The sequence below is a fragment of the Heterodontus francisci genome, chromosome 5 (assembly GCF_036365525.1).
Source record: "Heterodontus francisci isolate sHetFra1 chromosome 5, sHetFra1.hap1, whole genome shotgun sequence".
Lineage (NCBI taxonomy): Eukaryota > Metazoa > Chordata > Chondrichthyes > Heterodontiformes > Heterodontidae > Heterodontus > Heterodontus francisci.
This window is the reverse complement of record NC_090375.1, coordinates 170747562-170819650: the sequence shown is the minus strand read 5'-3', so window position 1 is coordinate 170819650 and position 72089 is coordinate 170747562.

Genomic DNA, 72089 nt, shown 5'->3' with positions numbered 1-72089 from the left:
TCCATCTCCCTGGTAAATATTAAAGCAAAGCAATTATTTTATAGTCCTGTCATTTATCTATTGTTACCTGTGATTTTTATCTTGTCTATCCCATAGTGATCCTATTCCCCTCCCAACTTCCCTTTTTTATTTAACGGCCTGTAGAATATTTCACTATTTTGTTTTACGTTCATTGATAATTTAATTCCATTGTTCCTCTTTGCCTTCCTAACTGTCTTTTTCACTTTTCTCCAAGTCTTTTTGTATTCTGCCTTATCATGCTCTCCGTTATTGTATATGTACTTAGTGAAAGCCTTCAATTTTTCCCCTATATCTTTATTGGTCCATGGTATCTCATTACTGTTCAGTTTGCTCAGAATATATTTCTGGCCTCTATTAAACATCATTTTCAATAGCTCCCATTGCTGTTCTACATTGTTTGCCAATAAAAACAGAAAATGCTGGAAACACAGCGGCTGCCAGACCTGCTGAGTGTTTCCAGCATTTTCAGTTTTTATTTCAGACTTCCAGCATCTGCTGCATTTTGCTTTTGTATCATTATTTGCCAATATTGTTGCCCATTTTATTTTCCCAAGTCTATCTAGGCCCTCAAAATCAATTTTTCTCCTGTCTGTTACCCTGATCTTTGTCATGCTTATGACCTTCTCACTTATTGGTTTACACCATATTATGTTATGGACACTCTGGCCTTGATATTCCCCTACCTCTATTTCTTATCTGTTCTGGTTCATTCCCCATTACTAGATCCAATAGTGAATCTTCCCTTGTTAGGCTTCTTACATACTAGGTTAGAAAGGAGTTCTGTACACATTATAGGAACTGCAATGTCTTATTCACTTTACCTACCTCTTCTGTTTAATTAATTTTAGAGTAGTTCGAATCCCCCAAGACTATTATTCTATGTTTTTTACTTAAATCCCCCACAATTATTATTTAATTTTTTTTTAACTAATTTCCCTAATTTGTTTACATATTTCTTCCTCGACCTCTCTTCCATTATTAGTTGATCTGTACACTACCCATATCAGTTTGATTGAACCTTTATTATCTTTTATCTCTATCCATATGGTTTCTATTTCTGTCTTGCACTTTTTAAGTGAAAAAAGCATCACATTTTTCTACAGCAGAACATGTGTTGGCTGTAACAGTAACTGGTTACTGTATTAGCTGGTAACATCCTCTATGCTGAGCAGGTTGGATGCAGAGAGGCAGAAGATTGACATTTCACACATATTGCGATTTAAAAATAAAATGCTGGTGAGGGGACTGCATTCTGACTGTAACACTGGATGACTTACTCTATGGTCCATGAGCTGATGGTTAGGGAGAGGCAAAGAAGGAGATATTTATTTGCATTCTGATTTGATAAATGCTTTTTGACAACTGTCTCTTCAAAAAAGTACCTCAGTAAAACGCTTTTGGTAAATGTTACTTTTCATATATGTCAGTACCATCTCAAAACTATGTTATTGCTTTCTCAGTCTGAAGTTAAATTTCAATATTTATTTGTTGGTAAGATTAGAAATGTTCTCTTAATTGTCCCCATTCATTGATCAGAAGACTGACCAACACAGAATGTGGCTTAACACTATTTAATGATGAAGAAAACTGCCTTGAAGTTAAACTACTGCCAGGGTTCGTATTTTGTATATTATATATATTGAAAAGGGCTTCCATTGGTTCCACTACTGAAACTTCATAGCACAGCAGATCCATTTATCCTTTCCTATTCCACAGCTCCCCGGTAATTATTCTACAATCAGTTTTTTAAAAATTGTATGAACAGTGAGAATGGGCAGAGAATAATAATTCATAAGCAGGAACATTGAGCACAGCACATGCTTAATAAATTCACCCGTCCACCTGCAGCTGCATTTCATTAGCCAAATTTATCAGTACTACAATTATGTTTTTGTTGTCTTTAAACCAGTTAAGGGTTGAGCTGTTGTTGCTCGGCGAACTAGCCTGTACCTAGCAGAAGCACCTCCTCCTATTTCCTCCTGCTCATGACCCCACCACCGAACATCAAGCCATTATTTCCAAGACTGTCACTGACCTCAGATCCTCTGGAGATCTTCTCTTGATGGCATCTGACCTCATAGTCCCACAACCCTGCACAGACTACTTCTACCTCCTTTCCAAAATCCATAAACAGGACTTCCCTGGTAGATTAATCAATACAGCCTATTCTTGCTCCAAATAACTAATTTCTTCCTGTCTTAACTCTTTTTTTCTCCAGTCTCCTCCCACCTACATCCACAACATCTCCAATTCCTTTTTAACTTTAACAGTTTCCCGTTTCCTGGCCCTAACTGTCTCCCTTTCACCACGGGCGTCCAATCCCTCTAAACATCCACTCCCCACCAGGACGGTCTGAGGGCTTTCTGCTTCTTCCTTGGAAAGTGGTTCAACCAGTTCTCATCCATGACCAACTTCCTCTGCCTGATTGAACTTGCTCTTACTTTGAACAACTTCTCCTTTAACATCACTCACTTGCTCCAGATAAAAGGTGTTGCCATGGGAACCCATATGGATCCTAGCCATACCTGCCTTTTAGAGTCATAGAGCCATAGCATCATTTATAGCACAGAAGAGGCCATTCAGCCCATCAAGTCCATTCCAGCTCTCCACGGAGCTATGCTGTCAGTCCCACTCCCTGGCTCAATCTCCGTAGCCCTGCAAGTCTCTTTCTCTCAGGTGGCCATCCAACTTCCTCTTGAAGTCATTGATTAGCTCCGCTTCCACCATACCTGTGGGCAACAAGTTCCAGGCCATTACCACTCGCTGTGTATAAAAGTGCTTCCTCATATTCATATTTTTGTGAGAAATGTACACTGATGCATGTATAGGTGCTGTTTCCTGCTCTCAGCCTGAACTGGAAAATTTCATCAACATTGCTTCCAATTTCCACCCTTCCCATGCCTTCACATGATCCATCTCCAACTCTTCCCTTCTCTTCCTCAATTTCTCTGTCTCCACTTCTGGGGATAAGCTATCTGCTATAAACCCACTTCCTCCACCCTGCTTCCTGTAAGGACTCTGTTCCATTCTCCCAGTTTCTCCTTTCCCATGGCACCTCCCCAATCTACATAGAACATGCAGCAACTCTCCTTTTACCTCCTCCCTTACCACTGTCCAGGGCCCCAAACACTCCTTCCAGGCGAAACAGCAATTTACTTGTACTTCTTTCAATTTAAAAATTAGGGGTCTCCCATTTAAGACTGAGATGAGGAGAATTTTTTCCTCTCAGAGGGTCATTAGTCTGTGTAATTCTCTTCCCCAGAGAGCAGTGGAGACAGGTTCATTGAATATATTCAAAGCTGAATTAGATTTTTGATTGACAAAGGGAGTCAAGGATTATGGGGAGGCAGACAGGAAAGTGGAGTTGAGGCCACAATCAGATCAGCCATGATCTTATTGAATGGCAGAGCAGGCTTGAGGGGCTGAATGGCCCACTCCTGCTCCTAATACTTGTGTTCTTGTGATTATATGGTATTCACCCCTCCCGACATGACCTGCTCTACATTGGGACACCTTAATTCAGTCCACAAGCATGACTCTGAGCTTCTGGTCGCCAGTCATTTGAATTCTCCATTCCATTCTTGCTCTGACCTCACTGTCCTTAACCCCCAATACTACTCCAATGAAGCTCAAAGTAAGCTTGAGAAGCAGCACCTCATTTTTCACCTAAGCACTTAATAACCTTCTGGACTCAACACTGAGTTCAACAATTTCAGATCATCCTTTGCCTCCATTTTTTTGGACTGAAATTTTTGGTGATGATTGTTCCATTTGCATTTACACATCCTCTAGCCCCTTCTTTTGTTTCTTTACTTGTTGCATTACCATCTCCTTTTTGCCTTGCACAGTCATCACTTTGGTCAGTTAATCTCTTTTGCCAATCACAGATGTTCCCTTTTGCTTTTTCCCCTCCTCCCCACTTTCCCTGTCTCTGTATCTGCTTAAAAGCTGTTACATCTTGAACTTTTTCCAGTTCTGCCGACAGGTAATTGACCTTTACATGTTAACTCTGTTTCTCGCTCCAAGGATGCTGCCAGACATGCTGAGTATTTCTAGCATCCTCTGTTTATGTTTACTACAATTATGTCCATTGTTGTTATTAAATACATTCAAATTTAAGCCTTTTTAAAAAAAATCCTCAAGTGTCATTTTAAACATATATACAGAATTTTGTTATCAAAATGGAAATTAAACTTAAAGGACAATCAAATAATCTGTTATCTACATACAGCATAGCTGTTTATTCATTAATGTTCAAATATTAATAATTCAGCAATCGAATGAAAGCATTCATAACAGTAGCTGTCAGCAAAGATTCTAAGTAGAAGAAATTTCACATTTATAGTTAATAAAATATTTTTGTAATTTTAAGTGTTGGCAAGTATCTGCTGCACAGATAATATAAATGGGCAAAAAACAATCTTGTCGTCTTATATTCCTTGTTCACCGTACCAAGATTCTACGGTCATTTCCTCTCATCTCTGCATTCCAGCTTTCTCCCATACTCTCCTGAAGGGGCAGACCAATGCTGAAGCATATCACCAAGGGTTACAACTGCCCTCCTGCACCTTGTAGTTAAAATAAATGGTCAAGGCAGAGAACATAAAGTATTCAATAAGGAGATTTCAATGAACCAAGTCAGCAAGAAGAATTACATAGAGTTGAGATGGAGATTGGCGGCACAGTGGCGCAGTGGTTAGCACCGCAGTCTGATAGCTCCAGGGACCCGGGTTCGATTCCGGGTACTGCCTGTGTGGAGTTTGCAAGTTCTCCCTGTGTCTGCGTGGGTTTTCTCCGGGTGCTCCGGTTTCCTCCCACAAGCCAAAAGACTTGCAGGTTGATAGGTAAATTGGCCATTATAAATTGTCACTAGTATAGGTAGGTGGTAGGGAAATATAGGGACAGGTGGGGATGTTTGGTAGGAATATGGGATTAGTGTAGGATTAGTATAAATGGGTGGTTGATGTTCGGCACAGACTCGGTGGGCCGAAGGGCCTGTTTCAGTGCTGTATCTCTAATCTAAAAAATCTAATCTAATCATTTCAGAGACTCAAGAGAAGGGAAAACCCTGCCTGGATATTTTGAAGAACTAAAATAGAAAGGGAGGCAAGCCTAATGATAGAAAAGCTGGGGAATTTGAGGATGAAAAGTTGATAATACATTGCAAGAGAAATTGAAAGAAAATATGGAAGGAAAGGTTAGATAAAACAGAGATGTTATGGCTTGTTTAAACATATATCCATCTTTTGAATAAGAGGTTAAACTCAGGCCACATCTATCTCCTCAGGTGGACATAAAAGATCCCATAGTTCTATTCAAGGAAGAGCTAGGGGAGCTTTCTGGTCAATATTTAACCCTCTATCAACATCACTAAAATTATCTGGTTATTTATTACTTTGCTGTTTTTGTGAGCTTGATGTTTATAAATTGGATGCCATATTTCCTACATTACAATAGTGATACATTCAAAAGTACCTCATTGACTATAAAGCATGTTTAGGCAGCCTGAAATCATGAGAGGTGCCAGTATTGAACAAGTCTTTCTATATTTCTTTCATATGACAACTTAGCTCCAAGATGTTCACTTTTCAACCAAATTATCACATGAATGATTAATGTTGTATCTAGATCATTGAGAAGTTTTGGAGTTTGAATTGCAATTAGTTTTATTTTCTAGTGCAGTGTTTTATCTGTCTCTATTAGAAGTGTCATGTTAGACCCCACCTGCCAAGAATGAGGCATATTCATTTTATCATATGAATATTGATTTTAAATTGTTGCTGGAGCAAGGAAATGACTTGTTAAACAGATCAGCCTGGCTGGAAAAAAACATTTGCATACTAACAGACAGTGTTTGGAGGGACAAAGGTGCTATTCCCTGCTCCAATTTAACCCACAATGGACGTTGGGCACAAGGTATTGTGGGTAAGAAGAGACATTCGAGGGTCAGCTAAGACAAGAGAATCCACAAACAGATGTGGTCAGACCAGCTAGTCACATGACTAACCTGCTTGGCAACTTGGGTTTTTTTCTGAATTGTACAAAGAGTTTAAAAAAGAAAAGACTGTTTGCTCCTGGAGTGAGAAGACCTCTCCTGTCTGCTCCCATCTCTTTCTCACAAGCCCCTGGACCCACTGAGGACACATGAAGTTCAGGAGAGAAAAGTCTCCTACATCGAACAAGGTTTAAGAAGAATACTGGGCCACAAGGAAAAGCAAGACCCACCTACAATCAAGGACTTTACAGCAAGCCCGAAGAAGAGTAACCAAAACCATCTTCAGATATTACCTCAAACTTTTCCACTTTATTTCTTCTGCTCTTTTCTATCGCTATCTGCATGTGTGTATCGCATATGCATGCTAGCATGGGCGTGACACGTATCCATAGGCATAAACCAAATTAGAGTTTATGTTTAATAAAGTTCAACTTTTTTTCTTTAAACCTAAGAAAACCTGTTTGGCTAGTTTCTTTGCCTTATAATTGAAAGTTAGTGAACAATGAGTCACTAAGGGGGAGCTAAAAAAACTGTGTGTTTAAAACAAAACCCTGTTACAGTAAGGCCAAGTGAAGGCTGAGAGGGAACCCTAGACCCCTTTCTCACCTGGTCGTAACAGAAGAGTTATTAATAATGTTCATTTACTTCCAATAAAATACTGACACAGAGAAATGAAAGAATGAATTTCCATGAGTGGCAAATGACACCCAGAGCTGCCAGTGGGTCTTGGCTCAATAAAGGGAATGCGATCTAAATTCGCCACTGATTCTTTCTCAACAGTGCCTAATAGCTCTGCTGATTTTGCCTTCTCTATAAGAGCTTACCCAAAGACTGAATAAAATGAAGCAACACAAATTTCTTTTATATCTCACAATGAGCAAAACTGCTCATTTTAATCCATACTTTGAACCCTCCCCCCAGAAATGCATACCAGGCTTTCATCCATATACCTTCATTATCTCCAATATGTCCAATATAATTGGGTATACCTACAGCTGTAGTAACTAAATCTGTGCAATGATTCATTATAATGTTTCTCAGATTTATATTCAGGGATGTTCTTGAATTGACAGCTTTTTGGGGCTTGGGTCTGCTTTTTTGTACATGTATTGGTCAGCTTTTTCTATTTTCTAGGTTGGCATACTGTCATTTTTTAACATAAGCCTTTTGCAACCATTAACAAGCCAATAACCAGTAATACTTTGGGCTCTTCTTACCTTCCTTGCCACCCATTTCAGACTAAGTAAAAATAAAGGCTGATAAGAGAAGATTCCATAATTAATTTTGCTTACTTATCTTTTTTATAAACATTAATGCTCAACAAAAAATAAAACAGCAGAGTGATTACTAGTTCTGTGAACAGTTCTGGTCTCCATATTATATAAATGAAATAGAGGACTGAAGCATGTGCAAAAAAGACTGAGAGGATATACTTATCAGGAAAGATTGAACAAGCTGGGGCTCTTTTCTCTAGAAAAGGGAGGATTGAGGGGCGACTTGATAGAGGCTTTTAAGATTATGAAAGAGTTTGATAGAGTAGATATAGAGAAGGTGTGTCCACTTATGGGGGAGACCGAAACTAGGGCCATAGCTGTAAGATTGTCACTAATAATATTGATGTGGAATTGAGGAGAAACGTCTTTATCGGAGGGTTGTTAGAATGTGGAGCTCAATATTAGAAGGACTGGCTGAGGCAAATAACATAGATATATTTAAGGGGAAGCTAGATAAACAAATGAGGGAGAAAGGAATAGAGAGATATGCTAATACTATTAAATGATGAAGGGGGCTCATTTGCAGCATTACTACCAGCATGGAGTTAGGTGAAAAGACCTGATTCTGTGCTGCAAATATTATTTAATACTATCTGATATTAAGTGATTTTAACACTTTATTTTCATTTTCTTGTTTCCTAATCTAACATCATCAGAATTTTGTCTTGACACCATTTATTATATTGAAATGAGATTTCGTCAATGCAGTAAACTGAATTAAAATCATCAAAGCATCTTTTGTAATTTGGCTTTGATTTGGTTTCTAAAAAATACTGCTGTTTCTAGATGTGATATAAAAATTATTTCATTATTGTTAGAAGCTAAGAATTTAAAAATGCAGATAATCAGTGTTCGTCTTTCTGTTGTGCATGTTTTGGTGTTCTACATAACTGGTAGAAATGGGAACTGTATCAGTATTGTTACAGCAATGTGTTTTGTTGAATGATAATTTTCTTCTGTCCAATTACTCGATATCAGAATTTATATTTTTTTAAAAAGACTTTTTTGAAAGACCAGCTAAAAGGATGATTTTTGCTGGCAGCTTAGGTTGACTACCTAATTTGCAACACTGTATACTACACTGCAATGCTTGTGAGGAGGGAGACAAAATGTCTGCTAATTCCCCAGCAAGAACCAAGACCCAGGAAGTTTAAAGGAACTGCTTGTTCTTTTTTGCAAGAAAGAAATACTGCTAACTGCTATGTTTTGGATCACTGCATGACTGTCATGTGACAAGCCCCTCACCATCTGTGGTTTTAAGCTGGTGTTTTCTCTCTAGCAGAGGAGAAGCAACTGGACTCTGATATGAGCAGACCCTAAGTGGGGGTCACTCTTTCTCTCACCATACCAGCTTGAAAGCTTTCAAATCCTGCTTGTTGACTGACCACCTTTGCATACTCCGGCTACAATCAGAAACCCCATAGGAGGAAATCATCTGCACCTCTCTCTGCAAAAGACCCACCAAACCAGTGATCTACCTCTTCAAACTAAAAGCCTCTGGACTGCTGAATTTAGCTGGAAGCCAGCTGAATCACCAAACTTCACAGACTGTAAACCTTTTTATGGAGTCTAACTTAACCAATCTACCTTTCCCCACACTGTAACCTATTTGTGTGTGTAAACCTCTAATATGTGTGAGTGAAAGTTGGTGCATTGTTTATTATTGTATTTGTTCAGTTTAGGTACAATAAAATTAACCTCTTTCTTTGTTAACTCAAGAAAACCTGTCCAATTGGTTCTTGTTATGATCGTAGCAAGTAAATAACTAAACACCTACTGAATCGGCCAGTACATCGACTTTAAGAAAGAATTAAACCTGTTGTGGTCTAACAAGGGGAGGGAAAAGAGGGAAGCCCTTCAACCTCTCCTCACTTAACCACAACAGTACATTACACTTCTGTGCTATCATCATCATACACTTTGACCGGGTATGCTTTTATCTGGAACTGTTTAACTGCTGTACTTATTTTGTCATCTGTGAAGTTCCATTTTCTGTTTGATAATGAGTAGTTAATAATACAGGTCTACTCATTTATAATCATGGCACTAGTGTTTCAATGTATTTAGTTCTCACTGAGTGATAATGTGTCTCTTAGCACCAGCTACCTTCAACTTACAAGCTACATTTCTGTCACAAAAGCAAAATACTGCAGATGCTGGAAATCTAAAATAAAAATAGAAAGTGCTGGAAATACTCAGCAGGTCAGGCAGCATCTGTGGAGAGAGAAGCAGAGTTAACGTTTCAGGTTCTGATGAAAGGTCACAGGCCTGAAATGTTAACTCTGCTTCTCTCTCCACAGATGCTGCCTGACCTGCTGAGTATTTCCAGCACTTTCTACATTTCTGTCATGCTCTTCTTCCTACAGTGAAAAATGCAAGAGAGTGTAAATTTTCTATAAATTTTGATTTGGTGAGTATGGCTTTGTAACTGCATTAAGAGTTTCATTAATTTTTGACAGGGATGAAGTGCTTCAAATTCTCCAACTAATGTAACCTAAGACGATCCTAGAATTATGGATTCTGAGTCTGTCTTAGATGTACTTTTGGGTACAGTAGGGATGGTCACCTCTATAATTTCTCTGAGCATCTTAGATTTAGGGGTGTGCCCTATGACCAATTATCTAACTATACAATAATGTGACCCGGGATGTAAACAGTAGGGTCCCCTGGTGGTCTGAATCACATTCTCTTGTCTTTCACATCTGCCCCTACGCACAGCTCTCCAATCTTTTCATAGCTGGACCAAGAAAATACTTGTTCAGATATGGTCAGATAAGAATTGTAAAATGTTTTATTTCACAGCAAGTGAGCATGCAGAGCAACAGTTATGATCAGAATCATTTTATTTTTGAGTAATAATACAAAATAATGAATACGCTATGGTTCCCCACATCACTGAATAATCTTGCTTAACTTAAATAAAATAATTTCTAATTACTCTCCTGCATTTTGTTCTTCCAAGTCAGACCAAAAGCTTGCCCTTGCAGCTCCTGCTTAAAAAGCTGGATTGACTCTGTGCATCTCTTTGCTTTTACCTCCCTCTGTTCACAAACTAAGGAAAACACCTCTGCCAGAAAACCCCTGTTGAGTGCCTGGAATCAGGGATTTCATAGAACAAAGGGAGTGTATCAATGATGATGACAGACTAATGCACTGCTTGTTTGGGGGCTTTGCGGCAACAACTTCAAAACCTTAACATTTTAATTAGATTTTGACTCTGAACCTTTTTCTAATGTCTGCATGAATATACTTTGCTTTAAAACAACATCAGTAAATGTAATTATTTTTCCAGACTTATTTCCTTGGAAAAGTGATCAATAAATCCCAAAACATGACACCAGTCAATTGAATTCAAATGCTTTATATTTACTAAGCCAAAGTAAAGATGATGACATGAATGTTATTTAAATAAATACATAATTTTGTAAGTTTAGAAAGGTCCTTGAACAGACATTAGGCCTCTCATTGACAAATTCCAGGAGCCTAATACCTATATAATGCAAAAGCAAAATATTGCAGCTAATGGAAATCTGAAATAAAAACAGAAATGCTGGAAACACTCAGCAGGTCAGACAGCATCTGTGGAGAAAATAAAAACAGAGTTAATGGGCTAGATTTTTCTAAGAGTTCAGGAAGCTGATACTCGGAACATTTCTGGGTCCTGAACCCTTGCCGGGTCAGATGAAGTGGCACTATTTTTAAATGGAAATCACTTAATTGGCCTGGATGCACATCTGGTGCCCAATTGGAGGCACGCGAAGTATTCTGGATGGGGGAGCTGGTCGCTGAGGGCAATCTTAAAAAGCAAGCAGCAATCATGAAGGAGTTTGCTGTTGCCTTCAGTGATGCAGCACCAGGGAGATACGAGGCCCTTTGTGGGGCATGGGTCCTCGTGTGGCATCCCATTTCTCTGATGCCTTCCTGGATGCAGTATCTGAGAGGACAGAGCTTTCCTTCCCGGCCTCAGGAAGGAGACATATGCCTAGTGAGACAAAGAGGGTGTGGATGGAGGTGGCCACAGAGATCAGTAATCAGGGATCCACTTGAAGGACCCGAGTCCGGTGCAGAAAAAGGTTAACTGACCTCTTGTGGTCTGATAAGGTGAGTGGCCAGTGGCATGGTTGACTGGGCATCAACTCTTTAAACAACAAAAAGCACTCAAGCTGACCTCACAGAATGTCCATAGTTCTCCCTCACATTGTCTCAGTAAGTCAATGGTTGCTACACTGAGACACAGCTACCCTCACATATGGGGCAACATACAGATGGGGACATCACGGAGGGGGACATCAGCCCATGTGTAAGTCATGCTGGAAGAGATGAGGGAGGGCAGCCGACTCATGAATCTTTCTCCTCTCGTTCTGCAGGAGAAAGGAGCCCAAATTACAAGTGAGATGGTCAGAACAGGAGGTGGAGTGGCCCAGCTCCATACGCTGACAGCAGAGGAGGAGGTGACACTAGAGATCGCCAGGGTGGGTGCCATTGAGGCATTCAGTGGGGGATGGTGAGATGGGAGGCCATGAGCAGCATGGTCATTGGTGAAGGTCATGAAGTAGACTCCTGCCTAATGCGAGCTATGGATCTTCGACCACTGTCATCTGAAGGGTCAGTTGTACTAGGACACACTTGTTGAGTAGGACGAGTTCTCATCACTATTTTCTTGTGTGTCCCAGAAGGCCAATAGCAGAGTGGTGCCAAAGTGTACCAGGCGTATTGGTGCCAACATGCTCAGTGGGGTGGGGGAGGAGTCTACGGAACCTGCACTGTCACATCAAGCCTCAGCATCTTCCACCAGCGCAGAGACACTCACCTTGGGTGGGCCACAGATTAGTGTAGAAAGGGAAGCACTGGGTGAACCTCACATCATGCATGAGCAGGAGGAGAAGGGTGAGGCAGAGTCAGCTGTAAACAGTTCTGCCTTGGATGACAGAAGACAGACACAGCAATGCATCACGAGGCGAAGATGCTGGGCCTCGGGTATCACAGACAAGGAGGGCCTTCCTCGAGAAGCAGATAATTTCCCATTTGTCGGAGTTCCCTGAGGACATGAGGAGCCATGGGCAGGCAATGGAGGAGTCTATGCAGCGCATGTGCTCTGTCATGACTCAGGGATTCGATCACATGAACTCCTCCATTGAGAAATTGGACAACTTCTTGGAGATCCAAATGCAGCATCACTCTGAGTGGGTGCAGGAGCAGCACACTGATTTGCACAGAAAGAGTGAAACTCTCTGGAGCACAGACCGCTCAGTGTCACCCATGGTGCAAAGGTGCTCAGAGTGGATGCCAGCTGCGTCCTAGTCAGTGGCCGCTTCCAGCATCTACGGGCACCAGGAGAGGGCTGATATGGTCCTAGCAGCAGATGAAGGTCCTACCACTTAGGAGGCACTGGAGTCACCCTTTAGCCCCTCGCCCCTTCCGACTCAGGAGCCGTCTGTGTTGCAGGGCCCTGTGACAGAGGCAGCCCCTGCCATGACACTGCAGCTGTGGAGGATCCCCCAGGGGCATCTCCACGATGAGGACGGAAGCCTCGGCTATCTCAGCCAGTGGCAGAGAGTAGGGAGCAGGCTGCTTCCACCTCATCCTCTGCCACAGGAGGAGCACCCTGTAGAAGTGCTGGGAGAGGAAATCACCACGACGTTGAATTCACTTATTTGGTCACCTGGGTGCTATTGTCTACATGTATTTGTTATGCCGTTTCCCTCACAATATAACTTCTTTATTTCACCACTCTGACAAGTGTGTTTTTGTCTCATCTCAAAAGGAGTGTTGTATTGTGGGGTGGGTGGCAGGGACATAGGGACCTATGAATGTCATGTGTCTAAGCTTTGTGTTGTTGAACAGTGTTGGATGGAGGAAGCGTCCATCGGCATGTTCATGGCTGCCAATTCTGGTCTGACCTTGAATCACATTGCCTCATTAAAGATCCTATTTATGCTATATAAAGCCTGTTTTGCCCATGAATCCTTTCTTGTTGAGTAAAATTGATTGCCACAGTGAGACCGCCTAAGATCCAAAAGGTGCGTTACAGAGTTCATTAAACTTGAATGGAAATATTAGACATGGGAATTCAGAAGGGTCTTAGGAGTGTTAAATTATTCCAGTCGTCACCCTGATGAGCATCAAATTTGAGGCCTTAACTAGTGGTGTCTGGTCATGACGGAATGGAAATATGAGCCCCCTTTACATCAGTGAGTCTCTCATCTCATACATCAGTGAAGTAGTACTCATGAACACCCTGCACAAGACAGAAGAGATTAAGCAGAGGGATAGTCATTCTCTTCCACCTCCATGCATCTTACACCAGCTGGCTCAATGCAGCATTTTGCAATTCCCATGAACACACCTATTTGGTACACTGAAGACCAATAAAACTACATACTTCAAGTTAGCAAAAATCTAAAATTTAAAAAAAGAAACATTTTCTCACAATCCACGCAAATTGATTAAAGTACTTGCAAAGGATCACATAAGAGCTTATTTTCATTATCATGATATTTCACTTGATGATTACAACTGTGATGTCTCATTCCTTCAGGTTTTGAATTTTTCAGGGAGATTTTCAAAACAGCAAATTTTAAATAGCTTTTTTTCTACATCTCCCTTCTGCTTTTTTGTTTGGCAAGGCTCCAGTGATGCACATCGGGATGTTTTACTATGTTAAGGGTGATATATAAATGCAGGTTGTTGTTTCATCGCTGTTATTTGGTAACGACTTACATTTTCTGTCTTTCTTCAGCCAGAAGTTTCCATTTCCACACACAAACAGGCTCGCTGCCTCACTTTCAGTGAATTTATAGTGTTGTAGTCGGAGCAGCTCCAATAAAATTATTAGTTGTATTCTCCAATGAGGCTGATTTTGGTTTCCAGTGGTAATCGAACAGGCATCAGGCATTATGATCACATCATCTGCCTGTTCGCAGCATTGAGAGGCCCCTTGGTGATCAGGCTTTAGTAACATGCAACTGGCCAGAACCCCTGCTCCTCCTGGTTTGGCAAAAATGGGAAAAGTAAATTTTCTCAGGTTATGAAGCAACCTGCAGCAACCCGTTTTGAGGACACTTGTGAGGCCGTGCCACACCAGTGGCCAATAGATAGGGTATGATTGATGCAAACCCTGCCCATCAGTACATCAAAATCACAAGGGCACAGGATCCTGTTTGCAATATTATAAAAGGACTCAAATTGTTTCGGGAGGTCAATACTGACCACCCATTTTGAGGCCTGTTGTAAAATTGTGTTGAGCATGTTTTGGATAACCAATGGCACTCTTTTATAATTTGTTTTTGCATCTGCCCTATTTTCCAATGTGAACAGAACCCCATAAGCACACAAAAATTTGCCCCAATATTCCTTTCAACAATATGGTCGGCAGTGTATTTCAATGATGTGTATCCCTCCAAAAGATCTTATAAAAATAATGACAATTTTTGATTTCACTTGTTTGGCAGGGAGCCGTGCCCAGTGAAAGCACAGATTGGAAATTCCAGCACTTGCTACTCAATGTGTCTGACCATTCTCGTGGTCGGAAAATCATTGACAGGACAATGAAGGCTGTATTTCCAATATGCTTTCTCAGTAAGGCAGGCTCCCCACTAGAAAGCCTGAAGTCAAAATTAACATTCAATGCATTTTGAAAGCTCAATATGTTTGTAGCAGTTATTATGATTCAAGAAGGTGACCTTAGCTAAGTGCTAAAAATAATAGGTCTGATTATCTGAATGCACACTTCCAGATCATAGCTTTGCTTGCCTGAACCTCATTTCAGGAAATCAGATTTCCTGTGACTTTCCATCCAAATGAATCCTTACCTACAGATCCCAGCCCAGGTCTTCTATTAAAAAGTTCTATTTTTCTGAATATTTTTATTTGCAGGCTCCTCCTTGGATTCTAAATTCACCTGTGTCAAGCTAATGTTTGATAATGCCTCTGTGAAGTCTCTTGGGGCATGCTTTCTGCTGTGAACGCGCTATCTAAATGCAAATTGTTATTGTTATTGATGCTGTGCTTGGGAAAACCAAAAGAAAACATACATGACAATGCTGCAGATAGATGCAGTCTGAAGGGATCTAATAAACAAATCCAGTGATATTTAATGGCTAACCAAATGGGGACCTTACTTCAACTGATGTTGTGCTTTGGCTCCAGTCCATTCATGTGAGAGAATAAGGCATGTGAACAATTATTCCAGACAGAGCCTGCTTATCCTACATTGCTGGCAGACATTAGATGATTTATTTGGAAATCATAGAATCATACAACACAGAAGGAAGCCATTTGGCCCATTTTTCTCTTTGAAAGGACTGTCCAATTAATCCCACTCCCCTGCTCTTTCCCTTTTTCCTTTTCAAGCATTTATCCCATTCCCTTTTGAAAGTTACTATTGAATTTGCTTCCAGCACCCTTTCAGAAATACATTTGACATCATAAAAACTTGCTGCATAGAAAAAAAATCTCCTGGTTCTTTGGCCAACTGTCTTAAATCTGTGTCCTTTGGTTACCAGCATTCATGCCAATGGAAAAGGTTTCTCCTGCACCATCTCTAAGGTCTTGACAATCTTCCTAAACTGTGGTGCCCAGAATTGAACACAATATGCCAGCTTATGCCTAACTAGTGATTTAGAAAGGTTTAGCATAACTTACTTCCTTTTATACTCTATGCTGTTACTTGTACTTCTTGCTTGCTTATATAAATGTCTCGATCTGTTTGGTAGTCTAGTCTGTTATTAAATTAGCTGGTATGACTGATATTAATCATCATCCAATGTGATGTGGGCGTGTGGAACAACAATGACATCTTGTGTTCATGTAGCACCTTTAATATAGTAAAATGTCTCAAGGAAGGAGCATAATCAGACAAATATTGATATGGAGCCAAAGAAGGAGACATTAGGACAGGAGACCAAAAACGTTGTCAAAGAACTAAGCTTTAAGGAGCATCTTATAGGAGCTCAGAGAGGTGCACAGGCAGAGACATTTAGGAAGGGAATTCCAGAGGAAAGGAAGTTGGGGATTTACAGAAGGCCAGAATTGGAGGAATGCAGAGTTCTCAGAGGATGGTAGGTCTGGATGTGCATTACAAAGTTGGGAACAATGACGTCATGGAGGGAATTCAATGCAAGGATGAGAATTTTAAAATAGAGGCATTGCTGCCTGGGAGCCAATGTAGGTCAATGAGCACAGGAGTGGTGGGTGAATGCTTCTTGATGTGTTAGGATATCGGCAGCAGAGGCCAATTGTGTCAATTAAGTGCTGAATTAAGGGCCACGTCCTGACCCTACAGGCATGGTAGCCCTGATTGCCTCCCAGTGCATTCCCGGGGTGGTGGGAGGGCCTCCTTTATGGCTGCTGCGTGGCCCATGGAGGGGCCTCCCTTGCGGCAATGACTGCTCCTGTGGCTACTGTTGTGTTTTCTTTTCTTACTACATAACATAAATGCACCAATCACTCAAATGGGATTGGTAAACTCAAATGTGGTTTACATAAGAACATACGAGCAAGAAGCAGGAGTAAGCCATTTGGCCCCGCTCCACCATTCCATAAGATCATGGCTGATCAGTTTGTAGATTCAACTCCACTTTCCTGCCTACCCCCTTTGTTCTTGAAGATCATCCAGCACATGCACAATCTTGGAGAGCTTTTGATAACACATCTTACTTGGATGATTACACACTGCAGACTACCTTACATCATTTCCTATCTGGTGATGTACATAGATCAGAGTCACATCTACTTAAAGGCCTACCACAACAGCTATGGTACCACCTATGAAAGGTGCACTATCTCCCCCCTCCCATGCCCTCCCCCCCCCCACCGATTACAGGTGGATGGTTGCCCACCTCTTTCTGGAATGTGGCTTTGCAAAGCAGGTGTGGAAAGAGATGCAGTGTTTTTTGTCGAGGTTCATCCCAAGCAGCTCTGTAACACAGTAGTCTGTGCTCTATGGACTGTTCCCAGGGATGCACTCCAAGACAAACATCAACTGCTGCTGGAGGACTATCAATTCAGTGAAAGACGCCCTTTGCTCTGCCCAAAACTTGCTGGTCTTCCAGCGCAAAGAGTTTTCCACGACCGAATGTTGCAGACTGGCACATTCCAAGGTCCAGGACTACGTGCTGTGAGACAACTCACTCCTGTATTGAAGGAAAATGATCTCCTTTGCACTCTTTGTATTGTTTGACTTTGTGCTTTTTGGAACTGTTTTGTAATGTATTTTTTACAGATTTTATGAATAAAGTATATTTTGGAAATTAAAAAAAACTAGGGCCTACCAGCCTGACCCTGGCTTTGTGAAAAAAAAACATACTGTGTTGTTGAGGGCATCTCGGCATGGAGGTGCCTTCTCCTTCGTTCTCCAGCCTCATCTCTAACGGTGGCACTACAGAGGCTGCCAAACTGTTGTCCTCTGATTGGGTCAGCAGCTCTGGAAAGTGGATTGTCATCCTCAATTGGACAGTGGTTCTGATGGCGGCCTCTTAATGGGCCGCTGCTGGTAAAATGCTGCCACCCAGCAGGCAGCCACAATGCTGAGGTTCCCGTAGAGGGTAATATGCTGTGACAGCAGGAAGACATTGGACTCCCCTCCTGACGCCTTCTGCTGCCACTTTAGCAGCCCTCCAGCCTCCACGACCGTATCCAAAGAGCTGGTAAAATCCTGTCCAACATTTCAGGTCCGTGACTTTTCATCAGAACTATAATTCATCTATAACATTGCGCACAAGGTCTTGCTTCAGTTCATAGGCTCTGGGAACTGACATTTGCATTGGATACAGGAAAATAATTTCTGGAGACGCCATGAATTATAAAAGCAGTTTAGTTAATACATGAATAAAGAAATCAAGCAGAAAACTGGCATGCCTCAAGTTAGAATAGAAATTAGAAGCATTTTTTGAAGACAGATTATTAGTTCGGTGGTATAGACTCCCATCGAAAGCAGTTAATGTGTGTCGATTGGAGTTAGTCAATTATATAGCAATAAAAGTGATTGAAGCTGATGTGATTGTAATCATGGAGCACTTAATAACGGATTATCCATCACATCAACTATTCTACAGGAAGGTTGGTGTCACTTATAAAGTATCCCTACAAGTTGCATTTTTACTGAAATCTCATAGTTGTCGTAGTTTGGTACAGTGTAAATCCCATTTAAAGACAGCACATCTGTAAATCATGGGACTAAAAATCGCAAGCAAGCACAAAAATCTGAAACATTAAAGGGCAACAAGACTGCCTACAATTTTTAAACTGCAGCTTCAGTTATTTAAATCAAATGCAAACTGGGCTGTTTTTACTTCATTTGTCAAAGTTTAATTGACACTGAGGTGTGGCTGAAAGGTCAGAGAATAAAACAGGTGCTAAACAAATGCCTTCCATTATTATCTGTGAGGAGAAGTGACACTTACAATTATCTAGAACTGGTCAAAATCCAGGCAGGCAAGACTTCAAACTCCTAAACCCTTAGAAGATTTGAACACAAAAGCGAAATACTCCAGATGCTGGAAATCTGAAATAAAAATAGAAAATTCTGGAAATACTCAGGGGATAGAAAGAAACAGAGTTAATGTTTCAGGCCAGTGATCTTTCATCAAAACAGTTGGATAAAAGGTCACAAAAAATCTGAATGTTGATGGTTGTAAAATTATTGAAATTCCTAATTAACTTGTTATCAAGTTAATGCAACAGGAAATTGTGAGACTAGCTAAGAGGAAAAAGGAAGCATACATAAGGTCTAGGCGGCTGATGAAAGACAAAGCTTTGAAAGAATATCGGGAATGTAGGACCAATCTGAAACGAGGAATTAAGAGGGCTAAAAGGGGTCATGAAATATCTTTAGCAAACAGGGTTAAGGAAAATCCCAAAGCCTTTTATTCATATATAAGGAGAAAGAGGGTAACTAGAGAAAGGATTGGCCCACTAAAGGACAAAGGAGGAATGTTATGCTTGGACTCAGAGAAAATGGGTGAGATTCTAAACGAGTACTTTGCATCGGTATTCACCGAGGAGAGGGACATGACGGATGTTGAGGTTAGGAACAGATGTTTGATTACTCTAGGTCAAGTCGGCATAAGGAGGGAGGAAGTGTTGGGTATTCTAAAGGGCATTAAGGTGGACAAGTCCCCAGGTCCGGATGGGATCTATCCCAGGTTACTGAGGGAAGCGAGAGAGGAAATAGCTGGGGCCTTAACAGATATCTTTGCAGCATCCTTAAACACGGGTGAGGTCCCGGAGGACTGGAGAATTGCTAATGTTGTCCCCTTGTTTAAGAAGGGTAGCAGGGATAATCCAGGTAATTATAGACCGGTGAGCCTGACGTCAGTGGTAGGGAAGCTGCTGGAGAAGATACTGAGGGATAGGATCTATTCCCATTTGGAAGAAAATGGGCTCATCAGTGATAGGCAACATGGTTTTGTGCAGGGAAGGTCATGTCTTACCAACTTAATAGAATTCTTTGAGGAAGTGACAAAGTTGATTGATGAGGGAAGGGCTGTCGATGTCATATACATGGACTTCAGTAAGGCGTTTGATAAGGTTCCCCATGGCAGGCTGATGGAGAAAGTGAAGGCGCTTGGGGTCCAAGGTGTACTAGCTAGATGGATAAAGAACTGGCTGGGCAACAGGAGACAGAGAGTAGCAGTAGAAGGGAGTTTCTCAAAATGGAGACGTGTGACCAGTGGTGTTCCACAGGGATCCGTGCTGGGACCACTGTTGTTTGTGATATACATTAATGATTTGGAGGAAAGTATAGGTGGACTGATTAGCAAGTTTGCAGACGACACTAAGATTGGTGGAGTGGCAGATAGTGAAGGGGACTGTCAGAGAATACAGCAGAATATAGATAGATTGGAGAGTTGGGCAGAGAAATGGCAGATGGAGTTCAATCAGGGCAAATGCGAGGTGATGCATTTTGGAAGATCCAATTCAAGAGTGAACTATACAGTAAATGGAAAAGTCCTGGGGAAAATTGATGTACAGAGAGATTTGGGTGTTCAGGTCCACTGTTCCCTGAAGGTGGCAACGCAGGTAAATAGAGTGGTCAAGAAGGCATACGGCATGCTTTCCTTCATCGGACGGGGCATTGAGTACAAGAGTTGGCAGGTCATGTTACAGTTGTATAGGACTTTGGTTCGGCCACATTTGGAATACTGCGTACAGTTCTGGTCGCCACATTATCAAAAGGATGTGGATGCTTTGGAAAGGGTGCAGAGGAGGTTCACCAGGATGTTGCCTGGTATGGAGGGCGCTAGCTATGAAGAGAGGTTGAGTAGATTAGGATTATTTTCATTAGAAAGACGGAGGTTGAGGGGGGACCTGATTGAGGTGTACAAAATCATGAGAGGTATAGACAGGGTGGATAGCAAGAGGCTTTTTCCCAGAGTGGGGGTTTCAATTACTAGAGGACACGAGTTCAAAGTGAAAGGGGAAAAGTTTAGGGGGGATATGCGTGGAAAGTTCTTTACGCAGAGGGTGGTGGGCACCTGGAACGCATTGCCAGCGGAGGTGGTAGATGCGGGCACGATGGAGTCTTTTAAGATGTATCTAGACAGATACATGAATGGGCAGGAAGAAAAGAGATACAGAACCTTAGAAAATAGGCGACATGTTTAGAGAGAGGATCTGGATCGGCACAGGCTTGGAGGGCCGAAGGGCCTGTTCCTGTGCTGTAATTATCTTTGTTCTTTGTTCTTTGTTCTTTGAAATGAAGTTAGTGTTTTTGTTTCCATTATATTTCATTTAGATGAAGAGAATGAAGAAACCAGAAAAGGCATCGATCTTTCTCTGAAGGTAATATCGTGTTCTGGAAAATATCAGTGACTTCCTCATACTTTATACCCAGAACTGGATGTATGCAGTGTGCCTCTGCACTCGTTAAACCAAATTCAGTGCAGCAAACGTTGGTCCTTGTAGAAATTTAATTTTAAACAATGTTTGCCCTCAAATAATTATATTTAGGTAGATAGGGCGGCCAGCGGGCAGATAATAAGAAAACTCTTAAAATGTTGCTATCATATTTGTCTTATTAAGATCGAACAGCACAACTAATTACAAATAGTTTTTTAGGGCATCTAACCACAGAAAAAAGGGTTGGCTCAGCATTAATACACTAACAGAAAAATGTCAAATCTCGCTGAGTGAGATCTAAACCTATAAAATATGCAGTACTTTACAAATTATTCACATTTGTCTTGAGTCGTGGATTTCTTTAATTCTCAAAATACAAATCTTTTATTCTTCCATTGTCATTTTCTGTCAGGCATGTTGTACCCTAAGTTACATCTGTTCCAAAACAGTAAAGATTGTAGTGCTTTATTTGCCTGTTTTTCTCGTTATATTTTACCAGCTGATCTCTGATGGCATTGCACCAGGGAGTGAAGATCAAAACCATGTGGGCTGAAATTTATACTCTCACCGCTGAAATCAATGGCGGGCAAAAACAACGGTGGCCCGCCCAGGCAGGCCACACGATGCAGAGCCGCCACGATATTAAGCATGGCAGCTCATTTAAACAGCCGGGTGCCCCCCTCAGTTAAGTGGAGGGGGTGGGCTGTCCGTCCCCGGCAGCAGCGTCAGCTACTTGTGCACAGGCGCTGACGTCATTTTTAAAGGGCTTTGAGCCCTATTGTTGAATTCAAAAATTTAAAGAGACTTTGAATAAAAAAAATTAAATCATTTATTTTGCCCCTCGCCTACTCCTCCAATAACCATAGAATTAATTACTTGCCCTCTCCCCCACAAAACACTTACCTTGTCCAGCTGACCTTCCCCCCCCAAAGTGCATAAACATTAAACTATAACCCTTCACACCATCCCCTACACCAATGATATTACTTTGATCCCGCTTGCCCAGCTCCTGCACTGAGAAACTTGCCTCCTCCCCCTCCACATCAGTGTTCCACCTCAGTTCCCCAGATGGGAATCTGAAGGTACGGGAGCGCCGGCCAGAGGCACAAAGATCACACCAGGACAGACGGCGGGAACGTAAATATCGTTAACGCATTGATGTTAATTAATTTAAATATTTAAATGGCAGTCCCGTCATCGAGTGGCGGGGGGGGGGCCACCACGAGGCCTCAATGCCGCTGGCAATATCGGGCCGGGTCCTCCCAGCATGGTGGCCCTCTCCCAGAAGCATTTTCTGGCCACCCCGACACGACCCCTGACGTCGGGGGATCTGTAAAATTCAGCCTTGTATTTAAGCCGACCTGCCTGGTGGGAAAGGGATGGACGAGCAGTTAAAATATCAAAAATCAACTTACTGCTACATTCTCATGGGTGGTCCCTGACCGCCATTTTAACTGACCAAGTGAAATGTACACAAAGGACACCCACCAGAAACAATCAAATTGTTTTATCTCTTCTCCCAGGTTCCAAGGCCACTGCAGCGTGCTCTGCTTTGCCAGTTTTAATCTTTTGTTTTCTATCTGCCTCTTTCCCACCACCTCACTTATTCACATATTTTGTCATGTAAATATGTGCGCTTTAAAATTTCTTAATTTTTCTCATTATCCCTTTGATTCTCTCATCTCACTGTGGCCATTTAATCATTTCCTGTTTTCTACTAAAGCATTTTATGCCATTCTACCTCTCATGTGTGTGTTTTTTTGCCCCCCCCCCCCTTCCCTTTGTCTGTTCCTTTTTCAATTTATGGTTCACAACCCTCCCAAATTCAGTGGGAGTCTGCTGGCTGTTAATCACCTGAGCACTGCTGGTGGCAATTCAAGAGGAATGGCCCTCATTCACACATTTTACACATAAATGATCATGGCTTGTAACCAAACTGTTGTGATATCACCTTAATAGCCTGAGTATTGTAAGCATCATCACAGGAAGTGATGTCAACCAACATGTGATATAACAATTGGAGTAGTGTTAGTCTGCAGTCAGCACATGTATCACAGAGCTCTCTTGTAAATCTGTTACTTTGAAATAAAGAACCCTTCATTCAACTTACTAATCTTAGCCTAAGATTGTTCGGTACCTTATTGCTGAGAAAGCAATAGCATAATATGGTAGCAGCGGAACACATCAGTGTAGCAATCGTGCAGAGAAGCTCAGCATGCGCGTAACGGTGTTCATGTGGGACAGCGATCTCGAGCAAAACACTGGGAATGGCGATTTCTCCTGTGGTAATCCATTAAGGTTCGGACAACAGTGCACATCGTCGGAGGAAGCGGCAGCGGCACAGACCTGTCAGATTTGACAACCATGTGCAGAAATCAGTGCTCAGGGAGAACATGAGTACAGGAAGGGGTTTGTTTGTTTGGACGATGGCCGGCAGAAAAGGCAGTAATCAGGCAGAAGTGGGCTTGTGAAACGCGAAGTCAGTTCAAGTCGGAGCTGTGGTACGGCACCGCCATTACATGTCGAGGTTATCCCGTCAGAAGTGTTTGTGGGTGGAGTCTCCCAGATTGCAGGCTGAAAGCCTGTGCTGCAGGCATAGAGTTCAGGGTGTGGCTGAGTCCGATGCTGCAGACACAGCAAACCTGCAATTATTTTTTTCCTTCAGGGAAAGTTTTAAAAATAAAAGAAAGCCATTAAAGGGGAAAGCTCCTGCAAAGATTCCTTGCAGACAAGAAATTTGGTGCCATGACCACCAAATACCTGTTGATGAACTGGAAAGTTTAGGATCTCCTCCACGCGTTCAAACTCTTCAAGCAGCACATAGAGTTGTGCTTTTTGGATTTTGATGTCACAGAGCTTAACAAGCAAGTGATCAAGATAAAAATCACGATTGGTAATGAAGGGCTCCATTGCATCAACACCTCTGGTCTGTCTGAAGCAGACCAGAAAGACCCGGCGAAACTTCGGCCAATATTAGAAGACCAGCTGAAGGTCAAGGTTAATTTTAGGATCCATCGTCTGGAACTGATGGCATCCAGACCATTGATCAATTTGTTAGCAGATGCTGGGCAAAAGGAAAAGTCTGTGATTTTTCAGATACAGAGTTATCTGAAAGGATAATAGAGTTGGTAATTGCATCAATCCTGATAGAAGCATTTCAAAAAGACCTGCTGGAAAAATAAAAAAGGATATAACACCAAAAGTCTCTTGAGGGAAGGCAGGATGTACGAAGCCATAGCTACAAGCAGGCAGTGCATACGAGCGCCTGGAGCAATAACAATAGATGAGGTAACCAAGGCACCTCGACAGGGCAAGGTGTGTGGCAAGTGCAGCCTGATGCACCAGCCAAGAAATTGTCCTGATTACAGGGATACCTGCAAAGTTTGTGGTAAAAAGGGGCACTGGGCAAGGCTGTACAGAAGGTCTGGCAATGGAGAAGTAACCAGAAGTACAGCACACCACAGCTTGAGGATAAACACCGCCTGGTGGGAAAAACAGGAATGAATTTGCCAAACGCCAGTTCAAGTGCAAGCGTGTCCATGAGATAGAGAAGGGCCCTTATGACAAAGAAAGCACTGAAAGTGAACAAGCCTTCCACATGGTAACAGCTGCACACCAGATGGATACAGTTACACAGCAGGAAGCATTCACTACAATCGATATCATATGCCCAGAAAAGAGTGGCAAGCACAAGCTGCGATTAAAGGTTGATACAGGGGTAAGTGCAAGCCTTCTGCCACTGAGAACCCTAAAGAATATGTACCTGGCAAGATGGAAAACCATGATACAACCTAAAAGAGCCAGATTCACCGCATACAATGGTTCACCAATCAACTGCATGGGAGCACAGACGTTGGAGAGCAGTAACGGAAATTCTGCATGATCACCACAAATCATCTACGATGTTGACACCAATGGTCAAGCGGTAGCAGGACTACCAGCATGTAGCGAGCTTCAGATTGTGACAATCCACAAGATCAGCCTGGTGCAAAGGATACACAATCAAGGTAGATGTAACCCCATTGAATGCATTCAGGATTTGCAACAAAGGTACTCAGAAAGATTTGATGCCATAGGTAGCTACAAAGGAGATGCTGTTCTTCATTTGAGAAGTGATGCAGTTCCTTCCATAAATTCACCAGGGAATTGCAGTGTCCACAAAGCTGAGCTGGAGATTATGGAATGACAAGGAATTATTCAGCTTCTTCAGCAACACACGGATTGGTGCAGCTTTATAACAGCTGTGATCAAAAAGACAGCACAATCAGAGTATGTCTGGGCCATAGAAGGTGAAACCAAGCATAAAAAGATGTTCTCATAAAATCCCTACTTTGAAAGCATTAAGTCCAAAGTTTGAAAAAGTCAAATTTTTCTCGAAGCTGGATACAAAACATGGATACTGGCCTATCTATCTTTCTGTAGGTTCGCAAGAGCTAACAACTTTCAGAACTCAATTTGGAAGATACGTTTCGCGCTTACCATTCGGTTTGTCAGTAAGCCAATATCTATTTCAACAGCACGTGAATAGTATCACTGAAAATGTTCCTGGGTGTGTCTGCATTGCAGATGACGCAGCAGCCATGGGCAGCACTAAAGAGGAGCACGACAGGAATCTTCATATCTGAATGGAAACAGCCAGAAAAGAAAGCCATGCATTCAACAGCAAGAAGTGTGCCATTAATGTGAGACACATCAGCTTTTTCAGCTAATCTACTCTGATACAGACATAAGACCAGATCCCAGCCAGATAGAGGATTCTCAGCTCATGCGTAGTCTGCAAGACAAGGAAGATTTACAGAGATATTGAGGTTTATTGAACTTTTTAGTTCGGTACATCTCAAATTTTTCTAAGAAGACATCATCCCTACGTGTATGCCTCAGGAAGGATAAGCCATTCCTATGGCACAAGGATCATCAGCATGCATTTGATTTGCTGAAGCAGTCACTGTCGACAGAAACATGTCTGCAGTATTATGATCCGAAGAAAGAGACCACACTTGAAGTAGATGCTTCGCAAAAAGGTCTTGGAGCATGTCTATTACAAGATGGTAAACCAATTGGTTTTGGTTCCAACAGTTTGTCACCCAACAGGCAAACTATTCAAATATAGAATGGGAAACACTAGTTTTAGGTATTACAAGGTTTCACACAGATATTTTAGGCAAACATTTTCTAGTCATGACAGATCACAAACCATTGGCGATGATGTGGCAACAACCACTCACCAGCGTGCCACCTCAACTACAATGGCTATTAATCAAAGTGCAAGGGTATGACTGCGAGGTTAGATATAAGTCTGGAAACCTAATGGTTATATCTGACATACTGAGCAGATTACCCAAATCCAGGAAATGAGAAGACATACCACTCAACATCCAAGTAGAAGAAATCGACGTAGAGCTAGAAGATGTATACTAGATAGACTTGATGTGTTTTGAGCAGAGCCAACATGAAGAGCTGCAGGAAATGACTTCCAAAGATCCTGTTCTAAAAGCATTATGGCAGCTTATTATCAAGGGATGGCCTTATACAATACAAGAGGCTCCCACAGACCTCAGAGATTTTGGTTATATCGAGATGAATTGGGAATATCCAGTGGTGTTATTTTTAGATGAAGACAAGTGTTATTTCCACAAACGATGCATCTTGGCATTCTTTCACAGTTGCCTCAAGATCACATGGGCATTGAGAAGTCCAGAAGACTTGCACATGAGACAGTCTATTGGCCAGGAATCAACAGTGACATCGGACGTGCAGTCAGGATGTGTGATGCGTGCCAAGAGCATCAACCAAACCAACGCAAAGAGCTACTCCATCCTCATGACGTTCTGACACCTCCTTGGTCAAGGATAGCCACTGACCTGTTCTCCATCAAAGGTAATGATTATCTACCGATAACAGACTGCTTCTCCAAGTTCCCCATTATCCATCAACTGAGGGACACATCAAACGCATCAGTAGTAAGCACTATGACCGCAATCTTTAGCTTATGTGGTTCCCCAGAAGAGGGACTGTCGGATAACGGTCAAAAATACACTGGCAAGCCATGCATGCGAAGTGGAATGTAAATCATCTAACAGCGTCACCACTTTCATAGAGAGAGATTGAATTTATCATAGAGAGATACAGCACTGAAACAGGCCCTTCGGCCCACAGAGTCTGTGTCAACCATCAACCACCCATTTATACTAACCCTACATTAATCCCATGTCCCCACCTTCCCTCAATTCTTCTACCACCTACCTACACCAGGGGCAATTTACCTATCAACCTTCAAGTCTTTGGCTGTGGGAGGAAACTGGAGCACCCGTCAGAAACCCACGGATTCACAGGGAGAATTTGCAAACTCCGCACAGGCAGTACCCAAAACTGAATGCAGGTTGCTGGAGCTGTGATGCTAACCACTGTGCCACTGTGCTGCCTAAGGTTCAACTTTACCCTAGGTCAAACAGCCTAGCAAAAATAATGGTACGTATAGTCATGTCATTGATCGTGAAGTGCAGAAGAACTAACCAAGATCTCCAAACAGCTATAAAAACAAGAAATGCTCCTCCCATTCCTCCAGCAGACCAGGGAACCCTTAGCAAAATGCCATTAATCAAGCACTCCCTTTGTCCTGATACAAAAGCAGAATACTGTGGATGCTGGAAATCAAAGAAAAACAGAAAGTGCTGGAAATACTCAGCAGATCTGGCAGCATCTGTGGAGAGAGAAGCAGAGTTAACGTTTCAGGCCAGTGACCCTTCATGAGCTCTGATGAAGGGTCACTGACCTGAAACTTTAACTCTGCTTCTCTCTTCACAGTTGCTGCCAGACCTGCTGAGTATTTCTCACATTTCTTGTTTTTATTTCAGATTTCCAGCATCTGCAGTATTTTATTTTTATCTCCACATAGCCATGTTGCACTTAAGGGCAACACCCCTTGACACAAGATTACCATCATCTGCATAAATCATGTACAGAAGGCAAGTCAAGCCAACTCTTCTGAGTCATCACTTAATGAAATCTTTGTCAATCCAAGACAAACTATTGGCAAAACAAGAAGGGATGAAAGTCACACATGATAAGCATGCGGACATTGGATGATCACCTTTACAGATTGGACAGAAGGTCAGAGTGATTCATCCACAAGAGAAGACATGGTTCTCTGCGGAAGTGTCCAAAATCTGCAATGAGCCAAGGTCATACAAAGTAATCACTCCAAATGAATGAAATTAAAAAGGAACAGATGTCAACTGAGAGAATTAGCAAACAACATTACGCCTGACAACTCTATTGCATTCAGAACCACATTCACATTCGAGTCCTAAGAATGTAATTAAGAAAAGTGACATGCACAATGCTCAAGCACAGGATGATTGTCAGCACACACATGCAAGTCAAGAGGAAAAGTTAACAATTCTAGTTCCCAACAAAGCTACACAGTTACAAGATCAGGTCATGTCAGTAGACTCTCTGTACATTTCAGAGACGGTTGAAAAATGGATATAAGTGTCAATACATGCATAAATATTGTTCACAACTTTAGTTTTTTAGTTTAGTTTAGAGATACAGCACTGAAACTGTCCTGCTTTATTATATATATATTTTATAATTTGCAACATTTCCATTTAGGGAAAGGGGGATGTTGTGATATCACTTTAACTGTCTGAATATAGTATGCATCATCACAGGAAGTGATATCAACTAACATGTGATGTAACAGTTGGAGTACTATTAGTCTACAGTCAGCATGTGTTTTACAGAGCTCTCTCGTAAATCTGTTACTTTGCAATAAAGGTCCTTTCATTCAGCTTACCATTCAGCCTAAGATTGTTTGGCATCTTATTGCTGAGAAAGCAATAACACAACACGAACTGTATTGTCTGGGCCCTGCTGGCCACCCCACTATTCGCAATGGCCTGCTTCATTGCTGGTTGTCAGCATACCAGTATCAGGGCCAACCAAGGTGATCTGGAAACTCCATGAGTCCTGAGAAAGCAACTTGGGGAGGGAGAGAGGGAGAAACACAAAATAAGTGAGAGAGAGACGGGAACAAAAACTGAGGGAGAGGGAGAGAATCACAAACTGGGGAAGGGAGAGAAGGGAATACAAACTGAGGGAGGGAATGACAGAAGAACACAAACTGGGGAGGGGGAGAGAGAGAGAGACACAAACTTGGGAGGGAGAGAGAAACGTAAGCTGGGGAGAGAGAAAGAGAAAAAGATGAACTGCGGATGGAGGGAGAGAGAAAAACACAAATGAGGAGATGGAGGGGTAGAAACAAAATTGAGGAGAGGGACAGAGCGAGAAACAAATTTGAGGGAGGGAGAGAGATATGTGCTGTTGTACAATGTGTTTTGCTTTGGAAGTCAGGCAGCCTTCGTGCTTCTCTCTGAGCACTGAGTCTCAGATCCCTGAATCTTGGCTTCAGTAGTGAGGTATAAGATTCAGTGAATTGGATCAGGTTTGGTTTCGATTTTGGTTTTATTTATTACTTTTACAACTTGCTGGGTATTGTTAAAAACTAATAAAATAGTACAAAAAAAGCTACTTAAATCGATGATGTTTTTTGTTGAATCAGTGATATTTAATTGATGTTTCCCATTACAGTCGATTCGGTAGAAACATCACAGAAGTACTTTTTATTTATATGTTACTTATCCTTAAATATTTATATTATTTTGTGTTCTTTCTTTGATAAACTATGTTATTCATCTCATAAAATAAAAAGTCAAAAATTTTATCTGGGGCTTTGTATTAAGACATGCAGTGAACTAAGATAAATGCAATAACATTTGCAAACAGTGGGCAAATGTCACATGATCACATTATGTAATAAAATACCACATGATTAAATCTCCAGGAATACTCCAAACTGTAGTTGGCAACCCTACTGTAACATCCTCTAGTTCAGAGTAAGGGTTTACATCATAAATGATCACTTGTCTACGAACATATGAATTAAAAGCAAAAGTAGGCCACTCGGCCACTCCAGCCTGCTCCGCCATTCAATAAGTTCATGGCTGAACTGATTACTCCACATTTCCACCTACCCCCGATAACCTTTCACCCCCTGACTTAACAAGAATCTATCTACCTCTGCCTTAAAAATATTCAAGAACTCTGCTTCCACCACCTTTTGAGGAAGAGAATTCCAAAGACTCACGACCCTCTGAGAGAAAACATTTCTCCTAATCTCTGTCTTAAATGGGCAACTCCTTAATTTTAACCAGTAACCCCTAGTTCTAGATTCTCCCACAAAGGGAAACATCCTTTCCACATCCACCCTGTCAAGACCCCTCAGGATCTTACATGTTTCAATCAAGTCGCCTCTTACTTTTACAAATTCCAGCAGATACAAGCCTAGCCTGTCCAGTCTTTCCTCCTAAGACAACCCGCCCATTCCAGGTATTAGCCTAATAAACCTGAGTGCTTCTAGCATTTTCTGGTTTTCTTTTTAATTTTATATTACTAGTATTTAGAATTCAATAACCAAACATGCAGCAATTTGGAAAGCTGAGAAGTAGAGTTGGTTGGAGCAGAGGCTGAGGAACTGGGAGACGCAATTATAATGGGAAAAGTTGACACAAATGTGTGACAAATACATGGCAACAAGAAGTAAAATTTTGTGGCGAGGAATTACATGCAGATATAGGTGCCTGAAATTTCCACAAGGGAATCTCTGGCCATCAGATAGACCCTATCCATTTCCACAGGCTGTTCACTGATCCTCCACTGAAACTATGATGGTAGATCGGAAACACACCTGCAGAAATTCTCTCCCAGGATTCTTTTATATAAACAGAACAGTATCACATCATAATGAACAGATTTCTCAATCAGAAACATCATTATTTACTGTGGATGGTGCTGATTTTTTCTGTCGTTATTTATTGGTCATTTTGCGTAAATTGGGACATTGGAAATAGGAGCAGGAGTAGGCCATTCGGCCCCTTGATCCTGCTCCGCCATTCAACGAGATCATGGCTAATTTTTCCTGCACTATCCCCATATCCCTTGATATTTTTAATATCTAGAAATCTATTGACCTCTGTTTTGAATATACTCAATGACTGAGCCTCCACCGCCATCTGGGGTAGAGAATTCCAAAGATTCACCACCCTCTGAGTGAAGAAATTCCTTGTGATCTCAGTCCTAAATGGCCCACCTCTTATTCTGAGACTGTGTCCCTGGTTCTAGGCCACCGCCCACCACCCCCACCCCCCACGCCCAGAGAGGAAACATCCTTCCTGCATCTTGACCTGTCAAGCTCTATAATAATTTTGTATGCTTCAATGAGATCACCTCTCATTCTTCTAAACTCTAGAGAATATAGGCCCAAATATATGGAAACATATATGAAGATAATTATTATCGGGATTAGGTCTAGTATCATGTTCATTACATTTTGAAACTATCTTTCAACGAAATTACAATATTACAGTATTACCCCCAGGAATATGGAATGCAGTTTTTAGAAGAAGAGTCCAGCAAAATGGTTCATTATTAGTCTTCAGTCATTATTATTAATGACTGAAATTAACATTGGTCTAAGTCACTAAATTCAAAGTCAACCTCTCCTCCCATGCCTGTTCCTTTGACAGGCTGTATGCAATGTACCCTATCTTGTACTTTACCCCTTATGAAGGAAAGTTCTGCGCATTTCCTGGAATATATAACCATCTAGTCCAAAGCTCCATTGAAGAAGAAAGAAGTTTCAGTTATATAATGGCTATCGAGCACTCAGGATGTCCCAAGCACATTACATCCTATGAAGTACTTTCAAAATCTAGTCACTATTGAAATGTAGATAAACACAACAACCAATTTGCACACAGCAAGGTCCCACACAAATTAGTGAGATAAATGACGAGATAATCTGTTTTAGTTATATTGGTTGAGGGTTAAATGTTGGTGAGGACACCAGGAGAACTCCCCTGCACTTCTTCAAAATTGCCATTGGATTTTTTACATTCACCTCACAGGACGACAGGGCCTCACTTTTACATCTCATCTGAAATATAGAACCTCCAACAACGCAGTACCTTCTCAGTGCAGTATTGTGGTGCCAGCCAAGATTGCATGCTTAAGTCTCCAGAATGGGATTTGAACCCCTGATCCTATGACTCAGGCATGAGAGTGCTACCACTGAGCCAAGATTTACATTACTCAGTTCTAATGGGTTCTTCCCTTTGGATTTTTTTTTTGGTTTTGGAGGCTCAGGAATTATGCGTTCCATTAAATATTCAACAGTATGTGTCTGAACCTATAGCTTTAATTTCTGTTCCCAAAGAGATTAAACCAGTTCTTCTTTAAGAAGTTAATGAACACTTCATTAACTACTTTTGAAAGAAGCATGTTTAATATATCTCTTTGGGGGAAGTTCTTCTCTCTAATCTTGCTTGATGCTTGTTCATTTAGTAATTATATCCTTCAATTGGGTCTGGTTCAAATGTTCACACTCCAAGTTATATAAGCCTACCTGCATCTATATTATCCACATCTCTAATCATTTTAAAGACCAGGATCGTGTTTCCCCTCAGGCTTCTTTTCTCCAAGAAAAAATGATAACTTCAGTTTTGTCAGTCTCTTTGTAATTAGAGCTCTAACTTTTAGAGTTACCTCTTCCCTGGGCCTTTTTGAAGGAGTGATCCCAAAACTGCATAGAATAGTCCAAATATGGTTTCACAAATGATCTATGCAAGATTTACAATGAATTCCTCTGACATGTAACTAAATAAGACATGCATCCTGATCTATGACTAGTATGCACTGAATGATAAATGAAAGATATTACCATCAATTTTAACTGGGTGCTGGAGGTTGGCGTGTCGAAACAAGGGAAGGGGCAGAATCCGGGAAGGGGAAGCCTAAAATTTGCATATGCGACCTGGTACCTTCTGGCCCCAGAAGGAAACTTAAAATAAAAGTTACCTTAAGTAGTCTCTTCCGGTCCTGGATCATCTTTTCACTGCATTCATCTGGCGGGGTTGGTTGGAAGGTTGAGTTGGGAGGTAGGCAATCTGGTGTGAGGAGGTTGGTGGTGGGAGGGACCTTTAATGGGTGGTCTTTGCTTGGGCCCCTCAACATCTGGTACAAGTGGGTAGAGTGTACACAGCTTATAACCACCCAGATGTGCTTGGGAATTACAATCTGGGTCCAATGTCTGGTGTAGGATCATGATTTGCATATTGAAGCAACCTTCCACATGTTTGAGGCAGGCTGGGCGCAAAGACATTTGCAGGCCTGCCTGAAAATTGCATCTGTCATGATGGCTGTGTGAGTTGGAGTATTAGATACTATATGGTACTTGAAAGAGAAACTGAAAGGAACTCTCTGTACTGTAGGGAGTCACCTGACCTGGGGGTTGTTTAAGGTCAGATAGCACATGTAGTAGCAGTAAGAAGGAGCCTCCATTAAAATCTTGTTAAATCTTTGTTAAAGTTAAATCTGTGACTTCAATTGTGATTCCTTCAGCCTGAGATGTGACATTGGCAATGAGGATAAAGAAAAAAATACAGAGTTAAGTATAGAGATATTTAGGATTATGTCATGGCACTTGCTGGAGCCAATATGTCTGCAGTCTGGGGAATTGAGACATTTGATCCAACGGGTGATGCCAGTTCCATCAGTGTGAACTGGAAAGCGTGGCTGGAGGAGTTTGAAGCATATGTTGACAGTCGTGGTTTGTTTTTGGACGGGGGAACGGAGGTGCAGAAAGCACAGCAATGGGCCTTATTGCTGTTCAGTGCTGGTGCTTTGGTGAGGGAGACTCTCAAGACATTGCCTAATACGAGGGAAAAGAACGTGCAGTGAAAGCTTTGAAGGACCATTGGGTGGTGCTGTCGAATGCCACATTCCAAAGGCATGTTTTCCATCAAATGAGACAGAAAGAGGGGGAAATGGTAGTCCAATTTGTGACTCGTTTCAGGCAGGTATCAGATGGATGCAATTAGGTTGCAATGGTGCAATGGATCTGAATAACCAGGTAATGAATCAGGTGGTCCAACATTGCAAGTTGGATAAGTTGAGGCATAGGCTGCTGGAAAGAGGAGAAGACTTAACGTTGGATGTCACTTTGAAAATAGGGGCTGCATTGGAAGCAGTGGATGGGCAAGTTCACAGCATGAAACTTGGTCCCACCTCCGCCATTGGCACAGCAAAATCTGCGGTTAACCATGTGGCACAATGGAATCCAGGTATGCATAAATGTAAACAGCAAAAGTCTGAAAGAGTTTCAGATGTGGCAACATGGGGCAATATGGAAGAGATGATTGCTGCCCTGCCAAGGGAAAGATATGCGGAAAACGTGGGGGCAAAGGCCATTTTGCCAAGAAATTCAGAAGCAAAGCTGAACAGAGTGGGAAGCCTGGGAAACCATGTAAAGGAAAGAGAGATGGAAGTATTACAGCTGTGAGATGAGTTGAAGAAGATGCTGTGAGTGAGGACACGAATAACAATCATGCATGCATGTTTTCTGTCAACAGGAGAAACCATGAGAAAGTTCCAGTGATTGTTGGGGGTGTTGAAGTGAGCATTATTGTAGATTCAAGCAGTGACAGTAATGTCATCAGCAGAGCATTGTGAGAGAAACTGAAAACAAAGAGAATCAAGTGCACGTCTCAAAAATGTATCAAAAAGCTTTATCCTTACACATCTAAAACCTTACTTCAAACTGTTGGATGCTTCAGTGTGACTGTGAGATCTGGGGATCGGAATATAGAGGCTGAATTCGTAGTGATTGAGGAGGATGGTGAGCCTCTTCTGAGTAGAGAAACTGGCCAAGCCTTGCGGGTGCTACACATTGGATTGAAAGTGAATTCTGTATATCCTATGCGGAGCTTGAAGAGGAGTTTGGACCAGTACTTCAAGGAGTTGAGAAGTTGTACAATCGCCAAGTGAGACTAACAATTGATGAGAACATGAAGCCTGTAACTCAGCCTGTACGTAGAACACCTTTTGGTCTGAGAGGGAAAGTTGAGGCAAAGATCAAGGAACTGGTTGATCAAGACATCATAGAGTTAGTTGAAGGACCGCTACCCTGTTGTGGTAGTGCCTAAACTAAATGGTGACATCAGATTCTGTGTTGATATGCAACAGGTAAATGAAGCAGTATTGAGAGAACGCCACCCGATTCCCACTGTGGATGAAATCTTTCAAGAGTTGTCAACAAGCAAGATATTCTCCAAATTAGACTTAAAATGGGAATACCACCAGCTGGAGCTTCATCCAGATTCAAGGAACATTTCAACATAGGAATTAGGAGCAGGAGTAGGCCACTCAGCCCCTCAAGCCTGCTCCACTATTCAATAAGATCATGGCTGATCTGATTGTAACCTCGACTCCACATTCCTGCCTACCCCCGATAACCTTTCACTCCCTTGCTTTTCAAGAATCTATCTACCTCTGTCTTAAAAATATTAAAAGACTCTGCTTCAATTGCCTTTTTTGAAAGAGAGTTGCAAAAACTTACGACCTTCTGAGAGAAAAAACAAAATTCTCCTCATCTCTGTCTTAAATGGGTGACCCCTTTTTTAAAAATAATGACCCCTAGTTCTAGATTCTACCACAAGTGGAAACATTCTTTCCCATCCACCCTGTCAAGATCCCTCAGAATCTTATATGTTTCAATCAAGTTGCCTCTTATTCTCCAAAACTCCAGCGGATACACTCCTAGCCTGTCCAACTTTTCCTCATAAGTCAACGTGCCGATTCCAGGTGTTAGTCTAATAAGCCTTCTCTGAACTGGACTTTAAAGGTACAAGAGATTGCTATTTGGCATCAATGTGGCACCAGAAATTTAGCAACACAAAATCCATAAGGTGATACAAGAAATCCCAGGAGCAGCCAATATCTCAGATGACATCATTTTTCATGGAGTAAATAGAGAGAAACATTACAAGAGGCTGAGATTAGTATTGGTTATATTGTAGTCAGTAGGACTTAAGGTAAATGCAGACAAGTGCTTGCTGGGCATGACAGAGCTAAAGCTCATGGGGCATAAACTCACGAGCAATGGAAACAATCCTGCCAAAGACAAGATAGAAGCAATAGCAGAAGCACGTGAACCACAAAATGTCAGCGAAGTGAGAAGTTTTCTGGGACTTGTGAACTATTGTGCGAGGTATATCCCAAACCTCGCTACCCTGGCTGACCCATTGAGGAAGTTAACCAGAAAGAATGAATGGTTCAGATTTAATGAAGAACAGAAAGCATCATTCAAAGCTTTGAAAGACAGCTTGACAAGTGCTCGAACCCTGGGATACTATGATCCAAAAGCACTAAAGAAAGTGATAGCAGAAGCTAGTCCAGTAAGATGAGGAGCAGTGCTGGTGCAAATGCATGCTGAGGGCTCGGGAATCATTGCTTATGCGAGCAGATGTGGAGAGGAGATATTCTCAGATGGAGAAAGAGGGCCTAGGATTAGTGTGGGCATGTGAAAGATTCCACGCATACTCGTTCAGCATCGAGTTTGAATTAGTGATGGTTAACAAACCATTACAGATGATTAATTCTCCCAGAACCAAACCATGTGCCAGGATCGAAAGATGGGTTTTGAGACTCCAGCAATACAATTACATGATGAACATTGCTGACTTGCTGCCATGATTACCGATGGAAGGATGAAATACACAGATCTTCATTAGAGAAGGAAGCTGAATCACTCGTGTGGTTTGTGGCAGTTCATGCTACATTGACAGCAATAACAACTAGAGAGATTGAAAGAGAGTTGGACAAAGATCCAGAATTGAATGACTTCAGACAGAGAATCCAAGCTGGAAATTGGGAGAATTGCCCATTCAGAGTACGCATTGTTATACGAGATGAACTATGCACAATTGGGAAGTGTATTCTCAGAGCTAACAGACTTATAGTGCCACAAAAGCTTAGGCCTGGAATGGTGATACTAGCTCATGAGGCTCTCGTGGGAGTGGTTGGTACTAAGCAAAACTTACAAACCAATGTATGGTGGCCAGGGACGGAGAAAGATGTGGTAAAGTTTGTCGACAATGTCATGAATGTCAACTTGTCAGTAGATCCAATCCACCAGAACCAGTACGCAGTACACTGTTACCAGCTGGACCACAGGAGGATGTAGCAGTTGACTTCTTAAGCCCAATTCCATCAGGGGAGTCCATGCTAGTGATGATTGACTATCACAGCCGTTATTATGAGTTTGTGGTAATGAAGTCTACAACGGCAGAGAAAATGATGTTTGCATTGACTGAAATATCTGCAAGGCATGATCTACCAGTCACATTGTGTTCAGACAATGGATTACAATTCAATTCACAGACGTTTGCAGATTACATGCAAGTCACAGGTATTCACCATCACAGAGTAACAGCTAAATGGCCACAGGCAAATGGGGAAGTGGAAAGACAAAACCAATCCTTAGAGAAATGGATGAGGATTGCTGAGGCTGAGTGTAAAGACTGGAAGGAAGGTTTTTTGTCATATGTGGCCATGTATAGAGCAACTACACAACACTATGACAGGAAAGAGCCCAGCTGAGTTGTTATTTGGACGCAAAATACGCACCAAGATACCAGAGTTGAGGGACATTAGAGTTAATCAAGAGGTTTGAGATCATGATGCTGAGAAAAAGGGTGCTGCGAAGTTATGTGCAGACCACAGAAGGAGAGCTAGACAGTCTGATGTGATGCCAGGTGATGAAGTATTGCTGAGACGGGAGAGTTCGAGTGAGACGGAAATACCATATTATCCCAAGCTGTACACTGTCATTGCCAAGAAGGGAAACAGTGTGACTGTGCAGTCGCCAGAAGGAGTAATGTATGAGAGAAATTCTTCATGTGTCAAAAAGTATCATGTTGACAAAGACACAGCAGCAGATGAACCAGATGTCGGAGCTGAGGCAAAGACATTCAGCAATACAGACGTCCAAGCCAGTGATGCTATTGGCAGGCAGACAACTTGTTATCCAGTGGGAGAAACATCGGTTCCAGAGGGGCCGACGACAATTCCTAATCCTGACAGAGTGACTAGAGTTCCTGAGACAACAGGCAGACCACGGCGCGAGAGGAGACCACCAAAGCAATCTGAAGATTTTGTGTTGTCATTATGTTTAAAACAAAAAAGGTGTACTCCGAACGCTGCCCTTGAAAACAAATGTAATTGAAGAAATTTATTTACTCAGTGAGTTAGGAAAATAATGATTTGTTAAGTTTGTTTGTAAAAGTTATTATAGTATTTTCGGTAAGGGATGGAGTCTGAGCTACATACGCCAAGCAGAAAAATCACAGACATGTTTTGGTCTGATAAAAGAAGTATGTTATGATGGCTGATTTTGTGCATAGGTTTGAATATTAGATACTATACATAGAAACATTGGAACATAGGAAATAGGAACAGGAGTGGGCCATTCGGCCCATCAAGCCTACTTCACCATTCAAACATTGTGGCTGATCATCTACGTCTACGACATTTTCCCCCACTATCCCATATCCCTTGATGTCATAGGTATCCAGAAACCTATCGATTTCTGTCTTGAACATGCTCAATGATTGAGCTTTCACAGCCCAGTGGGGTAGCGAATTTCAAAGATTCGCCACCCTCTGACTGAAGAAATTCCTCCTTATCTCAGTCTTAAATGGCCTGCCCCTTATTCTGAGACTGTGTCCCTTTGTTCTAGTCTCACTAGCCAGAGGAAACGTCTTGACCAAATCTATCCTGTCACACCCTGTAAGAATTTTGTAAGTTTCAATGAGATCACCTCTCATTCTTTGAAACTCGAGAGAATATAGGCCCAGTTTCTGCAATCTCTCCTCATAAGACAATCCTGCCATCCCAGGGGTTAGTCCGGTGAACCTCCATTGCACTCCTTCTATGGCAAGTATATCCTTCCTTAGATAAACAGACCAAAACTGTACACAATACTCCAGGTCCAGTCTCACCAAGGCTCAGTATAATTGCAGCAAGATACCTTTACTTCTGTATCCAAATCCCCTTGCAATGAAGGCCAACATTCCATTTGCCTTCCTAATTTCTTGCTGCTCCTGCATACTAGTTTTTAGTGACACATGAACAATGAAACCTAGGCCCCTTTGGACATCAACACTTCCCAACGTCTCACTGTTTAAGAAATACTCTGCCTTTTTGTTTTTTCTACTAAAGTGAATCACCTTACACTTATTCACATTATATTCCATCTGTCATGTTCTTTCCCATTCACTTAGCCTGCCCAAGTGCCCTTGAAGCCTCCTTGCATCCTCCTCAAAACTTACATCCTAATTTTGTACCATCAGCAAATTTGGAAATATTACATTTATTCGCCGCATCCAATTCATTTATATAGATTGTGAGCAGCTGTGGCCCAAGCTCTGATCCTTGTGATGCCCCACTAATAACAGCCTGACCAATTTATTCCTATTCTCTGCTTTCTGTTTGTTAACCAATTCTCAATCCGTACCAGTATATTACTCCCAATCCCATGTGCTCAAATTATGTTCACTAACCTCCTGTGTGGGACCTTATCAAAAGCCTTCTGAAAATCCAAATACACCACATTCACTGGTTCTTCTTTATCTATGCTACAAGTAACATCCTCAACAAACTCCAACAGGTTTATCAAACATGATTTCCTGTTCATAAATCCATGTTGACTCTGCCCAATCATACCATTATTTTGAAAGTGTCCAGTTATCACATCCTTTATAATAGATTCTAACTTTTCTCTACTGCTGACGTCAAACTAACAGGTCTGTAGTTCATTGTTTTCTCTCTTGCTCCCTTTTTAAATAGTGGGATTACATTTGCCACTTTCCTGTCTGCAGGAATCCTTCCAGAATCTATAGAATTTTGAAAGATAACCACCAATGCATTCATTATCTCTATAGCCACCTCTTTCAATACTATGGGATGTAGCTCATCTGATCCAGGGGATTTATCAACTTTTAATCCAGTTAAGTTTTCAAATACTACCTCTTTATTAATACTAATTTCTCTCAGTTCCTCATTTTTAACAAGTCCCTTGGTTCCCTAGTATTTCTGGGAGATTTTCTGTATCTTCCTCCAAGAAGCCCGACACAAAGTAATTGTTTACACTCTCTGCCATTTCCCCATTCTCCACCACAAATTCTCCTGTAATGGACCCACATTTGTCCTTGCTAATCTTTTCCTTTTCACATACCTAAAGAAACTTTTACAGCCTGCCTTTATATTTCTAGCTAGCTTGAATTCATATTCTCTTTTCCCTTTCTTTATCAGTTTCTAGGTCCTCCTTCGCTGGATTCTAAATTGCTTCCAATACTCAGACTTACTACTTTTTCTGGCTACCTTATAAGCCATTTCTTTTGATCGAATGCAATCATTAACATCTATTGTTAGTCACGGTTGTTTTACCTTTCCTGTTGGGTTTTTGTGTCTTAGAGGAATGTATATTTGTTGTAAACTGTGTAATATGTCTTTAAATACCTGCCATTGCCTGTCTACTGTCAAATCTTTTAATGTAGTTTCCCAATCCACCATAGCCAACTTGCCCCTTATAACTTCATAGTCGCCTTTGTTCCGATTTAAGACCCTAGTTTCAGAATCATAGAAAGAGGGCACTTGGCCCATCATGTCTGTGCCAGTGAATGAACTATATTTATTTTTTATTTATTTAGAGATACAGCACTGAAACAGGCCCTTCGGCCCACCGAGTCTGTGCCAACCATCAACCACCCATTTATACTAATCCTACACTAATCCCATATTCCTACCACATCCCCACCTGTCCCTACATTTCCCTACCACCTACCTATACTAGGGGCAATTTATAAAGGACAATTTTTACATCAACCTGCAAGTCTTTGGCTGTGGGAGGAAACCGGAGCACCCGGCGAAAGTCCATGCGGTCACAGAGAGAACTTGCAAACTCCACACAGGCAGTACCCAGAATTGAACCCGGGTCACTGGAGCTGTGAGGCTGCGATGCTAACCACTGAGCCACTGTGCCGTGCCCAATCTCTTTCAAACTTAATGTAAAATTCTATCATAGTGTTGTCACTATTTCCTAATGACTCCTTTACAGCAAGGTTATTAATGAGCCTTTTCTCATTACATAATACTAAATCTAAAATAGCCCAATCCCTAGTTGGTTCTTCAACATACTGCTATAGAAACATATCTCGTACACATTCCAGGAATTCATCCTCCACAACATTAGTGCTAATTAGGTTTACCTGGTCTTTATGTAAATTGAACTCACCCAATGTTATTGTATTGCCCATGCTACATGCAGCTCTAATTTCCTGATATATACCGTGCCCAACATTACTACTACTGTTTGGTGGCCTATATACAACTCCCCCTCATGTTTGCTGCCCCTTGCTGTTTCTTAGCTCCAGCCAAACTGATTCTACATCTTTGCTCCTTCAATCTAAGGTCCTCTCTTTCTGATCTCGTCCCTTATTAACAGCACTATCCCATCTCCTTTTCCCCTCCGCCTGTCCTTCCTAAATGACGAATATCCCTGTATATTCAATTCCCAGTCTTGGTCACCCTGTAACCACGTCTCCGTAATGGCAACTAAATCATACCCATTTTACCTCTATATTCAGTACTTGGAAGAGAAACTAAAAGGAACTCTCTGTACAATGAGGAGTCACCTGACCTGGGGATAGTTGTTGTCAGGTCAGACAGCACATGTAGTAGCAGTAAGCAGGATCCTCCATTAAGAGCTTGTTAAATCTTTTTTAAAGTTAAATTTGTGACTTCAAGTGTGATTCTTTCAGCCTGAGATGTGACAGCATCAAGCAGGCCTTGACTGCCCAACAGATAGTCAAAGTGCCCACCCATATTTTTCCATTGCTGGCTGCCCATTTTCAGACAAGAAACAGGTGGCTGGCAGTTGAACGTCACCCCCTGTACGCCCTTATCCTTATGACAATCCAGAGGCAGCTAATGGCAAATACTCTTGGAAGAAATAAACTGTGGAGGAACTATCTGGTTTAAATGAATTATCGCAGTATATAGGAACACAGGAACAGAAGTAAGCTATTCAGCCCCTCAAGCCTATTCCACCATTTAATTAAATCATGGCTGATCTGCATCTTAACTCTATCTATCCACCTTGGTTCCCCATCCTTAATATCCTTCCTGATCAAAAATCTATCAATCTCAGTTTGAATTTTTCAGTTGACCCCAGCCTCAAAAGCTCCTTAGGAGAGGGAGTTCCAGATTTCCACTACCCGTTGCGTGAAGAAGTCCTTCCTGACATCCTCTGAATGGCTCAACTCTAATTTTAAGGTTATGCATCCTTGTTTTGGACTCCCCCACTGGAGGAAATACTTTCTCTCTATCTACCTATCAGATCCTTTAATTATTGTATACACCTCAATTAGATCATCTCTTAATCTCCTACATTTAGGGGAATACAAGCACTGTCAAATAATTCAATAATCAAAAACTCTACCGCAGGAATCTTCAGGAGCACCCTGACTTCTTTTTAAGATGTTAATTAGAGAGATTACAATTTTTTTAAAGACCACATTTTGAAGTAATTTTACTAAAATATAGACTTGTCTCCTTGATTTCAAGCATGCATCAAACAATATTCCAATTGTACCATTTGAAAAACCTTTCATTTGTTAGTAAATTTTAAACAAAACTACTGTCACTGAAAGCACCCTATTCTAAAAAATGTAACAAATGCAGCAAGTTATCAATGCTTTAATTCTGTTTATTCATTTCAGAATTTTTGTAAGTTTATTCAGATAGTTTTGCACAGTCAACGCTTTAGAGATACAGCACTGAGGGTATTTCTTGAGGGTATTGGGTTAAATGACTTACAAAGTCTACAAGTGTGATGGTATTTAGGCAATATTAGTAGAAATGGAAGTTTCGATTTTCCTGTGGACAGAAATTTTGGTGTTTTATTTTCCATTGATTCTATCTGGTAAAGCTGTTTTTCTCATTTTATGATAGTGGCCTATTGTACATGTGAGCAGTATAAGATAAATAGCACATTAAAGTTGAATTATTGCCCCAAGTTTAATTTGAACAATTTTGTATAAAAGTCTTGATAGGAGCAAATAATAGTAGCCATTAACTGTGCATCTATTGTATTGGATTGCAATGTATTGGGGGAGTGGTAACGACACTGGACTAGTAATCCAGAGACCCAGGCTACTGCTCTGAGGGCATGAGGTCGCATCCCACCATGGCAGATGGTGAAATCTGAATTCAGTTAATCTGCGAATTAAAAAGCTAGTCTAATAGTGACTATGCAATCATTGTCAATTGTTGTTAAAAACCCATCTGATTCACTAATGCCCTTTAGGGAAGGAAATCTGACATCCTTACCTGGTCTGGCCTACATGTAACTCCAGCAATGTGGTTGACTCTTAAAAATGCCCTCTGAAATTGCCTAGAAAGCCACTCAGTTCAAGGGCAATTAGGGACGGGATCTATGTTTCCAAGTCATCAATCTTTTGAAGATTGGTACCCTAAAGGTCCTGGTTTTTGGGCTCTGCATCTGAGGGCAGCCATTTTTGTCCCATCAGTGAGAAATGGTGTTTCCTAATAATCCCTCCCAGTTCACTGGTACCCTATGATTCATAGAATCATAGAAGCATTGGAAGAAGTTCAGAGAAGGTTCGCCAGGCTGCTTCCTGGGATGAGGGCTTTGTCTTATGAGGAAAGGTTGAACAGGTCAGGCCTATACTCATTGGAGTTCAGAAGAATGAGGGGTGATCTTATTGAAACATATAAGATCCTGACTGGGCTTGACATGGTAGATGCTGAAAGGATGTTTCCCCTCGTGGGGAAATCTAGAACTTGGGGGACACAGTTTCTAAATAAGTGGTCTCCCTTTTAAGACAGAGATGAGGAAGAACTTATTCTTGTAGACGGTCATTATTGTTTGGTATTCTCTTCCCCAGAGAGCAATAGAGGCTGTGTCTTTAAAGTGGGCCATTTAGTAGGCCATTTAATTGTTCCAATAGTCCACCCACTGCTTGTGGGCAGGTAGCCGCCATCACCACTCCACCCCCATTACTCCAGGAACAATAATGGCTTGGAGACGGAATCATGCCAGCATCATGCCATTCTCTGACACCAATTTTCGTGTCCCGCCTCTGGTGGGAATCAAATATTCTGCCATTTAACTCTGTCATTCTCTCTCCACAGTTGCTGCCTGAACTGCTGAGTTTTTCCAGCATTTTCTGTTTTTATTACTTTCTACTGTTCTTTATTTATTCATGAGATTGCTAGTTATGCTCAACATTCTTTGCAAGGTCAGCAAAGACAATCTCCATAGATTATGCCCAGATTTACTAAAAAATACAATAAATCAATGATGATACACTCATTGCATATAACTCCTGGAAAAGTGAAATGTGTGTGTGTGCATGTGTGTGTAGTGAGCAATAAAAATGACAGCCTACTTTCCACAATATTTCCCTGATTAACTCAAGACTGTCTTCAACTATAACACTACCCGCAGTCGTATATCCTTGAATGAAATGCACAAAGCAAATAAAGACGGAGTTAAGCTTTCTCTCACAGCTGCAATATGACAATAAGTTCAATTAAATATTGGATTGAATTACACTCTTCAATATGGAAAATCTCTTCATATAAGCACACAGCTGAGGGTGTATGAGAGATGTGGATTTGTTGCAAAACAATGGGAAAGTAAGAACAAAGAACAAAGAACAGCACAGGAACAGGCCATTTGGCCCTCCAAGCCTGCGCCGATCTTGATGCCTGCCTAAACTAAAACCTTCTGCATTTCCGGGGACCGTATCCCTCTATTCCCATCCTATTCATGTATTTGTCAAGATGCCTCTTAAACGTCGCTATTGTACATGCTTCCACCACTTCCCCCGGCAGCAAGTTCCAGGCACTCACCACCCTCTGTGTAAAGAACTTGCCTCATACATCCCCTCTAAACTTTGCCCCTCTCACCTTAAACCTATGTCCCCTAGTAACTGACTCTTCCAACCTGGGAAAAAGCTTCTGATTATCCATTCCGTCCATGCCGCTGATAACTTTGTAAACCTCTATCATGTCGCCCCTCCACCTCCATCGTTCCAGTGAAAACAATGATGGAAACATTCCAACTTTCTTTGAGGCTGTAAATTCTTAAGATTTATAACATTGTTCCATGTATGAATTTCTCACTTGTGACTGAACTGCTGCTGCTTTTGCCCCCATGGAAACACCACTTTTGCTTCCAGCCTAAATGCCACTGCTTCTTCCTGAAATGCCATTGCTTCTGCCTACAATGCTGCTGCGACTGCACAAAGTGGAGTTGCAGCTGAGCTGCTGCTGCCATCTCTTCCCTACCTCCATCCTAAATCTAGCTACTCCCACTCAAAGTAGTCTCACAGGGAATGAAATTGGTCTTAGGTGGTAGCATGAAATAGGTTACTGCAAATTGACTGCCCATTTTACACCACGCCTGATTTGCTCTTCCGATGGAAATGAACGTTGGGTGAGATGAAAACGGGTTTGCTGATCCGTCATTTGTCCATTTTATGTTTCTACTCAAGATGAATTTGACTCCAGTGATTTTATAAACTCACAAAGTTTACTCAATTGAATAGAATCCATGCAGCCCTTGCAAAAAATGCAGCCCCAGTCATTACATCATCAAGGCACCATTTATTTGGTGACTTTTTGTTAGTAATAAGTCTACTGGCAAAATAAATATTTTCCTGTATTTTCCTCTGTCGTCCACCTCAAGCATTGCCATATAGGCTAGCCTTGGCTTATTGGTAGCACTCTTGCCTATGAGTCAAGGGATTATGGGTTTAAGCCCCATTTCAGAGACTTGAACATACAATTCAGGCTACGATTTCATTGCAGTACTGAGGGAGTGCTGTCTTTCAGATGTGATATTAAACTGAGAACCCATATTTATTCTCAAGCGAATGTAAAAGATCCCATAGCACTATTTGAAAAAGAGCAGGGGAATGCTCCCAGTATCCTGCCCAAAATTTGTATTATTGCTGTGATGGAAACCACACTGGCCAAATGGAAACATATTAATTTTGTCACATGGAACACTACTTGACTTTGACTGGACATTGAACATAACTTGTTTAAAAACGAGAGCTGAATAGCATGGCTGCACATTTATTTTTTATAGATACAGCACTGAAACAGGCCCTTTGGCCCACCGAGTCTGTGCCAACCAACAACCACCCATTTATACTAATCCTGCATTAACCCCATATTTCTACCACATCCCCACAATTCTCCTACCACCTACCTATACTAGGAGCAATTTATAATGGCCAATTTACCTATTAACCTGCAAGTCTTTGGCTGTGGGAGGAAACCGGAGCACCCGGCAAAACTCACGCAGTCACAGGGAGAACTTGAAAACTCCGCACAGGCAGTACCCAGAATCGAAAGCGGGTCGCTGGAGTTGTGAGGCTGTGGTGCTATCCACTGCGCCACTGTGCTGCCCATTCTGAGAGACAGTTGAATAGAGAGACAATGGAAGTGTTCCCTGATTCAATTAGCGAGATGGATTTTGTCAATAGTGGTGATAAAAAGGCATCGAGAGCTATTGACTCTGGAAGAGACAAACCTCCACACCCTCCACTCTACCCCCAACTGAGTGTGACTGGAGAACGTTTGAAATCAACAATCCTCACAGACGAAGCTGTTTCAAACAAATTTGGTCACATGATTAACCTGCTGGCAAACCTGGGGACTTTTTGAATTCTGTCACACAGAAAGGGCAGACTGCAATTTGAAGACAAAAGAGAAGGAAGCTCTCTCCCTGTCTTTCTCTCTCAAGCAATGTCCCAGGGACCCACAGACGTAACTTAAGCCTCAAGACAGAGGACCTCTTCAGCCTTCTGGTACCAGACAAGCAAGTTTGAAACTGTGCATTGGGCCCCAGCGAGAACTATAAGACCGCAATTCCAACCAAAGAATTTACAGCAAAACTAAGGATAGTAACTGAATTCCATCTACAACTCCAATCCCTCCCCTTTAATTTTTTCTCCCCCTCTGTATCTATTTGTGTGTGTGTGTGTGTCTGTATATGTTTATCTCGTATGCATGCTAAATTGGTAGCGTTGCTTATTTTAGTAATTTTAACCACGTTAGAAGGGTAAGGTTAATAAACTTACATCTTTCTTGCTTAAACATAAGAAAGCCTGTCTGGTTGGTTCATTTACAATTACACTTAGACAGCAGTGAGTAAGGACTCACTGAGGTATTAAGCTAAAACACTGTGTTTTAAAAGTTAAACCCTGTTACAGCCAAACCAGGAAAGGGATCAGAGGGGAGCCTGAGACCCCTTCCTCACCCGGTCATAACACTACCAAAAAAATAGATGATTGGGTCTGTTATTTCATTACTGTTTTAGGGCCTTGATGTGTGAAAACTAGCTGCCATATTTCTCTACATTATAACAGTGGTTGTAAAGTGCTTTGGGATGTCCTGAGGTTGTAAAAGGTTCTATATAAATGCAAGTCCTTTCCTTTGCTTTCCATTTGGTGCCTCCAGACTTTACTATTCCAATGCTCTCCTGACCGGCCTACCATCTTCCACCGTCCATAAACTTTCGCTTATCCAAAACTCTGCTGCCCGTATCATAAGTCACACCAAGTCCTGTTCACCCATCAGCCATATACTCGATGGCCTACATTAGTTCCTGGTCCAGCAATGCTTCAATTTTTAAATTGCCATCTCTGTGTTCAAATCAATCCATGGCATTGCCGTTCTCTATCTCTGTAATTTCCTCCAGTCCTAAAACTCTCCAAGAACTCTGCATTCTTTTCAGTTCTGGCCTTTTGAGCATCCCTGATTTCCTTTGGCCCACCATTGGCAGCTGTGCCCTCAGCAGTCTAGGCCCTGAGTTCTGGAATTCCCTCCCTAATCCTCTCCGCCTCACTACTTCTCTCTCCTCCTTTAAGGACATTCCTTAAACCCGACCTCTTTGACCAAGCATTTGGTCACTTAATATCTCCTTATGCGGCAGTGTCAATTTTTTCTGATAACTCTCCTTTGAAGGACCTTGAAATGTTTTGCTATGTTAAAGACGCTATATAAATGCAAATTGTTGTTGTTTATTTCATGCATACTTGGGTTTAGATGAAAGCTCTTTCTACTTCTCCTCAGCAATGGGTGTATTTTCCTCACAGATACTCCTGTACCACCCCTGCAACCTTGCAAGAAGTGCAGCAAAAATGCTGCTTATGCATCTACTTCAGGCCAAGCTGTACAGCAGAGCAATGACAGCTGCAAGGAAATTCTGGACCAATGTGTCTTAAGTTCATCCTCAGAAGAACAAAGAACAGTACAGCACAGGAACAGGCCATTCAGCCCTCCAAGCCTGCGCCGATCTTGATGCCTGCCTAAACTAAAACCTTCTGCACTTCCGGGGTCCGTACCCCTCTATTCCCATCCTATTCATGAATTTGTCAAGATGCCTCTTAAACGTCTCTATGGTACCTGCTTCCACCACCTCCCCCGGCAACAAGTTCCAGGCACTCACCCCCTCTGTGTAAAGAACTTGCCTCGCACATCCCCTCCAAACTTTGCCCCTCGCACCTTAAACCAATGCCCCCTAGTACCTGACTGTTCCACCCTGGGAAAAAGCTTCTGACTATCCACTCTGTCCATGCCGCTCATAACTTTGTAAACCTCTATCATGTCGCCCCTCCACCTCCGTCGTTCCAAAGTGACAAAGTTGATTGATGAGGGAAGGGCTGTAGATGTCATATACATGGACTTCAGTAAGGCGTTTGATAAGGTTCCCCATGGTAGGCTGATGGAGAAAGTGAAGTCGCATGGGGTCCAGGGTGTACTAGCTAGATGGATAAAGAACTGGCTGGGCAACAGGAAACAGAGAGTAGTAGTGGAAGGGAGTTTCTCAAAATGGAGACATGTGACCAGTGGTGTTCCACAGGGATCCGTGCTGGGACCACTGTTGTTTGTGATATACATAAATGATTTGGAGGAAAGTATAGGTGGTCTGATTAGCAAGTTTGCAGACGACACTAAGATTGGTGGAGTAGCAGATAGTGAAGGGGACTGTCAGAGAATACAGCAGAATATCGTTAGATTGGAGAGTTGGGCAGAGAGATGGCAGATGGAGTTCAATCAGGGCAAATGCGAGGTGATGCATTTTGGAAGATCCAATTCAAGAGTGAACTATACAGTAAAAGGAAAAGTCCTGGGGAAAATTGATGTACAGAGAGATTTGGGTGTTCAGGTCCATTGTTCCCTGAAGGTGGCAACGCAGGTCAATAGAGTGGTCAAGAAGGCATATGGCATGCTTTCCTTCATCAGACGGGGTATTGAGTACAAGAGTTGGCAGGTCATGTTACAGTTGTATAGGACTTTGGTTCGGCCACATTTGGAATACTGCGTGCAGTTCTGGTCGCCACATTACCAAAAGGATGTAGATGCTTTGGAGAGGGTGCAGAGGAGGTTCACCAGGATGTTGCCTGGTATGGAGGGCGCTAGCTATGAAGAGAGGTTGAGTAATTTAGGATTATTTTCATTAGAAAGACGGAGGTTGATGGGGGACCTGATTGAGGTGTACAAAATCATGAGAGGTATAGACAGGCTGGATAGCAAGAAGCTTTATCCCAGAGTGGGGTATTCAATTACTAGGGGTCATGAGTTCAAAGTGAGCGGGGAAAAGTTTAGGGGGGATATGCGTGGAAAGTACTTTACGCAGAGGGTGGTGGGTGCCTGGAATGCGTTGCCAGCGGAGGTGGTAGACGCGGGCACGATAGCGTCTTTTAAGATGTATCTAGACAGATACATGAATGGGCAGGAAGCAAAGAGATACAGACCCTTCGAAAATAAGTGGGAGAATAGGCGTTCCAGTGAAAACAATCCGAGTTTATCCAACCTTTCCTCATAGCTAATGCCCTCCAGACCAGGCAACATCCTGTTAAACCTCTTCTCTACCCTCTCCAAAGCCTCCAAGTCCTTCTGGTAGTGTGGCAACCAGAATTGCACGCAATATTCTAAGTGTAGCCTAACTAAATTTCTGTACAGCTGCAGCATGACTTGATATTTTTATACTCTATGCCCCGACTGATGAAGGCGAGCATGCCGTATGCCTTCTTGACAACCTTATCCACCTGTGTTGCCACTTTCAGTGACCTGTGGACCTGTACGCCCAGATCTCTCTGCCTGTCAATACTCCGAAGGGTTCTGCCATTTACTGTATACTTACCACCTGCATTAGACCTTCCAAAATGCATTACCTCACATTTGTCCGGGTTAAACTCCATATGCCATTTCTCTGCCCAAGTCTCCAACTGATCTATGTCCTGCTGTATCCTCTGACAATCCTCATCACTATCCGCAACTCCACCAACCTTTGTGTCGTCTGCAAACTTACTAATCAGACCAACTACATTTTCCTCCAAATCATTTCTATTTACTACAAAGAGCAAAGGTCCCAGCACTGATCCCTGCGGAACACTACTAGTCACATCCCTCCATTCAGAAAAGCACCCTTCCACTGCTACTCTGTCTTCTATGACTGAGCCAGTTCTGTATCCATCTTGTCAGCTCACCTCTGATCCTGTGTGACTTCACCTTTTGTACCAGTCTGCCATGAGGGACCTTGTCAAAGGCTTTACTGAAGTCCATATAGATAACATCCACTGCCCTTCCTTCATCAATCATCTTTGTCACTTCCTCAAAAAACTCAATCAAATTAGTAAGACACGACCTCCCCTTCACAAAACCATGCTGTCTCTCGCTAATAAGTTCATTTGTTTCCAAATGGGAGTAAACCTGTCCCGAAGAAGCCTCTCTAATAATTTCCCTACCACTGATCTAAGGCTCACCGGCCTATAATTTCCTGGATTATCCTTGCTACCCTTCTTAAACAAAGGAACAACATTGGCTATTCTCCAGTCCTCTGGGACCTCACCTGTAGCCAATGAGGATGCAAAGATTTCTGTTAAGGCCCCAGCAATTTCTTCCCTTACCTCCCTCAGTATTCTGGGGTAGATCCCATCAGGCCCTGGGGACATCTACTTTAATGCTTTGCAAGACACCCAACACCTCCTCCTTTTTGATAATGAGATGACTGAGACTATCTACACTCCCTTCCCTAGGCTCATCGTCCACCAAGTCCTTCTCTTTGGTGAATACTGATTTCTTATTCTTATTTCTTATACACCAACAAGACATTTCCATTTCCCATTTTTGTGGCATCTCTGATTAGACTGCCATTCACTGGCACTTTGCGACTAGAAGGTTTGTTAGGGCTGTCATTCCAAGCTACAAGCTGCAGGTGACAGACAGGGGAAACCTTCATCCTATTGATCTGGCTCAGGGGCAGCTACCATCAGTACAAGTCTGGAAAGTCTTCCTCCCTTCACTCCTCCCCTATTATAAGGAAGTTGCTTTAAATATATTAAAAAAACTTCTTACAACTAAGTCATCAAGTGTCCAGATATGATCCTATCCTGGAAGGCCTGGTGAGCCTCACAGTTTTTGAGGGTCTGACAACTAACTGAATCCTGGAGTATACCTAAAATGCCTGACATATCTAAACCCACCGGGCTTCCTGAATGCAGGGCATTTTCAATGGCTCGCCATTGGTCGCACCAAATGACAGGGCCTTGAACCAAACCTATGTGGGTTCCTTTGAAGATTTTGTGACAAGTCCTGACATTGGGGCTGGCGTTTTTCTTTGGGAGGGAGGTCCTGCCCACAGGCCGAAAAGTTGGTGGCAAGCCCGCCTCCACTGGGCCTGGGGAGCCAGGCTGGGTTTTTTCACTCCCCAGGCCCTTAATTGGTCTTGGGTGGGACTTCCACCTCCTTGAGGCAGGAAGTTCTGCCTAATGGAGCAGCCAGCCAATCAGCCAGCCGGCAGCTCTTCGTCCCAGCAGCACCACTGGGAGCGGTGGCAACTGCTGGGACTCTACCCAGCCATCACAAGCAAGGTGAAGGATGGCCCGGCAGACAGGTAAGTTTTTAGGGCCTCGCCAGGGACAATCAGCTGGGCCCCAGCGAGGCAAGGGGGGCCGGTTGTGGCGGCTGGGGGAGTGTTGTGTATTGGGGTGGTTGGGGCTTCAACAGCAACCCTCCATGGGGCACAGGGTGTCTGATCAGTAGGGCTCACTCAGCCTGCAAGAGAGCCACCTGGTTTTACCAGGCAGGGTTCTTGATGCTTCTGCCATCTGGCCGCTGAGGATAAAATATCTGCAGCAGCGGGAGGAGGCCCTTAAGTGGCAGTTAATTTGCCACTTAAGGGCCTTGATTGGCCTGGGGTGGGCGAGCCGTTTCTTGCCACCACTGTGCTGTGTAAAATTGCAGCGGGGGCAGGAGGGGGTCAGGAACGGCCCCCCCATCCTACCACCCAATCAATCACACCCCCCGCCTCCAGCCCTTCTCATTTTGGGGCTGTAAAATTCTGGCCTAGAAGTCCCAGCCTTACCCGCCTTTTGGCTTAAAATGTGGCCCTACCTCCATAAGGTCATCCACATTCTCTCGCACAAGGTCGGGATTTAATTACCCTCCTGCCAAACTATACTAGAAAGACTGTGGATTTTGTGGGCCTGGGAGACAGTCCCAAGCAACAACCAAAAATGTACAGTGCACAAGGAGCGACCCTAGCAACAAAGTACTATAAATATATTTCCTGTCAGCACTGCTCAACATAATAAAACTAATTTAGCAGAAAAAGTGTGTGTATGATAGCTGTCAGGATAATATTAAAAGTGAGAACCAGGCTGAAAAAGAAAGTTCAAAGGGAAGTGAAAAAAGTAATAAGAGAATCAGAGAAAAAGCATGAGGAAAGACTAGCAGCTAACATAAAAGGGAATCCAAAAGTCTTCCACAAGCACATAAATGCTAAAAGGGTAGTTAAAGGAATGGGGAAAATTACGGACCAAAAAAGGGATTTATGCATGGAGAAACGGGGCAGGGCTGAGGTACTAAATGAGTACTTTATATTTGTCTTTACCAAGAAAGAAGATGCTGCCAAAGTCATAGTGAAAGAGAAGGTAGTTGAGACACTGGCTGGGCTAAACATTGATAAAGAGGAGCTATTAGACAGACTGTCTGTACTTAAAGCTGATAAATCACTAGGACCGGCTGAGATGCATCCGTGGATACTGAGAGAAATCAGGGTGGAAATTATAAAGGCCCCCATTGGCCATAATCTTCCAATCCTCCTTGGATCTTGGGGTGGTTCCAGAGGATTGGAAAATTGCAAATGTTACACCTTTGTTCAAAAAAAGTGGGTAAGGATAAACCCAGCAATGACAGGCCATCAGTTTAACCCCAGTGGTGGGAAAGCTTTTAGAAATAATAATTCGGGACAAAATTAACAGTCACTTGGACAAATTTGCATTAGTTAAGGAAATCCAGCATGGATTTGTTAAAGGTAAATCATGTTTAACTAACTTGATTGAGTTCTTTGGTGAAGTAACACAGAAGTTTGATGAGGGTAACGCGGTTGATGCGGTGTACATGGACTTCCAAAAAGTATTTGATAACGACATAATGGACCAAGTGGCCTCTTTCTGTGCCGTAAACTTTCTCTGGTTCTATAAGTGCCGCATAACAGGCTTGTCAGCAAAGTTAAAACTCATGGAATAAAAGGGACAGTGGCAGCATGGTACAAAGTTGGCTGAGGAACAAGAAACAGAGTAGTGGTAAACGATTGTCTTTCGGACTGGAGGAAGGTATACATTGGGATTCCCAGGGATCAGTATTAGGCCCCCTGCTTTTGCTAATCGATACTAATGTCCTAGACTTGGGTGTACAGGGCACAATTTCAAAATTTGCAGATGGCGCAAACTTGGAAGTATTGTGAACTGTGAGGAGGATAGTGATAGACTTCAAGAGGACAAAGAAGGCTGGTAGAATGAGTAGAAATATGGAAGAAGAAATGTTTTTGCAGAGAAAAGTGAAGTGTTACATTTTGGTAGGAAGAATGAGGAATGGCAATATAAAATAAAGGATTCAATCTAAAAAGGGATCAGGAGCAGAGGGACCTGGGGTGTACATGCAGAGTTCGGCAATGTTATAAAGGTGAAGTGGGAAGTCTTGGTGATGGAGATGATTTGGTTTCAGATGCTCAGCTCAGAGTCAAATAGAATGCAAAGGCTGAAAATGGTCTGGTACAGCCTCAGACAGCAGCCAGGGAGTCTGATGGAGTCGGTGGTAATGGAATTGAGTTTGTGACGGGGACCGAAGGCAATGGCTCTTCTCATTTTTCATTCCAAAATGTATCATTTCACACTTCCCGACATTCAATTTCATCTGCCATCTCTCTGCCCATTTCACAAGTCTATGTCCTCCTGAAATCTGTTACTATCCTCATCATTATTAACTCCATTTCCGTAATTCATATCAGCTGTAAACTTTGAGGATATGGCCTATGAACCCAGGACCAGGTCATTAATATATATCAGAAAGAGAATTGGTCCTAATTACAAACCTTGGGGAACATCAATGTATATTCTTTTCCAGTCTGAAAAACAACTGCACACAACTATTCCCTGCTTCTGTCCCTCAGCCAATTTTATATCCATTTCTGCCACTGTCCCTTTATCCATGAGTTTTAATTTTGCTAACAAGTCTATTATGTCCATTGACATTAGGCTGATTAGCCTGTAGTTGCCAGTTTTATTCTTCTCCCCTTTTTTAAACAGGGATGCAACATTTGCAGTCCTCTATGGCACCACCCACAAATTCAAGCAGGATTGGAAGATTGTGGCCAGAGCCTCTGCAATTTCCACTTTACTTCCCTTAGTAACCTAGGACACATCGCTACTAACTCACCAAGCCTCCTTTGACAGCACCTTCCAAACCTGTGACCTCTACCACCTAGAAGGACAAAGGCAGCAGACGCATGGGAACCACCTGCAAGTTCCCCTTCACGCCACACATCATCCTGGCTTGGAAATATTTCGCCATTCATTCACCATCACTTGATCAAAATCCTAGAAGTCTCTCCCTAACAGCACTGTGGGTATACCTACACAACATGTACTGCACCAGTTCAAGAAGGCGGCTCATCACCACCTTCTCAAGCCTTGCCAGCGACACCCGCATCTCGTGGAGAAATAAAAAAAATTCCCATCTAAACTGGATGACTTTTCTACTTTGAGGACTGCCAACCTTTTAAGTACCTTTTCTTTATCTTTTTTGTCCTATCCAATATCACTGTTGTCTCCTCCTTTACTGATTCATTGGCAGCATCCTCTTCTCTAGTGAAGACAGAAGCAAAATATTCATTTGGTACCCCTCCACAAGAATATCTCCTTTTTTGTCCATAATCATCCTCACCCTTCTGTTGACTACCCCTTTACTATTTATATGTTTAAAAAAGACTTTTGGGTTCTCTTTTATGTTAGCTGCTAATCTATTCTCATTTTCTATCTTTATCTTTCTTACTCTTGTTTTCGATCTCCTCTGTTCTTACCATATTTAGTTTGGATCTCCACTGCATTATGAACCTTACATTTGTCATAAGCCTCCCTTTTCTGTCGCATTTTCATCTCTCCATTTTTGGTCATCTTGTTTTGGATGCCCTTCCATTCCCCCTCATGGGAATATGTCTAGTCCATACCTGAACAATCTCCTCTTTGAAGGCCTCCCATTGTTCAATACTGTTTGGCCTAAACCAGTTTAATTTCAATCTATCAGGGCCAGATGCTTTTCAACTCACAGAAATGAGCTCTCCCCCAATTAAGTATTTTTACACTTGATTGTCCGTTGTCCTTTTCCATCACTCTTCTAAACCTGATGATATTAGGATCACTATTCTCCAAATGCCCCCCCCCCCCACTAAAACATGCTCCATTTGCCCACTTCATTCCCCAGAACTAGATCCAGCAATGGTTCCTTCCTCTTTCAGTGGAAAGATACTGATCAAGAAAGTTCTCCTGTACACATTTCTGGAACTCCTCCCCCTTTTTGCCCTTCTGCTGTTACTATCCCAGTCTATATTAGGATAATTGAAATACTTTGTTGTCACTACTTTGTAGTTTATGCATCTTCCTATAATTAGCCTCCTATAAATGTGCTGCTCGATCTCCTTCCAACTATTTGGTGGCCTATAGTATACATCCAGCAGTGTAATAACTTTGTTTTTGTTCCTTTATTCTAAACAGATAGACTCTGTCTTTGATTCCTCAGCTACATCATCCCTCTATAGTGCTATTCTAGTTTCTTTGATCATTTCTGACATGTCTTTCTTTTCTTCCTTCTCTATCTGTCCTGATTACCTTGTAGCTAGGGTCTCTGTTATTACCAATATGTTACAGTCCCATGTGGAGACTTGTGCCTGCAGCTCATCATCCTTAAGTGCATTTACCTACATGCACTCCAAATCCATCTTAGACTGGCCAGCATTTGTCCCCTGTCTGATCCCTTCAATTTCGGAACTATTCTTCACTCTCCCAGTACTCTGTGCACCTTGTTTCTCCTCTCTAATGTTTTGTCCCGATGCCCATCCCCCTGCCAAATTAGTTTAAACCCTCAAATAAAAACAGAAAATGCTGGAAATACTAAGCAGGTCTGAGAGCATCTGTGGAGAGAGAAACAGAGTTAACCCTTTAGGTCAATAACCTTTCATTAGAACGGGAAAATGTTAAAGATGTAACTGATTTCAAGCAACTGCTGAGGCAGGGAAAGGTGGGAGGTAACAAGAACATAAGGGAAGATCTGTGATAGATTGGAAGACAGGAGAGATTAAATGCCAAAAAGGATGTTCATTCAAGGCAAAAGAGATGGAAATATGGTAATGGGACAAGTAAAGAAGCAAAAGAGGTAAATGGAGTCATCATCAACAGCTGCTGTGCAAGACAATGAAGACAGAGGTTAGGATTTGAAATTCTTGAACTCAATGTTAAATCTGGAAGACTGTAAAGTGTCTAATCAAAAAGTGAGGAACTCTTCCATCAGCTTATGTTGAGCTTTATTGGAACGGTATAGAAGGCAGAAGACAGAGAGGCCAAAGTGGGAGTGAGGTAAAGAACTAAATTAACAGGCAACCAAAAAGTCAGGGTCACACTTGTGGACTGAACAAAGGTGATCATAAAGTGATCACGCAATCTGCGTTTGGTCGCCCCAATTCAGAGGAGACCACATTGTGCGCAGTGAAGACAGTATACTAAATTGAAAGAAGTACAGGTAAATCTCTGTTTCACCCGGAAAGAAAATTAGGGGCAATGAACAGTGAGAATTTTGGAAGTAAAAGGGGAGATGTTGCAAAGGAAGGTGTCGGGGGAGGGGAGGGGCTGTTGGGGTGATTGAAGAGTGGACCAGGGTGTTACAGAGGAAATGGTCCCTTTGGAATGCTGAAAGGAGAAGGGAGAGCAATACACCAGTTCTGATTTGTTTTGTTTCCCGTTTTAATGAAAGATCATCAACCTGAACCATAGGGTTGAATTTTACTGTGGGTTTTGGGACCTGAGATCGAGGCAGAAGGCCAGTCCCGAGCACGCACTTGCCAGCAGCGGGACTGGCTCGACGATTTTACTTCAGGTGGCCTCCTAATTGGCCACCTGTGGGCCCACCATTCAATTAAGGATGGCGGGCAGGCTGCTGATACTGCCGGCCCAATCAAAGGAGTGGTAGGTGCTGTTGAGGCAGTTCAAAGATCTTGGGGTGCTTCCAAGTAAGTAAATAAAAAATAAAAAATTCCGTGTGCCGAGGTCAGAGGTCAAACCAATCCAGGGGGTCATTGGGGCTGCAGGGAGACCTTTCCTGCTGGTGGTCCCCTCTTCGGGCCATGGAGCCTTCAGCTCCGATGGCCCCTTGGGCTGCCGCCGGGAAGTCACTTCCATTAAGTTTGTGGCCTCCCCACGTGGCAGAGGGTCATTCCGTTATTGACCAAATGCTGATGGCCCAATAAAATGGCCCTGAATAAGGCCTTTAATTATGCAAATTGGCTGCCCGCTTCCTTAGAGCAGGTTGCTGATCCACATTTCTCCAGTCACATGTTAACCTGTCTTATCCTCCTGTTTTCAATACACTAGCATGTGGTACTGGGAGTTTTTTTTAAATTCATTCATGGGATGTGGGCGACGCTGGCCAGGCCAGCATTTATTGCCCATCCCTAATTGCCCTTGAGAAGGTGGTGGTGAGCTGCCTTCTTGAACCGCTGCAGTCCATTTGGGGTAGGTAGACCCACAGTGCTGTTAGGAAGGGAGTTCCAGGATTTTGACCCAGCAACAGTGAAGGAACGGCGATATAGTTCCACGTCAGGACGGTGTGTGACTTGGAGGGGAACTTGCAGGTGGTGGTGTTCCCATGTATTTGCTGCCCTTGTCCTTCGAGGTGGTAGAGGTCTCGGGTTTGGAAGGTGCTGTCTAAGGAGCCTTGGTGCATTGCTGCAGTGCATCTTGTAGATGGTACACACTGCTGCCACTGTGCGTCAGTGGTGGAGGGAGTGAATGTTTGTAGATGGGGCGCCAATCAAGCGGGCTGCTTTGTCCTGGATGGTGTCGAGCTTCTTGAGTGTTGTTGGAGCTGCACCCATCCAGGCAAGTGGAGAGTATTCCATCACACTCCTGACTTGTGCCTTGTAGATGGTGGACAGGCTTTGGGGAGTCAGGAGGTGAGTTACTCGCCTCAGGATTTCTAGCCTCTGATCTGCTCGTGTAGCCACGGTATTTATATGGCTACTCCAGTTCAGTCAATGGTAGCCCCTAGGATGTTGATAGTGGGGGATTCAGCGATGGTAATGCTGTTGAATGTCAAGGGGAGATGGTTAGATTCTCTCTTGTCGGAGATGGTCATTGCCTGGCACTTGTGTGGCGCGAATGTTACTTGCCACTTATCAGCCCAAGCCTGGATATTGTCCAAGTCTTGCTGCATTTCTACATGGACTGCTTCAGTATCTGAGGAATCGTGAATGGTGCTGAACATTGTGCAATTATCAGCGAACATCCCCACTTCTGACCTTATGATTGAAGGAAGGTCATTGATGAAACAGCTGAAGATGGTTGGGCCTAGGACATACACAGCAATACAAGTAATCCAAGTTATCCAAGACCTTTGAGTTTGTATTCTTTAACATCCTCCCTAGCTCCCAAAACTCTGACTACAAGATCCCAACCCTCTCCTCCCTATGTCATTGGTTCTCATATGGGCTATAACTTCTGGCTTTTCCCTTCCCCCTTCAAAATGTTCTGCACCCTCTCAGCAATGTCCTTTACCCTGGCACCAGGGAGGCAACACACCATGAAGGACTCATGCCAGCAGTTGTAGAAACTCATGTCTATCTCCTAAATAATCGGACCTTTTCTAGTCACTGAATTTCTCTGCAGTGCAGTTACTTGCTGTGTTCCCTGTGCATTCATATGTCCCATGGTACTGTGGATATGCTCTGGGCTGCATTTCTCCAGGTGTCTTCACCCTCACATAAGCATTGAAATCCAGTTTAAGAGTACCAAAATCCTAAAAGATTCCTCCACTACCTACTTCTTTCATCCCTGCCAAAGGCTACCCACTTACTATTATCCTGAACTCTCTGTAGCTACAGGGGGACCTCCTTGTACATTTTCAGCGCACCCCTACCATGTACCCTGCAGTGACTCCAGCCACTCCTAAGACTGTGTTTGAGTTCAAATAACTGGAGCACAAACTGTACATGTGGTTCTCCAGGATGCCTGAAGTATCCTGGATTTCCCACATACCATTGGAATTGCAGGCAATGGGTGTCAGTTGTTTTATCATTTTGCTTAAAAGTCTATCTACTTATGATATAGATATAGATATATCTTAGTTTTTATTATATATCTACTTAACCTATGTTTTTAGCTTAAGAACCTTGTCGCTCCTATTTATTATTCAATCATTTATGGACACCAGATATTTATTTAATGCAATTTAGATCCCTTTGATGTTGGTATCCTCAACTTATGCAATTTTAATTTTATCCCTTTGTATCTAATTAATTAACCCTGATTATTTATATATTTACTGCTAGTTTAAAGAACTTAACACCTCCTTCCCCCCATCCCCTGCATTGAATTCCCACTCTTACCAAATTCCCGTTGCTCTGTTAAATCGGTTTAGCAAACCACACTGCTAGGAGATACTCCCAGGTTTCTGTGCATATAGTTCTAAATGTGTTTTGCAAATGTACGTCAAATATATGCCATTTCAAAAGGCACTAGTTACACTAGTCAGTCAATAGCTAAACAAAACCATTCACATTTAATCAGGTAGCCGCTAACAGCTTTAGTTAGCTAGATTTTGGTGGACTCCCACCCCTAACTCCAGGTCTGGCCAGGACTAAAATATTCCCTTTTCAATGGATGGGACTGCATCATTAATAGTCTGCAACAAGACCTTCACTCGATTTTTTTTTTGCTAGTTTTTAAATGCTTTCTGAGGCATTGGAATGCTCAGGACAGTGCTCAGTGAGCATGAATTATCCATTGGTGCCTTCCCCAATGTTTCACTGATTTTTATTCATGTCCACTTTTCCATTAAGATTAGCAAACTTGAATGTAAAGCTCTGCAAGTCTGTTCGATTTTCTTTTTCTCATTGAAGCCCCAAAATCAGCTGCAGTTTCTATTTTGCCAGAGGACAGTGTTTAGGGTCCACTGAGAGATGCTATAATTAAAGAAAAATCTTTACAAGAAGCTTTGAAACTGAGTAATACTGTTCAGCAGGCACACTCGTCCCTGCCAGACACAAATGCAGGACTGAAAATTATTTTTGTATTGCGAATAAACTTCATTTTATAATCTGATATCTCATAATATGGTTATGGTACCCAGAAGTATATATCATGCGAGGTATTATATTAAATTTAAATTGACATTTCATAACTTTCGCCAGCTACTGTGCCTTTACTCTATGTTCAGAGTCTATTCAGCAAATGAAGAAATGTTGTGAGATATATATATATATTTTTCTGTTTTTCATTCCAACCACTAAAATAAAGAATTAATCACTTTTATCGGGTCTAGTGTTGAAGGAGTGATGCCTCTCACTGCAGAGCTTTGCCAGATTTCTCAAATAGGCCCCAGTGTTTGATCCTCTCTACTTGTACAACTCTCACCTGTGACTCCAAGTACTTACTTGTCCATGGCGATGGCCATGCCCCAGGATACTGTTTCAGCTCGCAAGCTGAACTAGGTGAGTGTAACCTGAGGATTTGTGTCCTGGCAACAACCTCCTCAGTGCATCAGTAATGTTGTGGCTAATTAGACGAGGTAGATATGCTCACTTCACTGGCTAAGAAGGCGTGGTAACAAAGTAACAAGGCTATGTGGAAAGCTCAGGTCTTCAGTATGGCTGCAGATACAGCAAACCATCCACTACAATCCCACCTCCTGACTCCTGCCTCCCTCTCTCCCTATCGCCAGACATCTCAACTTTGTCTTGCCACTGGATTCAGAGGTGGGAGGCAGAGAGAGGCAATTCTGCACAAATATCCCCTGCTCAAATCAATCTCAAATGCAAGTGCTATCTGTCTCAAATTTCTATTATTTTTCTAAAAGTTCTGTGATAATGGGCAAGCAGCAAAACAGCAGGTAAGGTTAAACTGTACATAGGTGGCTCAGGGAATAGGGTTGTTCTGCACTGAATGAAGCAGCAGCCCCCCCCCCGGGTGACTGAGGAGCCCATTCTAGAACAGCGCTCACCTCCTTGCATGAGGGAAGGGTAAAAAGATGCCCTAAAAATTGCTTGCTTCTCTGTTCCTTGGTCAGCATGCCACATCTGATGGCCTACCTACTTCTGTGGTCACAAACATCCAAAATCATGAACCAGATATTTCTCTCTCAGCATTGCTGCTTGGAATGTTTTAGCACTCATGGATAATGTTTCCACTGATAGACCTGACAACAAGATGTGCCGATTGCCCAAGAACTTTCTTTTCGATAGTCAGGGGATTTGACAGGCAAAACAAAGGCAAGTGTCAAATCGGCTTAGAGTGCAGAATAATGTCAAGAAGACAAGGCTAAGGGCACTCGACCTGAATGCATGCAGCATTTGCAACAAGGTAGATGATATAAAGGCACAAATAGAGGTAAATGGGTATGATCTAATTGCCATTATGGAAATGTAACTACGAGGTAACAAAGTCTGGGAACGGAATATTCAAGGATATTTGACATTAGGAAGAACAGGCAAAAGGGAAAAGGAGGTGGTATTGCACTGATAATAAGGGATGGGATCAGTACATTAGTCAGGGAGGATCTCAAATTGGAAGAACAAAATGTGGAATCTGGGTGGAGCTAAGAAACAGCAAGGGACAGCAAACATTGGTAGTAGTTGTTTATAGGCCACCAAACAGTAGTGGTAGTGTGGAGCATGATATTAATCAGGAGATTAGAGAAGCGCTAGCATGGTTAATACAGTAATCATGGGTTATTTCAATCTGCATATAGACTGGGTAAACCTAATGAGCATTAATGTTGTTGAGGACGAGTTTCTGGAGTGTGTTAGGGTTAGTTTTCTAGAGCAGTATGTTGAGGAACCGACTAGAGAACAGGCTATTTTAGCTCTAGTATTATGTAATGAGAAATGGTTAATTAATAATCTTGTTGTAAAAGAACCTTTAGGGATGAGTGACCATAATAAGATGGAATTTTACATTATATTTGCAAGTGCGGTAGTTCAATCTGAAACCAGGATGTTAAATTAGAACAAAGGAAATTATGGAAGTATGAGGGGCAAATTGGCTGAGGTGGATTGGGAAAATACATTCAAAGTTATGACAGTACATAGGCAATGTATAGTCTTATAAGAATTATTCCATAGTTTACAGCAACTATGCATTCTGAAAATAGAGACATGTTGTCAAAGCTTTTCGTCTTGCACTCATCAGGAGAATTGCAGGAATAACCAATGTTAAGGGAAAACAGCAACTTATACTGCATGAGAAGAGGGTGCTGATAGGTTGGCAAGTAAACTCTGATTGGATGAGGCGTTGCCATGGAGAATGCATCAGTTTACAGTGACTGACAGTTAACTGTCAAGCTTTGTTTGAAATTTAAACCAGACATTGCCCTAAGGAATGAACCAGCCAATGGCTGTCACTTAGTTTGTTCAGCTGAAACAGGCACAACATGTTTCTATTTTCATCAATACTCAAGTTCTGTACTACTAAACGACTAACTATACATTCCTTCAAGGCACAAAAGCCCCAAAAGAAAAGGCAGTCAACCGTGGATAACAAAGGAAGTTAAGGATTATATAAGATGAAAAGAAAAGGCGTATAAAGTTGCCAGAAATAGTAGTAAATCTGAGGATTAGGAGGATTTTAGGAAACAGTAAAGGAGGACCAAGAAACTGATAAAAAAGTGAGAATAGAGTATGAATGTAAACTAGCAAAAAACATAAAAAAGACTGTAAAAACATTTATAGGTATGTAAAAAGGAAATGTTTGGCTAAGACAAATGTTGGTCCATTACAGGCAGAGTGAGGAGAATTTATAATGGGAATAGAGAAATGACAGAGAAGCTAAATGATTCTGATGAAGGGTCACTGACCTGAAACGTTAACTCTGCTTCTCTCTCCACAGATGCTGACAGACCTGCTGAGTATTTCCAGCATTTCCTGTTTTTATTTAAGCTAAATGATTACTTTGTTTGTGTCTTCACTGAGGAAGATACAGGAAATCTCCCAGAGTTAAGATCCAAGGGATTCAGGGGAATGAGGAATTGAAGAAAATTAATATTAGTAAGAAGGTTGTATTGGAGAAATTAATGGGGTTGAAGGTTGAAAAGTCCCCAGGACCTGATATTCTACATCCCAGAGTATTGAAAGAGGTAGCTATGGAGATAATAGATGCATTGGTGATCATCTTCCAAAAATCTATAGATTCTGGAGTGGTTCCTACAGATTGGAAGGTCACCGCACTATTTAAGAAGGGAGGGAGTGAGAAAACAGGGAACTACAGACTTGTTAGCCTTACATCAGTAGTAGGGAAAATGCTAGAATCTATTCTAAAGGATGTGATAAATGGACACTTGGATAATAATGATCTGATTGGGCATAGTCAACATGGATTTGTGAATGGGAAATCATATTTGACGAAACTATTGGAGTATTTTGAGGATGTTACCAACAGAATTGATAAAGGGGAGTTGGTGGACGTAGTATACTTGGATTTTCAGAAAACTTTTGATAAAGTCCCCAAAGGAAGTTGGTTAGCAAAATTAAAGCACATGGGATAGGAGGTAATATACTGGCATGGACTCAAGATTGGTTAACAGGCAGAAAACAGAGAGTAGGAATAAACGATTCATTCTCACATTGGCAATCTGTGACTAATGGAGTAACACAAATATTAATACTTGGGCCCCAGCTGTTCACAATATATATCATTGATTTGGATGTGGGTACAAAATGTAATATTTCTAAGTTTGCGGATGACACAAAAACTAGGTGGGAATGTGTGAATGTGTGTTGTGAGAAAGATGCAAAGCGGCTTCAGGGGAATTTGGACAGACTTAGTGTGTGGGCAAGAACATGGCAGATGGAATATAATGTGGAAAAATGTGAGGTTATCCACTTTTTTAGGAGGAACAGATATGCAGAGTATTTCTTAAATGGTAAGAGATTAGAAAGTGTAGATGTACAAAGGGATCTGGGTGTCCTCATCAATAAGTCACTGAAAGCTAACATGCAGGTGCGACAAGTAATTAGGAAGGCTAATGGTATGTTAGCCTTTATCACAAGAGGATTTGAGTACAGGAGTAGTGAAGTCTTGCTTAAATTATTTAGACCTTGGTTAGACAACACCTGGAATACTGTGTGCAATTTTGGTTCCCTTACCTTTGGAAGGATATTATTGCCATAGAGGGAGTACAACGAAGGTTCACCAGATTTGTTCCTGGGATGGCGGGACTGTTCTATGAAGAGAGATTGGGGAATCTGGATCCTGTATTCTCTAGAGTTTTGAAGAATGAGAGGTGATCTCATTGAAACCTACAAAACACTTAAAGGGATAGACATGGTAGATGCAGCTAAGATGTTTCCCCTGGCTGGGGAGCCTAGAACTAGGGGACACAATTTCAAAATAAGGGAGAAGCCACTTAGGGCAGAGAAGAGGAGAAATTTCTTTTCTAGAGGGTTGTGACTCTTTGGAATTCTCTACCCCAGAGAGCTGTGGAAGTTCAGTCATTGAGTATGCTTAAAGCAGAGATTGACCGATTTCTAAATACAAATGACATAAGGGAATATGAGGATAATGTGAGAAAAAGGCATCGAAATGGATGATCAGCCATGATCATATTGAATGATGGAGCAGGCTCAATGGGCTGAATGGCCTACTCCTGTTTCTATGTTATTTTTACTGCTTCTTGGGATGTGAGCGTTGCTAAGTCCAGAATTTGCTGCCCATCCTTAATTGCCCTTGAGAACATGGTATTAAGTCACTTTCTTGAATCACTGCAGTCCATCTGGTGTAGGTACATCCACAGTGCTGCTAGTAAGGGAGTTCCAGGACTTTTACCCACTGACAGTGAAGGAATAGCAATATAGTTCCAAGTCAGGATGATGTGTGACATGGAGGGGAACTTGCAGGTGGTGATGTTCCCATGTGGCTGCTGGCCTTGTCCTTCTAGGTCGTAGAGGTCACGGGTTTGGAAGGTACTATTGAAGCAGGCTGGGTGATCAGCAGTGTATCTTGTAGATGGTACACACTGCTGCCACTGTACGCCAGTGGTGGAGGGGGTGAATGTTGAAGGTGGTGGATGAGGTGCCGATCATGCGGGCTACTTTGTCCTGGATGGTGTCAAGCTTCTTGAGTGAAGATGTAAAGTGGACATTGCAAGGCCAAGTAAAAATTAACCTGTTAATGTTGGCCAAATTAAAGAAAATAGTGCTGACTTTTCCTTCTTTTGGAGTGACCAGCTCAAAGAGGAATGCTCTGAGGTCACTGTTGGCTTTGCTATCGAGCCCAGTATTGCAGACAAACCTGAGAACATTCCCAAAATTATAATGACCATCTGATGACATTAAGATTGCCATTTTCAGGGAAATATTATGCCACCAGCATCAGCACCTATGCACCAACGATGCCCAACCAGACAAAATCAAAAGCACGTTTTATGAAGATGTAGACTACGCTATTACTCAGGTACCCAAGAATGGTGAACTCATCATCCTGGACGATTCTAAAACCCATACAGGCTCACACCTGACAATGCATCATTGGCAAGCATGGCATTGGAAATTAAAACAGCAACCGTCTTCTGCTGCAATGAAAATGCACTAAGCTCAGCCTTACATTAACCAACACCATTTTCTGATTGCCAAATGAGAACAAGACATCTTGGATGCAACCTCATTCCAAATACTAGCATCTGACTGATCACATCTCAGTCAGGAAAAAGAATCAATAATGTCAAGATCACCAAAACAATGAGAAGTACTAAATGTTGAAAAGACAACCACATCAATCGGGAAAAACTCAGCATTGACATTAAACTTTTTCAGAGGCAAAAGAACACCCAATAAGTTAAACGTGAGCAAACTCATGTCTGTTTACTCAAGCCAGGAATTCAAAACCATTCGATCACTGAAAGTACAGCTTCTGTTGATGTTAAAGCTGACTGGAACTGCTTTAGAGATGCAGTTCACAATGCAGCTTTGGAAATCTTGGGTCAAACTCTCCCATAAACATCAGAACTGGTTTGAAGAAATGATGGTGACATTAAAAGATTACTTGATGAGAAACACTGGTTACATTCATTGTGGAGAAAGAACAAGTCATCAACCAAGATGAAGTCAGACCAAATTACGGATTTTGCACAACACCTGGGGGTGCAAAAAGACAAATGAATTGTAGTCCTATGCAAACCAGAGTGACATGAAAAACTTCTATAATATGCTGAAGACAATATATGGCCCACAATTCAGAGATTTTACTCTTTTTATGAGCTCTGATGAAACGATTCTTCTCACAGGGAAAAAAATCAGATCCTGAAAAGATGTGATGACCATTTCGAAAACCTTCCAAATGATAAATCAGCTATCTATGGTGAGGCCATCAATCAATTGCCTCAGTGAGAGCCATCAACAACATCCTTACAAAACAACATACAGGGTTGAATTTTACCAGCACTCTGGAGATGGGCTAGGAGGCAAGATGGCTCATAAAATGGCAGCAGAAGGTATTGGGAAGGATGCTGGAAATCTTCCTGATGCTATGGGATACTTCCAGATTCAGGGATGGCAGCTATGCAGCCACCCACTGACCAGAGGCAGGCGGCCAATTCATTCTATTAAGTGGCCAGTTAATGGCCACTTTACGCTCCCGCTGGCATACTGGGATGGGTATCCACCTTGTGGAGACCACCAGGTATATTGAGGTGGCCTCCCAGCAGCTTCCCCCGGGGGCCTTCCTTTCTGAGCACTCCATGGCTCTCAGAGGGACCCCCGGTGGCAATAGCCACTGCTCTGACACCACCATTGGAGGGTTCACCCCTCCGATTGCCCGCTGAGGGTGCCTCAACATGGAGGCCCCCTCTCCTCCTCCCTGCAGCCTCATCAGTGGTGTGAGGTGAGGTCGAATGGCACCCCACTTTTCCCTCTCCTTGTTTGACTGCAACAGGGTTTATTTCCTTTTAAAAGTGAATGTACTTGCCAATTCAGTGAGTGTTTCACTTTTTACATACTAGGATCATAAAAGAACCAATCAGACTGGTTTTCTTGAGTTTAATTCAAAGAAAGAAGATATCTTTATTGTACCTAAATCAATCTAAGTAAAATAATAAACCACGCTCCAACTTTCACACACACACACACACACACACACACACACACACACACACACACACACACACACACACACACACACACACACACACACACACACACACACACACACACTTACTTGAGGGTCACACACGCACACAAATAGGAAGGATAGATTGGTCAGATTAGAGTCCGGAGCAATAAAAAGGGGTATACAGACTGTGAACTTTGGTGACTCGGTTGTCTTCTGGATGAACTCAGTGGTCCTGAGGCTTCTGTCTTGTAGATGTGGTCAGCAGATTCGGTGGTCCTCCTGGAAAACAGCAATGCAGATGAGTTCCTACACGGGGTCTCTATCTGTTGCAGTGATGCTTAGGTAGTTACAGCCAGCAGGTAGAGTTCAAAACTTGTCAGGTGGACTGGGGTGGAGGGGGCGGGGGAAGAGAGAGAGAGAGAGAGCCCTGCTTGGGTCTCTTCTGATCAGTGTCAGTTGCTTGTCTGCTGCAGAGAGAAAAAACACAGCTTAAAACAGACAGATAATGGGCCTGTCAGATGATGGCTCAATGTGTAGTTCCTCTTGCAATTTAATTAGTTCATGCCTAGGACTTCCCTTTTCTCCATAAGCGTCCTGTTGTTCAATTTGAGTGGTCTATCGCCACCAGTTTAATGTCCCAAGATTGCCTTTAATGTCTTGTCAATGGAGACTGGCCAGGTGAGGCACTCCAAACTTCTTAAGTCATTGTTCTGGAGGGAACTGGCCAGACAACCCAACTCCCTCTCAATGCAGTGGAATGCAAGGGATTTTGATGCCTATTTCAATGGCCATTTTAGCTGCTAGCATCACCTTTTGTCTGCTCCTTTTTCCTTTTTAAAAATTTAATTCATGTTTCCAGCTGATGGATTAAAAATCATCATTCAGCATAGCATGTGTTCATGACATTATTAACATAACAAAGGTTTTAGTTCATTTACTTATTGCTGAAATTGTGGATGAAGGTATTTCAGACCAACATATTAAGAGTCGATTAGAATCCTATGGCATAATTCTAGGGCCAATATATTTAATTTCATTTTCAAATATGTGTCTGCATTTCCAATACAAAACAGATGTTTAAAATTATTCTCATATTACAATATACTGCAATGCAAGACTGTGGATTTTTTCAACATTGCCATTTGGTTCATGATGTGTCACAAGCAACTGAGTGGCAATGAAGAAAAGTTTATCATACCTCTTAAATATCCTGAATTAGCTAGATTTGGAAAAAAAGATTTCACGGGCAATTTGGTTATCTGTGAAAGAACAAAACATTATCTACAGGCAAAGGATGCATGATTGATTAAGTCTGCATTAAAGCTGAAGATTATCAATGCAAATGTTTTAAAACAAATCAGTAACTTTATTGTAACTGTACAATAGGAAATTTTATGCAGGTGTGTTGAAAAGTGCATTATAAATAGCACACAGAGGAATTTCAGTCTCCAAGATGCAAAGTGTTATGCAACATTGGCCCATTACTGTGTATCTGTCTGAAACTGGATTGCACACTTACACTGACATTTTGAATGGTCTGATGCCTATATGAAGAATGCTTCCTTAGGCATAAATTCGTTCTGTGGATACAGATTACAAACCTGGATTTCCCCTCTGCAACAGCCGTGGTGTGCAGCCCCTTGATTAATGCTTAATTATTATCCTTTTCATTTTGCCTTCATTCTCTGAGTGACTGATGACTTCCTGGAGTGATTCTAAGGAATTGACTCTGTAAAAATTATGAAGGAATATTGCACTGTACATGAATTGTAAATGTTTATCATCCAGTAATGGATGAGCAGAAATTTCCTCCAATTAAATATTGTGAAGACCAAAGTCATTGGGCTGAAATTTATATTAAAACAATGGTGAACCGCCCATGCGGGCTGCACGTCATGGAGCCGCCGTGATATTAAGCGCAGCCCCTCATTTAACTAGCCAGGGCAGACTGCACCCCCCCCCGACCCCCAGCGATGACGTAGAGGGAGAGGGATCTCCATCCCCGGCAATGGTGTGAGCTGTCTATGCGCAGGCACTGACACCATTTTTAAAAGGCTTCGAGCCCTAACTTTCAATTTACATATTTAAAGAAAAATGTAATTAAAAAATGTAAATCCATTTAAATTGCCCCTCTCCCATCCCCCCATAATCATAAAATTAATTACTTGCCCTCTCCCCCTCCAAAACACTTCCCTTGCCCACTTGACCTTCTCCCCCCACCAAAGTACAGAAACTTTAAACTGTAACCCATCCTACCATCCCCTACACCAATGACATTACTTTGACCCCACTCTCTTGCCTCCCGCAGTGAAAAACTTACCTCCTCCCCCCTCCCCACCAGTTTTCCTCCTCGGTTCCCCAGAAGGGGATCCAAAGGCGAGGGGGTGTTGGCACGAATATCACACTGGGACAGATGGTGGCAATGTAAAGGTAATTAATTCAGTGATTTAAATTTACTTACATATGTTAATTGTGCTCCCGTCGCCAAGCGGCGGGGGAGCCGCCATGAGGCCTCGCCACTGCCAGCGATGTCGGGCTAGGCCCTCAGAGCTTCAGGGTGCATGGTGGCCCTCTCCCAGAAGCATTTTCCAACCCCCCTCCCCCCACCAACCTGCCACGACCCCCAATTTCGAGGGGTCTGTAAAATTCTGCCCATTGTCTTCGGTCCCTGCCACAAACTCCACTCACAAGTCACTGACTCCATCTCTCCCCCAGTAACTGTCTGAAGCTGAATCTCTAGTGGCGGCCTTGGTGTCATATTTGACCCTGAGGTGAACTTCCAACCTCAAGCCTGCACCATTACTAAGACCATCTATTTCCACCTCCATAACATTGCCCGACTCCGCTCCTGTCTCAATCTTCTGCTGCTGAAACCCTCATCCATACCCTTGTTACCTTTAGACATAACTATTCGAATGTACTCCTCGTCGACTTCCCACGTGCTAATCTGTGAACTTGACATCAGCTAAAAGTCCATCCAAATCTTATCAAGAATCTATACGAACATACAAATTAAGAGCAGGAGTAGGCCACTCAGCCCCTCGAGCTTGCTCCGCCATTCAATAAGTTCATAGCTGAACAGATTTCTCCACATTACCACCTACCGCCGATAACCTTTCACCCCCTTGCTTATCAAATCTACTCTGAACAATCCTTCAATGCCTCAATACAGCTCTTCATGGCCTTCTGACTTTTAATATAGCTGAAAAAGATTCTATTATTGTTACCACACCTATCAAATATGCTTCTCTTGATTGTCCTTTTGGCTGCTGTCACAGAGGGTTTCATTGTCTTTAGCTTAGATCGTTACCTATCCCTGTTCACTGGAGAATTGTTTTCCTTAAGCCAGTAAAAATATTTCTGCTTAAGTCTGATTTGTCTTTGAACCTGAACTGTTAGCCAATTTGGCTTTGTTTTAGCATGTGATCTTCTTTTAACTCTGGGGTCATATATGGCTTCAGGATGGTTTTAAAGGGATTCAACTTCTCTTCTGTATTACTATTGTTCTTTTTTAGTATGGCTGTCCGATCATCCTGGTTGAAATCATTTGCCACCTTCTCAAATCTAGCCCTTTTAAAATATGGTACGAGCATTGCATTTCAATAGCTTCATTTGGCTGGTCAAGTTGAATATTGTGGTCCAGGAAAAAAAATTATTTGTTTTATCAGTTTCATGGGATGTGATAAAGCTGAAGAACGTGGCCCTAAACACTATTTTATCCTTCAAGTGACCTTAACTCCCATGGAACTGTGAATATTGTTCAGTTGTGAATTGGGGATTGTCATACCATAACATCATAATTGGATGCTTTAATTAGATGTCAACCTTGGCTCAGATATGGCACTCTTGTCTCTGAGTTAGAAGGACTTAAGCTGGCACTTCAGTGCAGTACTGAGGAAATCTTGCACTGTTGGAGCTGCCAGCTTTCAGATGAGATGTTAGACTGAGAACCTGTGTGCCCTCTCAGGTTGATGTAAAAGATCCTATGGCTTTATTGTATAGCTACAACACTGGCATCTACCCAGCAATGTGGAAAATTGCCCAGAAATGTCCTGTACACAAAAAGCAGGACAAGTCCAACCCGGCCAATTACCGCCCCATCAGTCTACTCTCAATCATCAGTAAAGTGATGGAAGGTGTCATCAACAGTGCCATCAAGCAGCACTTGCTTAGCAATAATCTGCTCAGTGACGCTCAGTTTGGGTTCCGCCAGGGCTACTCAGCACCTGACCTCATTACAGCCTTGGTTCAAACATGGTCAAGAGAGCTGAACTCAAGAGGTGAGGTGAGAATGACTGCCCTTGACATCAAGGC